This window comes from Apium graveolens, chromosome 7, assembly GCF_009905375.1.
Source record: "Apium graveolens cultivar Ventura chromosome 7, ASM990537v1, whole genome shotgun sequence".
NCBI lineage: Eukaryota > Viridiplantae > Streptophyta > Magnoliopsida > Apiales > Apiaceae > Apium > Apium graveolens.
Genome location: NC_133653.1, coordinates 123934474 through 124006562, shown reverse-complemented (window position 1 = coordinate 124006562; position 72089 = coordinate 123934474). Strand labels below are relative to the sequence as shown.

Sequence of the window (72089 nt, the reverse complement as noted above, 5' to 3'; positions counted from 1 at the left end):
CACAGGACATTCTACTCCAGCAAATCCATATATCGGCATGTCGGTTGGTGTTAACTGGGAGTCGTTATACCCCATCCTTAGAAAGGTGTCGTGGAGCAAGATATCCACAGAAGCACCATTATCCACAAGGACCCTCTTAACTGGGCTATTTCCTATTATTGGTGTTATGACCAGCGGGTCGTCATGGGGAAACTTCACACCCTCTAGGTCGGAATCATCAAAAGCCAATGTTACTTCTGTCCTGGCCCTCTTCGGGGCTTCTCCAACAATATGCATAACCTCTCTAGTATATGCCTTTCTGGAATTTTTGGACAATCCAGCAGCAGTTGGACCTCCAAAGATCGTGTTTATCACAGGCCCTCGAGGTCTCGGCCCTCCATAAATGGTGTTTATAACTGGTCCTCTAGGCTGGGGGTTTCGCCCCTGATCATCTTGGTCCCTCCTACGATCTTCAAAGTTCTTCCTTCCATTATTATTTCTGTCTTTCTCAATCTCCATCAAAATCTGACTTCTGGGAGCATTCAGCTTAGCGTATTCAGTGAACTTTTGCCCAGGTCCTCCCTTCTTGGGGGTTGAATCAGGGTTTTGTTCGGTTCTAGGATATTTGTCCTTAGCGATATACTCCAAATCAGTTTTTCGTTTCTTGCCTCCAGTGGGCTCATTACTTACTACGGTCTTCCTCATACTTTCTTCAACCTTGATATACTTCCCTGCCCTCTCTTGGAGCTGCAACATGCTCTCAGGGGGTCATTTGGCCAAAGACATCTTGAAAAACTCATCCCTAGTTCCTTGTTGCAATGCTATCATGGCTACCTTATCATCAAGATCTGGGACTTTTAAAGCCTCCTTTGTAAAACGATTCAGGTAATCTCTTAAGGATTCCTTAGCTCCCTGCACAAGACTCATAAGAGATGCTGAACTTTTCTCATGGACTCTTCCACTGATGAATTGCTTAATAAAAGCCTGACTTAGTTCTCTGAATGATCCAATAGAATTTGGGGGTAGGCGACTGTACCATCTTTGAGCCATACCCGACAGGGTTTGAGGGAAGGCCCGACATTTTATAGCATCATTCACGGGTTGCAGCAGCAGTGCATTAGAGAATGTCCTAACATGATTAGCGGGGTCTCCCGTGCCATCATAGGCTTTGATAGTGGGCATCTTGAATTTCCTTGAGATATGGGCATTCATTATCTCTTCTGTGAAGGGTGGAGTTGGATCATCAGGATCTCCAAGGGGAAGGAGATTGCTTGGATCAGTTCTTGGGACAGCTGCCCTTCTTCTTACCGGACCATCCAGGTCTATGATAGGAGGAGGATTTCTCCCCCTAGGAGGCATGTGGGATCTGGTGGCTTGGTGAGCTTCCAAATCACGCCTCAGCCTTTGGATTTCAGCCTCATGAGCCCTGATCTTTTCCTGCACTTCTTGGGGATTCGCCCCTGGGGTGCTTTGGGGGCGTTGCCTTCCATCGGCCATTGGCTCTTTTCCAGGACGCCTCCTTCTCGGGGCCACTTCATCATCCGAAGATTCGGAGTCTCTCTCAGTGTATGGACCAGAAAATTCCCGATCCTCAGGGATAGGATCCAAACCTCGTATATAGGGGGCGACCGCCCTCGTGCTTCGCTTCGCCCAGCATATCCGCTTCCTCCAACCTCAGGGTGAAGGGGCATCCCATAAGGGGGGTTAGTAGTAACAATAGTTGAATATTCATACCCGACGGGTCGAGAATTCACAGGTATATATATTTGTTGAACTTGAGGATTCGTACCTTGAATCGGGGGAGTTGTCCCTTGTAGCTGGGGTTGAGTTGCCCCTGTCTGGGCTTCCTCCTGAGTAGATGCATAAGTTGAATGGGGAGGAACCTCCACGGTTGATGAAATCACCTGGGTTGTCCCTGATGGTGTTCCCTCCTCCAGAGTGCTGGTTGTTCTCCGTGTTCTCGCCATGGTTGTTGTTCCGTTGTTCCCACAGACGGCGCCAAATGTTATGGATAAAATACCAAGGTTATTACTTGCTGTATTTAATACTAAGATTCGGGAGCTCAAGGCCTTTAATGGCTGCTCTCGTGTATCGTAGCTTAATTCTGCCTTTACGAGATGCCTACATATCTCTGTGAATTAGAGAATCAAGCCAAAAAACGTAGTTCTGATTTGTGGGGTGAGGCCCCTTATATAGATGTGGGAGTCCTTGAATTGGACTTGGTATAGGAGACTTGGTGGACAAGCCTCTGAATTAGGATAGACTTAGGAGTCCTAGGAAGTAGGAAGCTGATTCCTTATCCTTTTAGGTCCCCTTGAGGCTAATCTATAAGGATTTATATCCTTATCGGGACTCTTCTCAATAGCTGATTTTTCCCTTATTAATTAATTACGAAATTAATTAATAATTAGGGCTTTTGGGCCTTTTTTATTCCATCAGGCCTGATCTGGTCCATCAGGCTTAACCTTTCTGGTCTGAGTTTCATATATCTTTTTATTGGGCCTAGCAGCCCACAGCTTGTACAATTAATGCAGTATTTAATTATACAATCATAATTTATTTATCCCTATCATAGTGTATACTGAAAATATTTATTTGAAGTATGTACATTTATTTCTGGCCAGTTTATTTGAGAATCATTTGAATGTTTACATGTTGTCTAATATTATATATTATGAACAATCTAGTATCAAATGGGATACAGAATATTATATTGTTAAATACGGTTATATAATATAATAAGGTTCACAGCACAGGTGGTGTTGGACAATCCACTGGTATGGCTGTAGTATTATTTAGATTAGTTTATATTGACTAATAAATAATACTAGTATACTTTGTGTATATTGAACAATATCAAATTTAGAATTGTTCCCTTAATACTGATTAAGAAGGAGAACTAAGATTCTATGTTATTATTAATACTTAGGTTCTTCATCCGGAAATAGTAATTGACACGTGTATATTATTTACATGCTTTGATTTATATATGAAATAATTCTTTTGAATTATATCATTATATTTTAGGTGATGGAATTATATACATGGTGGATATTATTTATTGAAGGAATCCATGTCCTGATAATATTCGGGTTAATGATGTCCCCTTGAAAGCTCAAAAAGATTTAATTATGTGAAACCCTGCAGGTGGAATTTATTCTGGCATAATTAAATAAAGGTTGAGTGGATGATCAAGGATAAAAGATATTAATTAAATAAATTATCAGTAATTTATTTAATTAATGGACATATGATATTTTAAACATGGGGAATTTAATAAGCAAATAATATTGGAACCGAATTAATTAAATTACGGTATTAGGAAAGGTAGTGCAAATATTAATTCTTTAGTGGATTGAATTAATATTTAATTACATTGGGCTAGGCTCAAGATGTAATTAGAAGGCCCAACCTAATTATCCATGGTCCCTATTGTAGCCTATATATATTCTTATTCTCTTCTTGCTTGGAATTGTGTGAAAACATATTGTAGCCACCAAGGATCAAGAAGAGAGGATAACTTGAGAAGACGGAGGCCACACTTCGCTCAAGGGAATTTGGGAATACAATAGAAGAGCGTGGAATCAACCATTAACAAGGTAATCCTCTTTTCGTAATCTTTATCGTTAAACGTAGTAACACCCTCAGTCCGTGGTTCCCAACAATTGGTATCAAGAGCCTGGTAATGGGTTCTACGTTTTATGATATAATGTCCATGTCGTAATTATATATGCGTGTATATAGTGTTTTGCTTGTATTGTTTTTGATGCAGGTTGTTAATCCACTATTATGGCCATGTATATTTTAATTATGTGTTTGGATCCCACATGGTTTTATCGTGGTTAATTTTTGTTTTGGTTTCCACGTGGTTTAATCGAGGTTGTAATTTACACGAGGGTTGATCGTGTTAGAATAGATTTTACAAAATTAGTTTTGTATTAGATCTATTTTTTTTGTAATTGTTCTGGGTATTTTGTAACAAGTTATGTGCGATCGGAAATCAATTCCAGTAGTTTTTTGTTTCGTTATGCGATTACAAGGGGCTGCTGTTGATGTTTGGATCGAACAAAATCAAAACAAAACTCACAGAAAAGCAACAGGCGCGCGCGCTGCGGCCGCTGCAGTAGCTGGGGCTGCTGGGGCCGCTGCGGCAGCTGGGACTGCGGGGGCTGCTGGGGGCGTCGGGGCGCGCTTGGGGCAGATTTTTTTTGAGAGCTGGATTTTTTTTCAAGGGCCATAATAGTGGAAAATTTATTTTAATTTTTTCCATTAAATTTTAATTATTGCTTTAATTTATTGATTATGTGTGTCGTTAATTATGTGTGTAATTCTTTTAAAATTGCATGTTTAACTTAATTAGGACGACATGGACATAAAATTTATTTATTGCTTTAATTAAATGTTATATGTTGCTAAAATTATGTGTGTATTTTGAATGCATGATTAGACATAATTATAACAACATAGGGCCCCATTTAATTTTAAAATTCCTCAATTTTAATATAAAAAAAATCTAAGTGGGAGAGGGAATTAATATGAAATTAAATCCCATGGTCTCCATTATTGGTTGTAGGTAATTTAACATAAAGACGAATATAAATTATATATACGTCACCCATCGTGGCATGTAATTTATGGTGTAAAGAATGTTATAGAAATTACTAGAACAAACTTCTTAAATTAATAAATTTTGAAAGGAATAAATACGGATTTTCTTTATTTCTGATTTGGGGCAATTTTGTCAAAAACGGGTTCATCGAACTTGTAAGGCTGTGGGTTTTAAGCGAGACCAATGTGACTCCTCCACTACCTGGAAATCAAACCATTGATGAATATTGAATTGAAGTATTCTATTCAAGGCAAAATTACGAATATTGGAAGGTATACACGCCACCCATCGTGGCGTACCAAGTTCCATAGATTTCGAATAATTTAAGATTTGATGATGGTATACACTTAGCTATGAAAAATAATATAGTCCACCCCAACGTGGCATATTGTTTAGTAATAGGACCGAAGTAACATTTAAACAAAATTAGGTGGTATACATGTCACACATCGTGGCGTACCAGAAGCTTATGGTGTTTAGATGTTAGTGCATTAAATTTTAATAATTTAGATCTTAATAATTAATGCACCCTTATTTATGTGATGTTTTTATGCATGATTCTCAGGATAAAATGGGCTTTAATCCACTATTCACCATACTTAAGGATAACAAACTTACCGGACCTAACTATATTGAATGGAAACGAAATTTGGACATTGTGTTGACTGCTGAGGAGTACAAGTTTTGCACTTATGAACCCAAGCCTGAACATCCTGCTGCTGATGCTCCTGAAGATGAGAAAGAGTATTATAAACGGTGGATTAAGGCTGATGAGATGTCGCGATGTTACATTCTGGCAGCAATGTCGGGTGTTTTGCAGCATCAGCATCAGTCTATGGCCACTGCTTCGGATATGCTCTTTAATCTCAAGGAACTCTTTGGAGATCAGAATAGGGCTGCTAGGCAAGTAGCCATGAAGGCTTTAATGAACACTCAGATGGCTGAAGGCACACCTGTAAGGGATCATGTTCTCAAGATGATGTCGCATCTGAATGAGATAGAGATCCTTGGTGCTGAACTTGATGGGGAAACCCAGATTGAAATTATCCTTATGAGCTTGTCCAAGAGTTTTGAGCAGTTCCGCTTGAATTACAACATGAACAAGAGGCAGTATAGTCTCGCGGAACTGCTGACAGAACTTCAGGCAGCTGAAGGATTATTTCGGCAGAGTGTTCAAGTGTATGTGGCTGAGAAAGGTTCTTCCTCTAAGCCGAAAGGTATTAAGAAGAAGAAAAAGGCTCAGACACAGAAAGTTGTGAAGGTAGTGGGAGTTCAGGGTGGTGTGAAAAAACCTAAGGGAAAGTGCTTCAGATGCAAACAGTCAGGTCACTGGAAACAGGATTGTCCTCTTCCAAAGAAGACAAACAATACTGGTATGTCTCTTTCTCTAGTTACAGAAACATTTATAGCGGCTATATCTACGAGCACTTGGTGTGTAGATACAGGAGCCACTGATCATGTTTGTAATTCTATGCAGGGGTTTCAACTATCCAGAATGCTTAGAGATGGTGAGATATACGTGTTCATGGGAGATGCTACGAAAGTAGCAGTAGTTGCATTAGGAGTTATTCATTTATCTTTTGGTTCTGATAGGATTTTGGTTTTGAACAATTGTCTTTATGTACCTTCTTTTAGAAGGAATTTAATTTCGGTTTCTAAACTTGCTTTGGATGGTTATAATGTTTGTTTGGATCGTAATGTTTCTATTATGATGAATAAACAAATTATATGTTCTGGTACATTGCAAGACAATTTGTATATAATTAATCCTAGTCAACCTGCACTGCAACTGCAATTTAGGGAATTGAACAACACATCTTCTAACTCTACTAAAAGAAAGGAACCTTCTAGTTTGAACCAAACATATCTTTGGCACTTGAGATTAGGTCATATTAACTTGAGGAGGATTCAAAGACTGGTAGTAGACGGGCCTTTAAGCTCATTGGAAGTGGAGCCATTTCCAGTTTGTGAATCCTGCTTGGAAGGTAAAATGACTAATAGGCCTTTCAAGGAAAAGGGGAATAGAGCCAAATAAGTATTAGAATTGGTTCACTCTGATTTATGTGGACCCATGAATATCCAAGCAAGAGGTGGTTATGAATATTTTGTCACTTTCATTGATGATTATTCTAGATATGGGTACGTTTATTTGTTGCGCCGTAAGTCTGAGTGCTTTGATAAGTTCAAAGAGTACAAAGCTAAAACGGAGAAGCGACTTAATAAAAGTATCAAGTCACTACGATCAGATTGTGGTGGCGAATACTTGCTTGGAGAATTTAGGGAATATATATCAGAAAATGGGATATAATCCCAGTTAACTGCACTAGGCACACCCCAGTAGAACGGTGTAGCAGAGAGAAGAAACCAGACTCTTTTAGAGAGTGTTAGATCGATGATGAGTTATTCGGATTTACCCAAATCATTTTGGGGACATGCCTTAGAGACAGCAGCTTATCTTCTGAACTTAGTACCTTCTAAGTCGGTTCCTAAAACCCCCTTAGAATTGTGGACTGGGGATAAACTGAGTCTAAGACATATTCGAATATGGGGTTGTCCAGCACATGTGCTGAACAAGAACGCGACTAAGTTAGAATCTCGTACAGAAGTAAAGTTGTTTGTAGGCTACCCCATGGGAACGAAAGGATATTTATTTTATAGTCCGAAGAATCGGGATGTCATTGTTAGCACCAATGCAAGATTCTTGGAGGAGGACTATATAATGAATCACAAACCCATGAGTAGTATCGTTTTAGAGGAACTAGTGGGAGGGACAAATAATACCCATGAAGCTGTAGTACAAGTAGAACAACCACAACATAATGTACAACCTGTCACTAATACTGCACCAGTGCCTCGTCGTAGTGGGATGGTCGTTCAACAGCCTGATAGATTCATGTTTTTGGGAGAGTCTTCAGACTTGGTCCCTGGTGAACATGATGATGATCCCCGTACATACGAAGAGGCATTACAAGACAAAGATGCAGATCTTTGGCAAAAGGCGATGGAATCTAAGATAGAATCAATGTATTCTAATCAGGTCTGGGAGCTCGTGGAACCACCCAAAGGTATAAAACCTATTGGATGTAAGTGGATCTACAAGAAAAAGAGGGGATTAGATAAAAAGGTGAAAGCTTGGAAAGCAAGACTTGTTGCGAAAGGGTATACTCAGAGAGAAGGTATCGATTATGAGGAAACCTTTTCACCGGTAGTCATGCTTAAATTAATCCGTATTCTTTTATCTATAGCAGCTCATCTCGATTATGAGATTTGGCAAATGGATGTCAAGACAGCTTTTCTTAATGGAAGTCTTAAAGAAACCATTTATATGCAGCAACCAAAAGGATTCATTAAGGAAGGCCAAGAGCATCTGGTATGTAAGCTTAAGAGGTCTATTTATGGACTTAAACAAGCTTCTAGAGACTGGAATATTCATTGTGATCAGGCAGTCCAGTCATATGGATTTGATCAAAGTCCAAGCGAATCGTGCGTGTATGAGAGAAGTGAAGGTAATGCAGTGGTTTTTCTAGTACTATATGTAGATGATACTTTACTCATTGGAAACAATGTTGAGATGTTGTCATCAGTAAATGCATGGTTGTTCAAACAATTTGGCATGAAGGACTTAGGTGAAGCGGCATACATCCTTGGGATCAAAGTTATAAGGGATCGCAAGAAAAGGATGTTGGCTTTATCTCAAGAGCCCTACATTGATGAAGTATTAGCTCGTTTTAACATGCAGAACTCCAAGAAAGGTTTTTTACCTTTTAAGCATGGAATTGCTCTATCTAAGAAGCAGTGTCCTTCGACACCTAAGAATATAGAGAGCATGAAAGCAGTTCCTTATGCTTCAGCATGTGGAAGCTTAATGTATGCTATGTTATGTACGAGGCCTGACATCTGCTTTGCTGTAGGCATGGTTAGTAGATATCAGTCGAACCCAGGTCAGGAACATTGGAGTGCAGTAAAAACTATACTCAAGTACCTGAGAAGGACTAAGGAGTATATGTTAATTTACAAGGCCTCAGATCTATTTCCTTTGGGATATACTGATTCAGATTTCCAATCAGATAGGGATAAGAGGAAATCAACCTCGGGATATGTTTTTAATTTGGGAGGTGGAGCCGTTATATGGAGGAGTGTAAAGCAGAAATGCATTGCAGACTCCACCATGGAGGCCGAGTACGTGGCGGCCTCTGAGGCTGCCAAGGAGGCTGTATGGTTCAGGAACTTCCTTTTGGACTTAGATGTGGTACCTAATTTTCCTAGGAGCTTGACGGTGTATTGTGATAACACTGGTGCTATGGAAAATTCAAAGGAACCGCGAGACCACAAAGCAGCTAAACATATTGAATGTAAGTATCATCTCATACGAGGAATCGTAAAGCGAGGGGATATAGTTGTGGCTCACATATCATCAGAAGACAACCGAGCAGATCCTTTCACAAAGAGCTTGCCAACCAAGGTTTTTGACAAGCATGTGGAAGCGATAGGAGTCAGATGGATGGACACATAGATTTTTATGTAATAGTGGATTAAATAAACACTGATGTACACATAGAATATTTTGAGTATAAGTGGGAGATTGTTAGTGTATACTGAAAATATTTATTTGAAGTATGTACATTTATTTCTGGCCAGTTTATTTGAGAATCATTTGAATGTTTACATGTTGTCTAATATTATATATTATGAACAATATAGTATCAAATGGGATACATAATATTAGATTGTTAAATACAGTTATATAATATAATAAGGTTCACAACACAGGTGGTGTTGGACAATCCACTGGTATGGCTGTAGTATTATTTAGATTAGTTTATATTGACTAATAAATAATACTAGTATACTTTGTGTATATTGAACAGGATCAAATTTAGAATTGTTCCCTTAATACTGATTAAGAAGGAGAACTAAGATTCTATGTTATTATTAATGCTTAGGTTCTTAATCCGGAAATAGTAATTGACACGTGTATATTATTTACATGCTTTGATTTATATATGAAATAATTCTTTTGAATTATATCATTATATTTTGGGTGATGGAATTATATACATGGTGGATATTATTTATTGAAGGAATCCATGTCCTGATAATATTCGGGTTAATGATGTCCCCTTGAAAGCTCAAAAAGATTTAATTATGTGAAACCCTGCAGGTGGAATTTATTCTGCCATAATTAAATAAAGGTTGAGTGGATGATCAAGGATAAAAGATATTAATTAAATAAATTATCAGTAATTTATTTAATTAATGGACATATGATATTTTAAACATGGGGAATTTAATAAGCAAATAATATTGGAACCGAATTAATTAAATTACGGTATTAGGAAAGGTAGTGCAAATATTAATTCTTTAGTGGATTGAATTAATATTTAATTACATTGGGCTAGGCTCAAGATATAATTAGAAGGCCCAACCTAATTATTCATGGTCCCTATTGTAGCCTATATATATTCTTATTTTCTTCTTGCTTGGAATTGTGTGAAAACATATTGTAGCCACCAAGGATCAAGAAGAGAGGATAACTTGAGAAGACGGAGGCCACACTTCGCTCAAGGGAATTTGGGAATACAATAGAAGAGCGTGGAATCAACCATTAACAAGGTAATCCTCTTTTCGTAATCTTTATCGTAAAACGTAGTAATACCCTAAGTCCGTGGTTCCCAACAGGTGAAGTCTTGGGAGTGCTTGGTAGGGTTTTTGGAACCTAAATTAACCATTAAAATCAAGAAACCAAAGAAAAAATACTATTCATACTATTCACTATCATCTTTCTTGAATTTATTTTCAGCCATCAAATCTTGATAAAATGAGATTAAAAATTTATCCTACCTTAGTTTAGGATGTATGAAGCTTAGGAATTAATGAGAGATTTTTTCCATGACTAGAAGAGAGATTTTTGAAATTGATTTCTTCCCCTTTTTACTTGGGGCCGAATAGAAGAAGGCAATGGAGAGAGGGAGATATTTTGAGTGCTTCTTTTTTGCTTCTTGAATGATACTTGTGTTTGATATGTATATTCTCTAGTATATGTCCTAGAACTAGAGTTATGTTGGCATATCTTTGAAAAATCTTGCTAGCTTTCCTAGGTTACAAGCTAAACTACTTGGTTTAGCCTTTAGCTTACTATTTCCTAGCTTTAGGTGATCATTCCTATATAGCTTAGCTTACTATTTGATAAAGTAACCATGGTTAATTTTCTACCATGGTTGGTTAGCATGATACGTTTATTTATTCGTTTACGCGTTTGTTCGGTCGCTTAATCGTTTTTGTAATAATTTCTCATAAATGGTTCGCATCGTAAATCCTTTCGTATTTATTCTTTATGTTTTGAAGTATCGTTCTTGGATATAAATCCGTAGGGTTTTAAATCCGTAATTATGTTGTGATTCCCGTAATCCTCGATGATTCGTAAATACGGTCATTTTTCAAAGTTAGTTTTCTTCGAAAACTAATAGCATTTACATACACTCATTTGGTACGTATAATTATGTTATCAACTCTGAAACTTAATTTCTCATGCACAACATACTGTGGGCTAAAACGTTTTCCCCGTCTGTCAGGGTTACTATTCATTAAGCATTTTTATAAAGTTTCAAAAATTCGAGTTATTACAGTCTTACCCTCTAACAAGGATTCCGTCCCGGAATCAATTAGAAAATAGGTAGGGATATCTATTCGTCATTGCGTCTTCTAGTTCCCAAGTTGACTCTTCAATATTTTGATTTCTCCACAAGATTCTAACCAACTTCATAGTCTTGTTCTTCAACACTTGTTCTTTTTGGTCCATTACTCTTACCTGTTGCTCAACGTAGGTCAGGTCTGGTTGTAAATCTACCAGCTCATATTCTATCACATGTCGCGCATCGGCATGGTATTTCCTTAGCATTAACACGTGGAACACGTTGTGCACTTGTTGCAGATTAGGAGGCAAGGCGAGCTCGTAAGCTAGAGGTCCTATTCTCCTCAAAATTTCAATGGGTCCTATAAATCTGGGACTCAGCTTCCCTTTCTTTCCAAACCTCATCACTCCCTTTCATGGAGATACCTTCAACAATACTGAATCCCCTACTTCATATTCTCTATCTTTTCTGGTCTGGTCGGCGTACTTCTTTTTTCTGTCTTGAGCTGCTGCTAATCTCTTCCTAATGAGTCCCACCATTTCCCTGGTTTGCTAGACTAACTCGGGTCCTATTATCTTGTGTTCTCCAACCTCATCCCAACATAGGGGAGAGCGGCATCTCCTTCCGTAAAGAGCTTCATACGGAGGCATTCCTATGCTAGCGTGATAGCTATTGTTGTAGGCAAATTCGATCAGGGGTAAGTGGTCATTCCAATTCCCTTTAAAGTCGATGGCACATACTCGCAGTATATCTTCTAGGGTCTGAATAGTCTTTTCGCTTTGCCCATCAGTTTGGGGGTGTTAAGCGGTACTCATATTCAGTCTGGTGTCTACATACTCTTGGAAGTTTCTCCAAAATCGGGAATTAAACCTTGGGTCTCGATCTGACATTATGGCAACAGGAACGTCGAGTCTCACTACAATTTCTTTTAAGTAAATACCAACTTGTCTATGGTGTACCTTTCATTGATTGGCAGGAAGTGCGCGGACTTGGTCAGTCTATCTATGATAACCCATATGGCATCGTGATTGGTTTTTGTTCTTGGTAGGCCTGTCACAAAATTCATGGCTATATGCTCCCATTTCCATTCCGGAATTTCCAGGGGCCGTTATAGTCCTCACTGATGTTCAGCCTTCACTCTCTGGCATGTCAAGCTCTTGCTGACCCACTCTGCTACTTCTCTTTTCATGTTAGGCCACCAATAATATTCCTTAAGGTCACGGTACATTTTTGTACTTCCTGGGTAGATCGAATATCTGGAGTTGTGCCCTTCGTGCAACAACTCATTCTTTAACTCTTGCACATTTGGAATCCAAATTCGGGATGCATACCTCATGATCGCTTTCTCGTCCTTCTCGCATATGTCTTCCTCACCGGTCAATGTTCCTCTTTCTTCATTCATCTTCTTTTCCTGACAAACTCGTATCTTTTCAGTCAGTTCCGACACGAGCTTAATCTCAAATAATCCTTCTGTTCCTCTACCGGTCATCCTCACGTCAATTTCCATCTTTTCAAATTCCTTAACTAACTCCTCAGATGTCATTATCATTTTGAGTCTCTACTTTTTACTAAGGGCGTTAGCCACCACATTGGCTTTACGCGGATGATACAAAATTTCACAGTGGTAGTCCTTAATCAATTCTAACAACCTCCTCTGTCTCATGTTTAGTTCTCTCTGAGTAAAAATATATTTGAGGCTCTTATGGTCTGTGTAAATCTCGCATTTCTCACCATACAGATAGTGCCTCCAAATTTTTAGGGCAAACATTATGGCTGCTAATTCTAGATCGTGTGTTGGGTATCTGATCTCATACTCCTTTAACTGCCGAAAGGCATATGCGGTAACCTTTCTGTGATGCATAAGCACACATCCTAGTCTTTTACGTGATGCGTTGCTGTATATCACAAACTCTCCCTTTCCATCGGGAAGAGCGAGCACTGGTGCTGACACCAGTCTCCTTTTCATTTCCTGAAAGCTTTCCTCATATTTCTCTGTCCATATGAGCTTTTCCATTTTCCAGGTAAGTCTAGTCAGTGGGTCGGCTATCTCGGCAAAGTCTTGCACGAATCTCCACTAATACCCTGCTAAACCCACAAAACTCCTAACCTCGGTTGGGGTAGTCGGTCTTTCCCAATTGGATACCGCCTCTATCTTGGAGGGGTCAACTAAAACTCCTTTGCTACTCACCACATGCCCTAAGAACTGAACTTTCCTTAAAGAAAACTCGCATTTCGAGAACTTGGCATATAATTTCTCATTCCTCAAGAATTCTAAGACTATCCTCAAATGTTCTGCATGTTCTTGATCTGTCTTTGAGTAGATTAGAATATTGTCTATAAAAACTATCACACATATATCTAGGTACTTTTTGAACACTCTGTGCATCAAATCCATAAAGGCTGCGGGTGCATTGGTTAGTCCAAACGACATGACTAAGAACTCATAGTGCCCATACCTAGTGCGAAAAGTAGTCTTTGGTATATCCTCAGGTTTGATTTTCAACTGGTGATATCCTGTCCTCCAATCTATTTTGGAAAAATGTACAACACCCTTAAGTTGGTCGAATAGGTCATCAATCCTAGGGAGAGGGTACCTATTCTTGATAGTCAGCTTATTCAACTCCCTATAGTCTATGTATAATCTCATACTGCCATCTTTTTTCTTTACGAACAGTACTGGCGCTCCCCATGGCGACACACTGGGTCTTATTAATTTGTTATCTAATAACTCTTACAGTTGAGAAGCTAGTTACTTCATCTCAACTAGGGCTAGCCTATAAGGGGCCTTGGACACTGGTGTCGTCCCTGGTGCAAATTTTATAGAAAATTATATCTCTCTGTCGGGTGGTAATCCTGGTAAGTTCTCTGAAAACACATCCTCGAATTCATTCACTATGGGTATATCCTCTATGTTGGGAACTTCCTTCTTAGTATCCATCACATAAGCCAAATAGACTTTGTTACCTTTCTTTAACAATCTCTTTGCATGTAGCATAGTCAGAAATTTATGGGTCTGTCGTTGACCTTTGAACACTACTTCCTTTCTATTTTGCACTCTTATCTTCACTCTCTTTCGCTCACAATCTATTTGTGCTCCATTACTGGATAACCAATCCATTCCTAAGATTATATCAAATTCTCCTAACACAAATGGGATTAAGTCAACCTCGAAGACTTTCCCTTCTAATTTCAACTTGCATTTAGGGTGTACTTTATTTACAAGAATTATTTCTTTGTTTGCTATCTCCACTTGTAGTACCTCATGTAAGGGTATGCTTAAGTTTCAACTTTTTAGCAAAATCTTGAGATATAAATGACTTGGTCGCTCTAAAATTAAATAGGACATTTGCATGTTTGGAATTTAACAAAAGGGTACCTGCTATCATGTCAGTGTTTCAGACAGCGTCCTGAACGGTCTTGTTGAAGGTCCTAGCAGTTGGGGGCCGGTTGGATGCAGCTCTGCTCATCCCTGAGGATGGGGGCTTCAATGTCGGGCAATCCTTCTTCATGTGCCCTACCTTCCCACATTGGAAACACATCACGGTGGGTTGGTTGCAGTTGTCGGCAAAGTGTCCAGGTTGGTCGCACATGTAGCATTTCAGAGGGGCTCTTGCCTGGCTGCACACTCCAAGGTGTCTTCTTCTATATGTTTGACACTCCGGTATTGGGGCGCGTGGTTGGCTATGAAATGTTGCCCTAGATTATCCGCCTCCCTGGCCAACACTCTCACTAAGGGCCTTTCTAAATCCGGGGCCTCTCGTAGGTTGGGACACCACTCCCCTGTTTGGAAGGATCTTGTTCCCAATTCCTCCTCCTCCTCCGCCGCCTTGGCTTCCTATCTCCCTCTTCCTATTTTCCGTTTCCTTTAAACTTTGCTCACTGCTAGCTTCAATAATTGAGGCCTTCTGCACTAAGGTGGCGTAATATGTCAACTCTAGTACTGCCACTCGGTTCTGGATCTACTGCTTCAGACCAAGCTGAAACCTTCACACTTTATTCTCTTCGGTATTCACAAACTCAGGCACAAATCGTGACAACTTAGTAAACTTGGCCTCATACTATGCCACAATCATCTTATCTTGTTTCAACTCTAGAAACTTAATCTCCATTTGAGTTTCCATAAACCTAGGCAAATACTTGTCTAATAACAATCGGGTAAATCTATTTCACGGAATCACAGCATCAGTTTTGAGGTTTCGTTTGGACTCCCACTAGTAGTTAGCTTCCCCTTTCAGCATGTAAGAAGCGAAAATGGTCTTGTGTCGTTCTTCCACACTTAGTATTTTGAAGGACTTTTCTATTTCCTTGAGCCAGGCCCGTGCCTCAACGGGGTCGGCAAATCCTAGAAACTCTGGGGGTTTAAGGGATTTGAATGCCCTAAAAGCAGTGGCCGCAGTCTGTTGGGCAATATGCGATTGTTGTGGAATGGGCTGTCGATTTAGATTTGCCCTTAAAAGTTCCATAAACTCATTTATGGGGTTCCCTCCCTGATGGGTATCCTCAGCCTCTTCTTCTACATACTCTTCCTCATCATACTCATTATAGTCTAGGTCTTCTTCACTTTCCTCATTCACTATGTGGTCAGGCCCATTCCGTTGTTGGTTAATAGATTATGGGGGTTGTGCCCTGGTTCCTCTTCTACGGGGTGGCATCGTTCTGATAATGAAAATATGTCAATATTATTGCAAAAAAATTATATTTGGATTAATTTATTCATAGGTAAGCATGTCATTTATTATCTAGCATATTTTTAACAAGTACAATAATATGGAAATCAATTTCTTAATAACTGCTAGATATATACCATAGGGTCTCCCAATTATATCTTGGGGACAAAACAACTATCCGAGTTCATACATGACTTGATTATAATACATCACCACTTGTCCTGAATACTGAAATACAAATACATATGCCGGGTACCCTGAAGGGCTAGAAATGCAATCTACTATTAGCTATCCTAACAAAATTGGTGACAAGTCACCCAGCCCTTTATAAGGTTCATAAATAGCCACTCGTCTCTCAGTCACTGTCGCTGCGCGTGAGGTCTCGCACCCTCCTCATCGCTCCCGCCAACATCAGCTATGCATCAACTACCGGGATGTATCCCCCCATCGCCGTCATCCTCATCTGAACCCGGGTACGGAGCTCGATCCCGTCGATCTCCCTGCGGGCTATGGCTGGGGAAGCAGCTCTGAAGTCCACTGCATATCCTAGCCTGATGGCTCTCTCAGCTGTCAGCGCCTGTAGTAGCTCCACAATATGGGCAGATGCCGCAGTGAGCTCAGCATTAAGCTGAGCCACTATCCAGTCATGCATAACTACATGTATGGTCACTGGGGGTGGTAGATGTAACACCCCCAAATCCGGGGTCGGGGATCCGGGTTGTCACGAGTTCCATTTCCCTTAATAACACCCAATCTTAATAATTACTCAACTACTCTGTACTGTGACCCCACAATAAACACACACACCACACGTTATAGTCTCAGAGATGAACATCCAAAAATAACCACAAGTCATTTTATTCCACAAATATATGCCAATACACCTTAAACAGGTTTCTGAATAAATTTACATTTCTTTGCCATTATTACAATTCATAAATATACATAATCTGATACATCAAAAGTTGAAAGCCTAGCCTATTGGTAGTTCCTACCTCAGCTATGGCGGCATCAGTGCTTCTAGAAAACTGCGGAACGTCTCCTAACCTCTTGCGAATCGGGAGCTTGGTCCGGTTCATCTTGTCTATCTGATGTTGTGTGATGAAAGAAGAAAGCAAGGGTGAGCAGCAAGCCCACCAAAATAATATGTATAATGATTAATAGTATATGAGCCTTCTCTTAGTACTCATGAAAGTCTTGGTCAAAAGAAATGAACCAAGTTGATATCTTAATGCGATGAAGTCGCAAAATATTCAATATATATATATATACATATATACTTTTCAAAATATTGGAAGTCCTCTTCCATGCATAATATACACAAAGTCCCAGTGTATAACTGTATAAAAAATATCGTTGCAAGGTGATCTCATATATCTAACCTTGTCTCAATGTTTTTCTGAAAGTCTTTGTCATTCGTAAGATAATCATTTACTAGATATAAGTTTAAAAGATAAAGTTACAAGATACTCCAATATACTTATATCTTTTCTAAATACTACTTGAACTACCACCGTTCAAGTTATAATTAGTTCAAAAGTTCATCACATAGATGAGACTACAAGACCAGATTTGAATAGATTAAATCTTTAAAATATCATCAAAATAAAATGAAGTTACGAGATACTTCATTTGATGCAAACATCATTTTGAAAACTTGACCCTTCCAACACTCAACAATCGCCCAACCGTAGCCTTTCTATCGAAGTGCTCTGGGTAGTGTTGCAGAAATATCCAATTGGATGATGAACTCATTACGGGAGTTTACCGCGCCAGGAAGACCACTTACGATGATCAGTCGTAGTAGTGCAACCCCACCATTTTCTACATGTAGAGGAGAACCTGTCGGATTTACTTGTCAACCGAACACTGAACTCCTAAGGAATGGACCGCCTTAGCGGAACTTCCAGGCCATTTGGGCCAATATAATAAGGCTGGGCCGGCGCTACTCGACCACTTACGCCACTCCTAGTTCAGATGAAATCCATGACTCTGAAACGTAAAGCTCGTCCCCCCTTTCCCCAAGTAGAAACTTGTTGATACGGCTCCACCAAGAAGTCGTATCTAGTTGGAAAGGAAAACTCACCGATATTTCCCAGGCGATGCCTGTTAATGGATTAACTTGTTCCAAGAATTTTACTTCCCGAGTATTGGGTAAGTAATCAAAAACTCTTTTATCAAGACAGCAACCTTGTTGCGAATATAAAACACACCACAGAGCCGGATCCCTCAGGTTTTGAGCGAGTATTTAAATCCCCTTCGAAAGGAGGATCTTAAATATAAAAATGAGTTTTGGGATCCGCTCTAACTTTTAAAAATCATTTTGAAGACTCGCAAAACATTTTTAAGAATGTTTGGAGTGATGCTGATTTAACAAAATAAATCAGTCCCAATATATTAGAAAATATCTGAATATTATTATTTAAATAATATTCCCATAAAGAATAATCTTTATAAAAATAATTGAAGTAGAAGTATTAAAACTTATACTTGAAACGAGTAGCAAATAATCAAAGATATACTTATACGAAAGTAATATCTTTATTTGAATAATCAAAAATAAGTTTGATTATCGACACCTTATTCTTTAATACAATAAAGAATATTATTAAGTAATAAGCGGAGTCATAATACCTCGAATGAATACTATAAATAATATTCATAAAATAAAGGAGTCATACATCCTCAAATGAATATCCAAGTAATATTCAATAATAATATAAACTGAGTCATAAGCCCTCGAATGAATATTCAAATAATATTCAAATAATAAAATAAACTGAGTCATAAGCCCTCGAATGAATATTCAAAATAATATTCAATTAAGTAAAATAAAGGTATCGAATAAACCTTATTCGATCAATAGTTTTAAAAACTATATCCATATATATATATATATATATATATATATATAATATACTCGGGAACATCGACTCCCGGTTTAGAAATATGTTCACCTTTTATCCCCTATACTAAGGGTATACGCAACTACTTGCTTATTTCTAGCATAGGTATTATGCAACTATAAGCATTGAAATCAACAGATAGATAACCAGATTACGAAACAGACATGCATATATACCATATCAGCATGCTCCAATATATCGCAAAATTTGCTAATAACAATCATGCACTATCACAAGATAATGCATATACATATATTTACATCACAACAACAGTATATCGGGTAGAAAACTTGCCTGAGCGACTGGGGGTTACGAATGGCTCGGGACGAGTCTGGTAACCTATAAGCAACAAGTAAGTTGGAATTAAACCAAAGTCACTTGTAAATCTATACTCTAACCGACTCAGACTCTAACGCTCGTTTTGCGCTTAACGATTTACTTAAGTCGCTCGAGTACCCTCGGCTCCACCATTTTTAATAATTTACCCATTATGAGTTTTAAGGAGATTCTTTCGCGAGTGTCTTATCAACTGCCTAACACACTCTACATAAATGTTTCATGCTCCAATTAGTCATTTAAGGGCCTTAACCAAGGTTTCAAAGTAAGGCGAGGGGTAAAGGTTCGTTCGCGAAACACCGTTACGTAAAACGGTCGTTTCTCCTAAACCGTACATCGGATTCAAGCAAACCACATATCAAAACGAAGCTTGAAACATAACCTATCTAAGCATGGAAGTGGTTAGTTTATAGAAGTGGGTGTTCGGGTCCAACAGTTAATCACAAAACAGTTTATAGAAAATCGGGCATTACGACGGCTATAACCTAACAATTTCCAAAGTTTAAACTACACCAAATCATCACCAATTCAACAACAATCCAACATCCATCAACATCAAACTAAACCCATTCATCTAAGCACTATTATCATCCAAACAAACCAAACTTAAAACTAAGGGTTCAAGAGTTTATACCTTCCTTGGAGAGTGGGTAGTCACTAACAAGCCTCTAGGAACCTTGATCTATGCTTAATCAACCTTAAGCTTTCATGAAAATCAAGAAAATCAAAGTAAGTTACTATTCACTACTATTCATCATCATCTTTGATGAGTGGATTAGCTATGCAAACCATGGAATCTTGATCTTAAACTCATGGTATAACTAAGTTATGAAATATAGGATCCAAGGAAACAAACCTTGTAATTTTCCATGGCCTAGAACTTGAGTTTTGAAAATCTATTTCTTTATTTCTTGAAAAGGCCGAATGGAAGAAGAAAGAAATGGGGGAGAGATTTTGCTTGCTTGTCTTGCCTTGATATTTGTGCAAAGAATGCATGGTTGTGGTTAATTATTGGCTAAATATCTTGTTTTCACTTGCTTATGTCATTGCTTGCATCACTACTTTGCCACATGTCTCATTCTTGTGGTGTGATGATGTCACATTGCTTCTAACCACATGTTTTAGCTTATATTAGAAGCTTCCTTCTCATGTTACTTGCATGTGCTTGCCCCTTGGACGTTTATTTGTTTTACGGTTCGCTTAACTCTCTTTCTCGTTGATCGTTTGAGGAATCGTACCCGGGATCTTATTACTTGGGTTCCCTTAACCTTTCTCAATACATTATATTCCTTTTTATAATCCTCTCTTATAATCCTTGAATTTAAATCCCTTTAATCATGTTACCTTATACTCAATTTTTTTCGGTATCTGGTGGATTTTCGAGAAAAATCAAAGTGTTCGGAATTGGATTCCGACGATCTTTACATACACTTATTTACTTTATGGAATACTAATACGATCTTAGAATATCCATAACAGAACCCCTACATAGTGTGGCATGAAAAGTTTTCTCATTCAGCAAAAACACTATTCATAAGGGTTTCAAAAATTTCCAAAAATTGGGGTTATTACAGTCTCCCCTCCTTAAAAGGATTCCGTCCCGGAATCAAATAGAAAATGAATAGGGATACTCTCTTAGCATTGCACTTTCTAACTCTCGAGTAAATTTTCCCACATTGTGGTTCTACCACCAAACTCTGACTAGTTTGATAACCCTTCTCCTAAGCACTTGTCCCTTTTCGATCTATAACCCTTCCTGGTTGCTCCATATAGGTTACGTCTGGTTGCATGTCTATGCACTCATATGCCTCTATTTATCTGGCATCTGAATTACACTTCCTTAACATTGATACGTGAAACACGTTACGACCTGCTACATGTTCGGGGTTAGGGCTAGCTCATATGCTAACTTCCCAAACGTCTTAATATATCCAAGGGTCCAACAAATTGTAGTCTTAGCTTTCCTTTCTTTCCGAACCTCATCAATCCTTTCCAAGGGATACCTATAACATTACTAGGTCCCCTATTTCATACTCTTTATCCTTTCGTGTCAAATCAACATACTTATCATATCCATCTTGGGCTACTACCAGCCGTTCCTAATATTATACTGGTTATACTTTTGCTCGCTAGCGTTCTATAACCATTTAATAACCACGTCAACCTTAGTATCACGAATGTGTTTCCATTCCGAATACTACCACAACTTTACTACTCCTTTTTCAGCTGCTTCTATCTTTGGAAGCTTGATCAATCATATAGAAGTAAAGGAATTTGTTGAGAGATCACTATGATCATGAACACTTGTTATATCGCATAGTTAGTACAGAAGGTGGCCAGCCTTTAGTACTTGACAAGCAATTAAACAATAGATGGTATCCTACTAGGCTTCTATCACACAGATAGATAGTCATTCGGCAATACCTCCCCTTTCTGGAAGGGTTGTTCTTCTCAGCTTACATGTAATGAAAAGAAGAGAAAAGAACGAACTGAAGAGAATTATATATTCATAAAAAATTTTATTGCCATAAAATATCTGGCTTGGAATCTACCTCTGAACTATAGAGGTTTGTCATAGGAGAACAAAACATATACGTATTTATATCAACATTAAGCATTATAGCCTCGTATTTCCCATGCCTAAATATTTTCTCTATCCCGTCCATCATTCTATGGACCCACACTCTTCCTTGAGCTTATACATAATCACCTTTGAAACTCCCTCGACATCGAAAATCGAATCTGGGATCTCATTCTATACATCATCGTTACTAGAATTCTATGCTTGCACCGCAACCTTCCTCGTATAATAATACGACTCTCTATTGATAAGAAAGAATAATTATTCACTAGGTAGATACTCTACTTAATTAGTCTATCAATGATAACTTATACACTACCACGACCCGATTAGTGGTACTCAATCTCAACACCCATTCCAATACAACTCTCACGGTTGTAATCAGCTCATTACTCACGGAATCATTACTGCCTTACTATGGTCCACCACTGACCTACTGTAGTCATTCATTTTCCATGAAGTCTTAATAGCTAACCATACGGAGTCTATCCATGTCGTATCAAATCCTTCTAAGGAGGTAACATAATCACCATTCATGATTCATGGAGTACACTCCTGATCCTGACATACATACATGACATGAAGCATATAAAATTGCAGAAGAGTTTCAATCAAAGCACCGATAGCAGGTTAATACCATTCTTAATCATATGCCTTCAATAGAAGACTTAACTCAAAGGTTTGTTTGGTCCTTTTTGAAACATGGTCCTGGCTTATCTCAAGATAGGACCTTCTAAGATAGATAGCCCGTTCATGGCGATTACACAAATTAAACCTTTACCAACTACTATTACGGTTGGGTATTGCACAGTCATCAGAAGGAATGTCAATCTTTCAAATCATAATACAATCTTCACGGCTTTAACCATTATCATTGTATTCTCCTGGCACGAGCGCCGATAATTATCTTTTTACCTTTAAAGTGTCGGCCACCTCTTTGGCCTTTCCTGATAGTAAAATTTCCTTACAGTCAATGTCATTTTAACCACCTCCAAATAATTTTCTATCTCATTTCAATCGCAGCTTATGTGAAGATGTTTTCTTTAAAGTCTGATGAGTAAAAATAAAAAAATTATCACCATTTTTCCATAAGTTATTGCCTCAGTCTTTAGAGGTTAATCACTGTCACGACTGACTTTTAATCATACTTAGAACATCTTTTATCTTAAGTCCTAATTTCCCTGAATAATTTCGACCATTACTGGTTCGATCCATACCTTCTCGTGGTTTAACACGTGCCTCACTTGGCATCATTATAATTACGTCATATTTCCTTTATCAACATTTCTATTCTTGAGAATTTTGAATATTACCTTTCTCCTTGTAAAACCTCTAAGGTTATCCTTGAATCGTTCCTCCTGTATTCCCTAGATACAGGGCATATCAAGATACCATTTATTAATACCAGAATCATTGTCTATATACTTCTGAAAAAATTTCTCCATTGATTCTTAAAGGTTATTATTACCTTAATCCTTTCCAATTCATACTGTCAAAACTCATACTATCCCTATTAAGGGTGACATGCCAACCTTTATGCAGTCCCCTAGGATTCATTTTAAGTTACCAATGTTCTATCCTTAATTCCACCTTTAAAAGGTACCTGCATCCTTCCATGGATAAATCAAGTCATATATCCTTGATAGATTATCTTATTCATCATTCCCACCTCGATAGTCTATACCTAACTTCATAATAGCATCCTTATTCAAATTGAGGTCAATCCATATGGCCTCCAAAAGATAACAATGGTCATCCGCTTTTCTTTCCTGATTTGGTAATGATCACATGGATGATCTGGAAGATATTGGTCGTGTTCAACGTGAACTTCTTCTTAATAAATCCTTATTTACTTTTGTTGTTTATCTCAACAGTCATCTCAATGTTGGGATATCTTTCATACCTGGCGTCTCCCTTCCTGGGTATCAAGCCACCGGTCTTACACTTCACATTCTTGAAGGTCACTTCCTTCATCCAATTTTCTTAATTTCTTACTTTCTTGTCTCCTCAGTCTATCCGCGTCTCATTGTTTATCCTTCGAACTATCTCAATGTTTCCTCGAATCCTCCCAACTTAAAGGGGATAAAATATATGCACCTCTTATGCCTTCAACCGTCGTCAACTTTAACTCATGGTGAATCACCCTCATCCTGACGATCATATACTTTTCTATTTCTATTAATATGAGTCTTTAGGGTTTCCTCATACCCAACTCCCTTATCATTCCTCAAACTCTGTTGCCTTTATATTCCTTTCCACCTCAATTCCTTTTTATTTTCCTTTCTCTTATCATTATTTCATGAACCAACACAACATAAGCATTGATTTCAAATATCCCGTCATTCTGGATTCGTGTCCTCAGAACGAATCTTGATAACTTTTACAACTTAGATTCATAATTCATCATACTCGTCCGCCTTTGTTCTGGCTCTAAAGCTTTTACACTATCTCCATAACCTTGGGAATTACTTTCCCGAAAACAATTGACTAAACTTTAATCAGTTTATTATAATCTCTGGCTCCATGCCTTTCTTGGTCTTTCACCAGCGGGTGGTCTCTCTCTTAGGAGGGTAAGTGACAAAAATAGTCTTTTGTGATTCGTCAATCATTTAGAATCTCAAATAATTCCTATATTTCCTTTAGCCAGGCTCTTGCCTCGGCTGGGTCAGCTTGTTCCATGGAACTCTGAGAGCTTAGCGACTTAAAGGTCCTGAAAGAATTTCCCACCGCACTGTCTCCTCAGGGTGGTGGTTGGGGATAATAGTCTAAGTTCTTTTTAGACAGGTCCATGAATTTCCGTATAGGAGTACCGTCTCGGGTCTCCTTTCCTTACTCGACTTTCTGTTTCCTTAGTATGAAATGTTTCATCCTACTCCCCATAATTGGGTTCATCTTTTAATTTAAAATCCTTATTTTCCACTCCATTATGTCATGGGTTCCTTCTATCTTGATGGTGACCTCCCTGACTATCACGTTCAGGGTTTATTCTAAATCTTATTCCTCAAACTATGGCTCTCATCTAAGTTCTCATCCTTACGCTCTTGAACTTTCGGAACCCAAATTCTATAGGAATACCTCATTATTCCCTTATCATCTTTCTCGATATTAATCTTTTATCTAATTGTTGGCTCCCTGCCTTCATTCATAACTTTTTCTGGCACAATATGATCTTTTCCAATAATTCGGGCTGTATTGCAATCTCAAACAGCTTTTCGGTACCGGCTCCGGTTACCTTCACTTCTATTTCCATTTTCTCAAAATCTCTTATAAACTCTCCAAAAGACATTATCACCTTGAGTCTCTCCTTTTTACTAAGGGCATCAGCCACCATATTGGCTTTCCCCGAATGATAAAGAATCTCCCAATCATTATTCTTGATTAGCTCTAACTGCCTCCTCTGGCATATGTTGAGCTCTTTCTACGTGAAAATGTACTAGAGCACTTATGCCTTAGGTAATTCTTGCACTTCTCTCCATACAAGTAGTGCCTCCAATCTTTAGGGTAAAACTATTGCCATGAGCCTAAGCTCATGGGCGGGGATATCGAATTTCATATTACCTTAATTGTCTTGACATGTACGCGATTACCTTACCGTGCTGCATAAGCACGCACCCTAAGCCCTTGTGCGAAGCATTACTACACTTCACAAAATCTCCTTTTCCATCCGGCAACGCCAGCATAGGGGCCATCACCAACCTCTGCTTCAGTTCTTGAAAGCTGTTCTCACATTTCTCTGTCTATTCAAACTTCTCATTCTTATGAGTAAGCCGCGTCAAAGGGGCTACTATCTTTACAACTTGAACGAACCTCCGGTAGTGACCGGCCAATCCTACCTCTGGTAGTCGACCAAACCATGGTCATCAATTCATCAGTGGTCCTTTATCCAATCCTGTCAGGATCCTCCATGGGATCCTCCTCAACAACTATCCCTTCTAGGACAACATCCTCAACCGCTAAATCCTCAATATCAACATCATCCGGTCCTGCATTAGGACACTCTATCGGATCCACAATCCGATCTCCAATTAGTAATAAAATATCATCGCGATGTTGCTCCTCAACCTCAGGGTTCGGAGTCCCGCTACCATACACGATAACGAACTACGCTCCTATCACGATATTTATAAGGGTTCCCATAAGGGTTTTAACTGTCAGTGCTACGTTAGGTAGCCCGACTATGAACTTGGCAAAAGTTCTTATTATCTTAGTTAACTTATTATCTTAACGTCCCATCATCTCTGAGGTTTATAACGCTTAGCTCTGATACCATTTCTGTAACACCCCCAAATCCGGGGTCGGGGATCCGGGTTGTCACGAGTTCCATTTCCCTTAATAACACCCAATCTTAATAATTACTCAACTACTCTGTACTGTGACCCCACAATAAACACACACACCACACGTTATAGTCTCAGAGATGAACATCCAAAAATAACCACAAGTCATTTTATTCCACAATTTATGCCAATACACCTTAAACAGGTTTCTGAATAAATTTACATTTCTTTGCCATTATTACAATTCATAAATATACATAATCTGATACATCAAAAGTTGAAAGCCTAGCCTATTGGTAGTTCCTACCTCAGCTATGGCGGCATCAGTGCTTCTAGAAAACTGCGGAACGTCTCCTAACCTCTTGCGAATCGGGAGCTTGGTCCGGTTCATCTTGTCTATCTGATGTTGTGTGATGAAAGAAGAAAGCAAGGGTGAGCAGCAAGCCCACCAAAATAATATGTATAATGATTAATAGTATATGAGCCTTCTCTTAGTACTCATGAAAGTCTTGGTCAAAAGAAATGAACCAAGTTGATATCTTAATGCGATGAAGTCGCAAAATATTCAATATATATATATATACATATATACTTTTCAAAATATTGGAAGTCCTCTTCCATGCATAATATACACAAAGTCCCAGTGTATAACTGTATAAAAAATATCGTTGCAAGGTGATCTCATATATCTAACCTTGTCTCAATGTTTTTCTGAAAGTCTTTGTCATTCGTAAGATAATCATTTACTAGATATAAGTTTAAAAGATAAAGTTACAAGATACTCCAATATACTTATATCTTTTCTAAATACTACTTGAACTACCACCGTTCAAGTTATAATAAGTTCAAAAGTTCATCACATAGATGAGACTACAAGACCAGATTTGAATAGATTAAATCTTTAAAATATCATCAAAATAAAATGAAGTTACGAGATACTTCATTTGATGCAAACATCATTTTGAAAACTTGACCCTTCCAACACTCAACAATCGCCCAACCGTAGCCTTTCTATCGAAGTGCTCTGGGTAGTGTTGCAGAAATATCCAATTGGATGATGAACTCATTACGGGAGTTTACCGCGCCAGGAAGACCACTTACGATGATCAGTCGTAGTAGTGCAACCCCACCATTTTCTACATGTAGAGGAGAACCTGTCGGATTTACTTGTCAACCGAACACTGAACTCCTAAGGAATGGACCGCCTTAGCGGAACTTCCAGGCCATTTGGGCCAATATAATAAGGCTGGGCCGGCGCTACTCGACCACTTACGCCACTCCTAGTTCAGATGAAATCCATGACTCTGAAACGTAAAGCTCGTCCCCCCTTTCCCCAAGTAGAAACTTGTTGATACGGCTCCACCAAGAAGTCGTATCTAGTTGGAAAGGAAAACTCACCGATATTTCCCAGGCGATGCCTGTTAATGGATTAACTTGTTCCAAGAATTTTACTTCCCGAGTATTGGGTAAGTAATCAAAAACTCTTTTATCAAGACAGCAACCTTGTTGCGAATATAAAACACACCACAGAGCCGGATCCCTCAGGTTTTGAGCGAGTATTTAAATCCCCTTCGAAAGGAGGATCTTAAATATAAAAATGAGTTTTGGGATCCGCTCTAACTTTTAAAAATCATTTTGAAGACTCGCAAAACATTTTTAAGAATGTTTGGAGTGATGCTGATTTAACAAAATAAATCAGTCCCAATATATTAGAAAATATCTGAATATTATTATTTAAATAATATTCCCATAAAGAATAATCTTTATAAAAATAATTGAAGTAGAAGTATTAAAACTTATACTTGAAACGAGTAGCAAATAATCAAAGATATACTTATACGAAAGTAATATCTTTATTTGAATAATCAAAAATAAGTTTGATTATCGACACCTTATTCTTTAATACAATAAAGAATATTATTAAGTAATAAGCGGAGTCATAATACCTCGAATGAATACTATAAATAATATTCATAAAATAAAGGAGTCATACATCCTCAAATGAATATCCAAGTAATATTCAATAATAATATAAACTGAGTCATAAGCCCTCGAATGAATATTCAAATAATATTCAAATAATAAAATAAACTGAGTCATAAGCCCTCGAATGAATATTCAAAATAATATTCAATTAAGTAAAATAAAGGTATCGAATAAACCTTATTCGATCAATAGTTTTAAAAACTATATCCATATATATATATATATATATATAATATACTCGGGAACATCGACTCCCGGTTTAGAAATATGTTCACCTTTTATCCCCTATACTAAGGGTATACGCAACTACTTGCTTATTTCTAGCATAGGTATTATGCAACTATAAGCATTGAAATCAACAGATAGATAACCAGATTACGAAACAGACATGCATATATACCATATCAGCATGCTCCAATATATCGCAAAATTTGCTAATAACAATCATGCACTATCACAAGATAATGCATATACATATATTTACATCACAACAACAGTATATCGGGTAGAAAACTTGCCTGAGCGACTGGGGGTTACGAATGGCTCGGGACGAGTCTGGTAACCTATAAGCAACAAGTAAGTTGGAATTAAACCAAAGTCACTTGTAAATCTATACTCTAACCGACTCAGACTCTAACGCTCGTTTTGCGCTTAACGATTTACTTAAGTCGCTCGAGTACCCTCGGCTCCACCATTTTTAATAATTTACCCATTATGAGTTTTAAGGAGATTCTTTCGCGAGTGTCTTATCAACTGCCTAACACACTCTACATAAATGTTTCATGCTCCAATTAGTCATTTAAGGGCCTTAACCAAGGTTTCAAAGTAAGGCGAGGGGTAAAGGTTCGTTCGCGAAACACCGTTACGTAAAACGGTCGTTTCTCCTAAACCGTACATCGGATTCAAGCAAACCACATATCAAAACGAAGCTTGAAACATAACCTATCTAAGCATGGAAGTGGTTAGTTTATAGAAGTGGGTGTTCGGGTCCAACAGTTAATCACAAAACAGTTTATAGAAAATCGGGCATTACGACGGCTATAACCTAACGATTTCCAAAGTTTAAACTACACCAAATCATCACCAATTCAACAACAATCCAACATCCATCAACATCAAACTAAACCCATTCATCTAAGCACTATTATCATCCAAACAAACCAAACTTAAAACTAAGGGTTCAAGAGTTTATACCTTCCTTGGAGAGTGGGTAGTCACTAACAAGCCTCTAGGAACCTTGATCTATGCTTAATCAACCTTAAGCTTTCATGAAAATCAAGAAAATCAAAGTAAGTTACTATTCACTACTATTAATCATCATCTTTGATGAGTGGATTAGCTATGCAAACCATGGAATCTTGATCTTAAACTCATGGTATAACTAAGTTATGAAATATAGGATCCAAGGAAACAAACCTTGTAATTTTCCATGGCCTAGAACTTGAGTTTTGAAAATCTATTTCTTTATTTCTTGAAAAGGCCGAATGGAAGAAGAAAGAAATGGGGGAGAGATTTTGCTTGCTTGTCTTGCCTTGATATTTGTGCAAAGAATGCATGGTTGTGGTTAATTATTGGCTAAATATCTTGTTTTCACTTGCTTATGTCATTGCTTGCATCACTACTTTGCCACATGTCTCATTCTTGTGGTGTGATGATGTCACATTGCTTCTAACCACATGTTTTAGCTTATATTAGAAGCTTCCTTCTCATGTTACTTGCATGTGCTTGCCCCTTGGACGTTTATTTGTTTTACGGTTCGCTTAACTCTCTTTCTCGTTGATCGTTTGAGGAATCGTACCCGGGATCTTATTACTTGGGTTCCCTTAACCTTTCTCAATACATTATATTCCTTTTTATAATCCTCTCTTATAATCCTTGAATTTAAATCCCTTTAATCATGTTACCTTATACTCAATTTTTTTCGGTATCTGGTGGATTTTCGAGAAAAATCAAAGTGTTCGGAATTGGATTCCGACGATCTTTACATACACTTATTTACTTTATGGAATACTAATACGATCTTAGAATATCCATAACAGAACCCCTACATAGTGTGGCATGAAAAGTTTTCTCATTCAGCAAAAACACTATTCATAAGGGTTTCAAAAATTTCCAAAAATTGGGGTTATTACAGTAGAGGTAAGTCTGGGTCGCTAGAGGATATGTCATGAGCCTCATAGGTCTGTGCGTCCATCCCATCATCCTCGTCCTCATCAGTGTAGGGCAAAAGGCTCTGCATCCCTGGGTGAGGTATAGGAGAGCGAACATTCGGGAGAGGGTACATCTCTATATCCCTCCAGTCTATGCCATCTCCCTGGGGTATCTCAACGTCATCAGCTATGGGGACAGGAAGGTCAGTCTCCTCCTCCGGGGGATCCTCAGTAGGGTCATCATCTGAGTCATCAATGGGTGGGTCCTCCGGCTCGGGAAAAGGGTCACACTCAGGGGTCATAATATCATCAACAGGGTCAACCTCCCCCATAGGCTCCACTGGTACCTGACACAATAGGCAAGGCGTTACTAACTTAGAGTCGGAATTCCCTTGAGGGTAAAACTGTCAAAACTACCCATGTAGCCTGATGACGAACTCGACTTGAGCTCTAATTTATTATTTATTATTCTTATGTCTACATATTTTATATCTTATCATTTCCAAGATTTGATAACCCAAGGCTCTGATTTCATTTCTCTGGCGCCCCAAAATCAGGGGTCAAGGATCTAGGAGGCCACGCCATCTTAAATACTATATAACATTTATCTCGTATTATAATATATAAATACTCACACTTTTACAACCCCACACTTATCACACACACACACACACACTTATAGGTTATTGTCTTCGAAACGAACCATTCATTACTAGAGTAAATTAATCCGCAAAGTGATAATTATTACAACCCAAAAGTAATTAAGTCTTACCGGGGAAATAACCTTTAAGTAAGGTTAGTCCGTCGACCAAATATTCATTTCTGATACATTATCTTACATAAGTCATACTTGTAATAAGTCGGACTAAAAACAACTGAAAACCAATCCAGCTTATTCGGTCTACCTGTGGTACAACACCAAACATCTTATGGAATAGCTGGCCATTTCCTACCCGTTTCCTGGTTGTGAGTTTCATGATAGGCATCTTGATTCATTGTTGTATTGTGTCAATTTAAGAAAATAAGCGTGAGCTATAATGCCCAGCATAATAATGTATAGTGTGAATGACTGTATGATAAACTCAAATATAAAGTTATATACGATAAATGTGTTTTATTAAAAATAATTTTCCTTGGTGTTACACACCTTCTTTTGAAAAAAATTCTTTAGTGGATTTATTATCTTGTGAATACCTTAATGGTAAAACCAGCACCTAGGCTTGGGTTACGGTATTGCATCAAAATTCTAATTAGAAGAATTTAGGACATTCACTGGAGACCCGGAGATATGATGATCAGTCGTATAACGGTAAAAGTAACCTTTTCTACATGTAGAGGGACGACTTCCTAACATCCTGGTTGTCACCCAAGCCGCATTCGGGCTTTATATGCTTCCCCATTTCACCCGAGTATATTTTACATACTTCTTATGTCCTTCAGTACACATGATACCTTCTCATACGGAAAATAAATATGGCAGTCTCCTTAGTCCACGAAGTACTGGATCGCTACCCCTCCTTGTCCTTTTAAGAATCCTATCATATACTCGGAATTATCGAACTATATTGAAGTTCCCCAAGTGTTTTGCTTGATGATAGGCACAACTTTACCTCTTATATATATATATGTGCTTCCGAAAGTTTTCGGAGGAAGTACTAAGGATGTGAGTTGACCGTTGTCAACAGATAAGTAAATAAGGGGGATTTTTTTTTGAAACTATATTCAAAATATTTAAAATAAGTCCCGACGATCTGAAATTATTGGAATGATTTTCCAAAAATCGGAAAGTATTTTAAATCAGGTTTTATGATCTTTAAATCATAATAAATCATTTAATAAATAATTAATAATTAAATATTAATCGTTAAATAATTAAACCTCGAATAATTATACTTTAAAAGAATATTTGAAATAATATTCCTCAATTAATTTATGTTTAAGTAATTTAAAGTAATCTTTAATAATAAATCGGGTTTGAAATAAATAATTGTTGGAGAATACTTCTCCTATAATAAATGAATAGTTAAATAATATTCATTATTCGAACAATAAAATATAGTTGAGGGAATACGATCTTTGGAAATCGTTTTAATAAAAGTTCGAGGTATTTAATATTTCGTAAGTGGACGTTGAGTCCCTTGGAACACAACTACTACGGACTTTAATCGTCCTAAAATATCACCGGAATGATTCCCGAGTTTTTATTTTAAAATCCCTACCGACTCTTGGTCTTATAATTATACGTCACGCTCGAGGCGGCGTTAAATATTTTACGACATATACGTATCGTACATCGCTACATTATGCGAAAAATCAATTACTTAGTATCATGGCAAGCATGGCATTTATGCAAGTGAAAATAAAACAATCCTTTCACAACACAACAGTATATAGAGTTGGGTTCGTAAACTTTCCTAGGTATCTCGAGATGGGAGGGTCCGCTCGAAAATCTATAACCATAAACACAAACCGTCATTAGGTCCCGTACCGTCATTAGGTCCCGTTCTAATTCACGATGACTCGTACTCATATGCTATTTACTATTCATTTTCTCACTTATTTTACCCTTATTATTCCTTTAAGTACTTATTAATGTCACGGTCGCTTCCTTTTTAAAGTACCTTATGTCCGTTTACATATTCATCGTCGGCTCCGCTTCTGAGTTCTAACGGCTTTCTAATTGCGTGGTCTTGGCTCCGATATTTTTATAAAATTGAAAAATCATTATTTTCACTTGAAATTTTATAGAAGTTAAGAAACTCTATTTAATACTCTCTATAAAACTTTCATGATTTATGAACATTATTAAGTCGATCATTTTTATTTCCAAAGTTCGTAATTCGTAGTAGTTTTTGTCGCGTAAATCACTTTTAGTAAAACAACCATAACTTTTGATCCGTAAATCGGAATCAAGTGATTCAAGCATCTAAAAGATCCTTATAACATTTTAAATTATAATCAAGTTTAATTTCAAGAAAATATAGTTTATATCTTCGGGGTTTAATGCAGAAACTTAATGTTATATTTTGTTCGTTTTAGCAAGATTACGATTACGATCCGAGTTTCGTTTACGCCTTAAATCTCTTAAATCTCTATACTACGACCAAAAATCATCACATAATCACCACCACCTTAACTCCTCTCAAGAACATCATCTTATTGAGGCAAAAATCATCAACCTTAAATTTACTTAGCTAAATATCAAGATTACAACAAATCATTCACCAAAACTATGTATACAACTAAGTTCCAAAAGAGTCTTGAACTTAATACCTTAAATAAAGATGGGTCAAAGATTTATACCTTTCTCGAAATCTTGAGATGTATACTTGATGATGGTGAAGTCTTGGGAGTGCTTGGTAGAGTTTTTGGAACCTAAATCAACCATTAAAATCAAGAAACCAAAGACATTTTACTATTCATACTATTCACAATCATCTTTCTTGAATTTATTTCAGCCATCAAATCTTGATAAAATGAGCTTAAAAATTAATCTTACCTTAGTTTAGGATGTATGAAGCTTAGAAATTAATGAAGGATTTTTTCCATGACTAGAAGAGAGATTTTTGAAACTGATTTCTTCCCCTTTTTGCTTGGGGCCGAATGGAAGAAGGCAAGGGAGAGAGAGAGAGAGAGATTTTGAGTGCTTCTTGCTTGCTTCTTGAATAAGACTTGTGTTTGATTTGTATATTCTCTAGTATATGTCCTAGAACTAGAGTTATGTTGTCATATCTTTGAACAATTCTTGTTAGCTTTCCTAGGTTACAAGCTAAACCACTTGGTTTAGGCTTTAGCTTACTATTTCCTAGTTTTAGGTGATCATTCCTATATAGCTTAGCTTACTATTTGATAAAGTAACCATGGTTAATTTTCTACCATGGTTGGTTAGCGTGATACGTTTATTTATTCATTTCCGCGTTTGTTCGGTCGCTTAATCGTTTTCGTAATAATTTTTCGTAAACGGTGTGCGGCGTAAATCCTTTCGTATTTATTCTTTTTGTTTTGAAGTATTGCTCTTGGATATAAATCCATAGGGTTTTAAATTCGTAATTATGTTGTGATTCCTGTAATCCTCGATGATTCATAAATATGGTCATTTTTCAAAGTTCGTTTTCTTCGAAAACTAATAGCGTTTGCATACACTCATTTGGTACGTATAATCATGTTATCAACTCTGAAACTCAATTTGTCATGCACAACATAGTGTGTGCTAAAAAGTTTTCCCCGTCTGTCAGGGATACTATTCATTACATTTTTTACAAAGTCTAAAAATTCGAGTTATTACATGAGCTCAAGGCAAGGGGGTTGAGTAGAATATCAAAGGATGGACATTTTTTGAACATACAAGTTGGCAGATTCTCAAGATTCAGAGTTGGTTACCTAAATGATTACTCATTGGATGATTGACTCAAGTTTGTAGAGGCTCGAAGGAGGACTGAAATAATATAAGAACTCCAAGTACTAGTAAATCTAAAGGACCTCATTAGAAAATAATCAGGCTATGAGAAATTCACTTGATGGTTGTAACTATTGAATTTGTGTAATCATCAAATGTATAAAAGTTGTATTTGTCAATCTGTCAATTTTTATGTAATTATTTTTAACTTAGGGTTAGTCTTATTATCATGCATGAATTTGTGATAAGCAATCTTCTCACAAATTGGGGGAGATTGTTGTGCAAGACATGCCTGTATAATAATAAGACTAAGTCATATAGACAACCCTGAGACTTAGTTGTATGTTAGTCTAAATCTGTATTATAGCCCGCAAGGGTTGGCTCAGTTGGTTAAAGAGGGGATAACTATCCTCTTGGTCACAGGTTCAAATCTCATGGGAGGAGAATTTATGATTATGCCTCCAGAGCCAGAGTCTGTCATTTAAATGCGGTTTATCTTGGTTCACGTGATTTGCAGGCTATTGCGTGAGCCCATTGGGTTTATCCAGTGCGCACTCAAAGGGTAGCGGCTTCAGGTTCCCTACGATAAATTTTTTTGTATTATGTATTATATTTCTTGAGTATGTAAAAGGTTAAAAAATTAGACTGGAGTATTTTTCTGTAAATAGTTTCAAGTCTAAGAAATAAACTCTGGAAGAAGATCAAGTAAAGATCATGCCTCAGAGTAAGGATGTAGAAGATTGGAATTGAATAGATATGTTTTATGAAAAATATTCTAAGTCAAGATATCGACAAGTCATATATCAAGTTATATCGAGAAGTCATTCGAGAACTCTAAAATGACTTATTGAGAAGTACAAAATGGTTTATAGAGAAGTCTCAGAGATATCGACAATTCAAATCGACAATTCAAATGAAGATGTGAAGATTGTAGATATATGTTAGTCCCAAACAATCTAATAATAGAATTACAGAAGGGGGGTTGAATGTAATTCTAGGTTTGTTTTCGAAATTTAAGAAGAAACTACTTTTTCAAAATATATCAGTGTTTGAATATGCAAGTGTGCGGAATGAAATATGAATGTATTGAAAATACAAAGTTACTAAACACAAAGATTTAAAACTTTCTGGTGGATTGAACTTTCTGCCAGAGATATATGTTGATTGAGTACTCTGTGATGCAAGAATGCACACAGCTGCTTACAAATAAATTTACAAAGAGAAAACTAAGAAATGCTTAACAGATTATGCCTTATCTATTTCTCAGTTCTTTTGATCAATATTTTTCTACTTGCTACTCTTGGTTTATATATCACCAAATTACATGTGAAAAAGATAAATAAATAAAACAAAACTATCTAAGTCTAATCACATGTTTCTTCATTTCTCCATCCAACATCTTTGTATTTCTTCAAGTTAGCATGTAAATGGAAATGCTTCTTTGTTCTCAAAATCCTGCTAATAGGCTGCCACATTCCTTTTGTATACAATTAACCCATGTAACCCATGTGACTGTCAAGTCACTATCAACTCCTGTTTGAATTTGTTATCCGTCGAGACTCTGTTGGATCATCCGTTGAATGAGACTTGGGTCACCGTCGAAGCCTTGTAGGAACATCCGTTGAAAGTATTTGCATACTCAATTTCACTTATGAAAAAATACAAAACATCTAATATATACAATTAACCAACCTATTTTGCATATCATTCTTATAGTCAACATGACTTAAAATATCCTACAACTTCTAATTCTCTAAGACATTACAGTACACAGGAATGTGCTACAAAAACTTATTTAACCATAAACTACTCTTTCAACGGATGACAAGTGAAAGCTACAAATACACTTAATTAAATCTACTAAGGTGTTTTGGTAAAATATCATCAAGCCTACAACATATTCCTAACAATATCGACAAGTAATTTCTGCATGTAGAGAACTCAGAGATATCGACAAGTCAAATGAAGATGTGAAGATTGGAGATATCGACAAGACAATTTCTCATTAGAGATCTTAGAGATATTGACAAGTTAAAATGTATATAGAGATCTCAGAGATATCGACAAGTCATTTCTAGATGTAGAGATCTAGAGACCTCGACAAGACAATTACACTTATAGAGAACTAAGAGACTTCGATAAATCAATTACACTTATAGAGAACTCAGAGATCTCGATAAGTCATTATACTTATCGAGATGTCACTTCTCTATAAATAAACTAGAGATCTCGATATGAACCTCAAATACAGTAATACAAACAAGTTAAAAATTCAAGATTATCAATCAACAAACGATCTATTCACTTAGATTGGAAAGTCTAAAAAAGCAGTTTGAAGAGTACAAGATCAAGGTCCAAAATTAACTGACAAAGGATGGTCACAGACCTAAAAGATTTGCAAAGATTTACTAAGCCAAAAATAGAAAGAATCAGAGATAGCTTAGAAAAGGGTTTAGTACATCTTATTGCATGTTGTGTAAACCCGTGTTTACTAATTTATAAAGTAAACACTAGTCCTTTATTTTTAAAAGTAACAGAAACAAATCTAAATTTGCTTGTACTCTCTCAAGGAAAAAGCCGAGTTTTATATTCTTAAGAACACAGAATTTGTAACAAGACAAACTTAATTAATACAAATGAAGTGAGTTTTGAAATATTGTGCTTGTTGTTTTAATTCTGCTAACACAATATCTCGAATAAATGATATAATTTATTTTGTTTTAACATAATGACATTATATCGATCAACGATTTACCTTATAAATTTTAATTTTGTTTAAGCCAGTTCAATAGTATATTTTTTTAGTCATATCGATAATATTTACTATTTTGTTTTAGAATGAGGGGCATCAAATCTTTGTTTTTACTTCATGCCTGTTATATCAACCAAATCCGGTTAATTATACTTATTTTATTTATTTATTTTTATTTTAGCCCGGTGTGAATATTATTTTGTTTTAGACCGAATGGATACTCTCTCTATATATATTTATTATGACATTATATCGACCAAACGAATTTTCTTTCAAATATTTATTTTATTTGAACCAGACCAATAATATAATATTTTTAGTGAGTTAAATAATCTTTATTATTTTGTTTTAGCCCGATCCTATAAATCCAACTAACTATATGTAGTTTATTTTTACTTTTTATTTAAGATTAGATCAATAACATTATTTTCTACTATCAAATCTATCTAATTACATTTAGGTTGTTTTTAAATTTTATTTTAGCTCTAGGTGAATATTATTTTGTTTTAAATCAAATAAATGATATAATTTATTTTGTTTTAACAAAATGACATTATATCGTTCAACGATTTACCTTTTAAATTGTAATTTTGTTTTAGCCGGTTCAACAATATATTTTTTTAGTCATATCGGTAATATTTATTATTTTGTTTTAGCACGAGGGGCATCAAATCTTTGTTTTTACTTATGTTATATCAACCAAATCCGGCTAAGTATACTTTATTTATTTATTTTTATTTTAGCCCGGTGTAAATATTATTTTGTTTTAGACTGATTAGATAGTATATATTATTTTATTTTTTTCTGATGAAATTATATTGACCAAACGAATTTTCTATCAAATATTTATTTTATTTGAACTTGACCAATAATATAAATTTTTTAGTGAGTTAAATAATCTTTATTATTTTATTTTAGCCCGCTGAGGTGAATTTTATATATTATTTTATTTAAACCAAAATCTTTAGGCATATCATAATTCTATTGTGAATAGTAATCTATTTATGAAAGTATTTTATTTTAAATATTATAATAATTACGGTGACCAAAACGACTACCGACCAAATTTTCATTGTTTCGTATTTTTTTTGACTAATTTGGCTTATATGCCTTACAATTGAGTATCTGTCCTAACAAATCTCAGGGGTGAGCGAGAATCGAACTCAGAACCTGGGACGACAAGAGATAAGCCCTTAACCACTTGAGCTATCTCATCGCGCTCTTATTTCGTATTTAATATAATAATATAGATAGATAGATAATAGATTGGTAAATATTTAGATAAATAAATAAATAATCTATGATAATAAACTGCATTTAAAAAATTCCATATCGAAATAATGATGATTGAGGATAGGGGTGAGCAGAAAAAACCGAAACCGAAAAAATAACCGAAACAACCAATAAACCACATCGAAAAAAACCAAACCGCTAAAAAAACCGAAACGACAAAAACCGAATTAGCAGTGCGGTTTCGGTTCCGGTTTTCAATCAAAACCAAACCGAAATAAACCGCACCGCTATATTATATATATAATATTATTATATATATATGTATATATATATTTATAGATTCTCATAATTCGGTTCTAATATTTTGTTAAATAAATATTTACTTAACATTAGAATGATAAATTGTATAATATAACATCATAATTTTAATTAAAATCAATATGTAAATACTTTTAAATTATATATTTTTTAACATGTATATAATCAAATTTATCATATGTTTTGATATATACTCTTTTTTTCATTATTATGAATATATATTTTTATCATATTTCGTATCTATTATTTAAGATAATATGAATTATACATTCAAAAAATTACTTTATAAAATATATCAATTTTGATTAACAAATTCTAAAGTGACAAATATTTGGTGATTAGTGTAATATTATGATTTAACTTGATGTTATTTTTTTATCAAACACATTACCAACAAAAAAATCGTACAAATAAAAAATATATAAAAAATTGAATAAAAATCGAAACCGATAAATAGTTAATCGAAACTGAAAAACCGTTTTAAACGGTTTGACGACCATTAATAGCAATTAACAAAGTTTGGTTACAATTAATACTGAAAACCTCACAATGCACGGCTGACGACCTAACCGAGGAGAGGGGTAGAGTCCGTATACAGCAAGGAGTTTGACTAATTCGAAGAAAAGTTGACTCTTTTTTCAAGTACAGGACGACATCGTAAACCTCCATACACTCGTTTGGATCCGGATCCGGATCCTGATCGTTGTAGGCGACGAACATCAAAGTAGTGAAGTAGATACATACAGAATATTGTATGTATATAACATAGAGAGAGAGAGAGCACCGTAGAGCGTGCAACAACACTGGGATTATATTGTCCAATCCAACTCAATCTCTGTGTATAAATATACTTGCTACCCATGTATATATGTATATCCAGAGAAAATGGATGAGTAAAGCTAGAAAGGAAAGGGTAAAGTGGATTTGAAGCCCTTTCTTTGTCCTCTTTCCTTTTTAATATAATAATGGCTGACGATCTCTCTTTCTTCTCCAAGGTAACTCTTTCTTTCTTTTTTTAATATTTCTTTTGTTTTAGACTGTAATTTTATTATCTCATTGTGTTTAATCTTTCTTTAGTTTGATCTTGCACATTGTGTTTATTTCATCTGGGTATTTCATTAATTTGTGTTTTGTACAATCTTTACTTCATTTTAGGTTATTTTTCTTCAACAATGCAAGTACAAGTTCTAGATATTTGTCCTTACATGTGCTTTATTCAATAGAGCTTGTTTTGTAGTGAAGTAATACTGCCATTGTGAATATATTTAGTAGTTATTCAATTGTAACCATGTAACTGTTTTTTTTATTAAACCATGTCGGAGTTATGACTAATGTACGAGGAATTGCTTAAGTTTGTTTATGTAAATTTTTGTGCTTCTCTAAGAATTGGCGGTTACATCGTTTTTACACAGGATAACTTAATTTTTAAGCCGCAAAAGAAATCTTCACTTTTGTTGAGAATTATTGTGTTGGTATGCGCAATGCTTCTGGGGGTTTATATATGTTCAATGCATCTAAAACGGATGAGTACTGGAATGAAGAATGAAGTTCTAAACGTTCAAGTAGTAAAGACACAATGTCTTGCACCTCTTGTTGCACCGTGGGAAAACAAATTTGTCCATTATCCACATCCTAAAACTTTTAGGAGGTATGGTAGAAGGTAACAGGGATAATTGATTTAAGTTTTTGCTTGATATATGGTTGCTGACATCTTGTTTATTGATGCTTAATTAGAGATGAATGTGCATGCACTCCAGTGCGATCCTTTGCTATTTTGTCTACACAGAGATCTGGAAGTGGATGGTTTGAAACATTATTGAATAGTCATATCAACATAACTTCCAATGGAGAGATTTTCTCAGTCAAAGTCCGGAGAAGTAACATTTCAACAATTACTGAAACATTGGATAAACTTTACAATTTAGACTGGTTCACAAGTGCTTCAAAGAGTGAGTGCACAGCCGCGATTGGCTTAAAATGGATGCTTAATCAGGTGGGTGTTGTGGCCATGTTAAATATAATCAGGACAACGGAAAAGTCTATTATACAGATTTTCAATACTAATTCCTGATGCAATTTACTGACTGAGATGGTGGTGATATAACATGTTTTCAATTTTAATATGTGCGATCGTGCATGATCTGGTTGAGAGAATATTGCAATAGAGGTATAAAGTAGGACTATCCAGTACACAGTTTGTTCCAGTCTCTTAAGCACCGGTTATAGCAGTGAATTGAGCTGTCTAATTATCATTTATAACTAAATCTAGTTTACATATGTTTGTGGTGGTTTATTCAAGTTCCTTATATATCTTGAGCCTCATGTCATGTAGACAATCAAGAGTATTGTGTGAAGACTTGGCTTGTGCGCTCAAAAGACCCAAGGTGATAAAGATGAGGAAATGTCAATTGTTTAATAAGAAAAGGAAGATGTTTATACCGTCTACTTCCCCTTAAATACAACAGTACTTGTTTAATCCATTTATGTCAATTTTACTAATTAGTCCCGAAAAGCATGTTGGCAAACTTCTTTTGTACATCTTATCTTAAGCATCATCGTCTTTGTGTTTCTTGGGTTTGCTTTTGACCATAGCAATTACTCTGTATATTTCACCTAGTATACTTTCTGGAATCATCCAAACTGACTCAAAGAATACTTTTAAATCATCTGCTCATGCTGTTAGCCTGACCCATCTCCCACCCTAATCTGCATTACAAAGAAATAAGGGAAAAATCCTACTTCTGAAACAATGTGTCCGCATCGCACTCATTTGACATTACATCCTGTGTACACACATTCATATCTCCACTACGTTATCCAGACTCTTCAGTTTTTCCCTCATGCCCGTGCTGAGCGGATGTGATGACATTGGTGTGGGTGTGGGTTTTGGATCTGAGTCGGATCCTTCATATGGAAGTCAGACACTTTGACTTTAAGAAATCTAGTTCAAAATGATTTACAAGGTCTCACAACAACTTAATTCTGGATAGGAATGTCAATAGATTACTATGTTTCATGTTAATCTTTTGATTTCTGTTATAAATATAACATAAACAATTATGTATGTATTTTCTTTATTTGTTAGAGGACACTAATTTAGAAATTTGAAGTTTAAGTAGGTATAATTACACACCCATGTAAAGGTTATATGCGGAATCCCCGCACCCGTGTCCAGTTTCGGATCTTTATCCACAAATTCTAATTTTTATAAAAACTAAGAGTCTGACACCCGTGTCCGACACCCGTGTCCATTCTAATGCAAGTTCCATTTTTTTACTCTATATATATAGCTTATCTTTATATTTTAATCAAGTGTGTCGACAGTTTTGTTTTCCAACCTGGAAGTGTTCCATTACATAGGAGCTTTAACCGCGCATGCAATTACAGTCATTATATTGTCTTAGCATTCCAGATGGTTGAGTAAATGACCCTTTAGTACGTATGCAAGTCTTCTACAATATGGCCTGGTTTTAGGGCAAAAGTTGTTTGCAACTGGAAGGCTGTAGGACAATGATTGTGAAATTTTCAAAAATTATTAGTACAGTAAATCTATGACGCTGGTCAGGAAGAGAGCTAAATTACATAAGTGTTGCCATCTTGATTTTTCCTTGTAACAAAGAAACGTGTTAATATTGGTTGTAATTTGGTACTGAATGTTAATGGTATCTCTTATTAGAAAGCATGCTATTGTATTTATGTTACTTTTACACATTGATTATATTGCTTTTGCTATTAGATGCTCCAGTGTGTTAGAACCACATACGAGTTCAATTTTTTATGTATATTTGCCAATACATCTATTGTTGATTACAATTCTAAATTTATATCTGAAGTAATTATCGATACTGCGGTGTTGTTATACTAATACATTACATATACAAACTCCAGAAGGCTTGATTCTTGCAATGGACAAGTTTATAATTATAACAGATTGATATTAATTTTTAATTTGTGGGTTACAGGCTCTGATGCAGCATCATGAAGCAATTTTGGATTACTTCAAAAGTAGAGGAGTTTTAGTCATATTTCTTTTCAGGCGAAATCTTCTTCGAAGGATGATTTCAATCCTTGCAAATTCTTATGATCAAAATGCTAAGCCGCTAAATGGAACACACAAATCCCACGTGCATTTATCTCACGAGGTTTGTCATTCTCTCTGTGTGTCTCTCCCTCTCTATTCTCCTCTGTCTCTAAATTGATAGACTCCCGTTTCAGGCTGAGATACTTGCGAAATTTCAACCTACCATAAATACCACGTTGCTTATACCCAACCTGAGGCAAGTCGATGAGATGACTACTAAAGCTTTAGAATATTTCAGGAGCACCAGGCACATTATAGTTTACTACGAAGATATTATAAAGAATCGGACTGTAAGATATATATGCTTTCCATGAACCAATTTTTATTGCATGTAACTGTTAGCATGTGTACGTACCTTTTTATGGTGGTTAGAATTAGTAATTAAAATATATTTTTGCTTCCAGAAACTGGACGAGGTTCAAGACTTTCTAAGGGTGCCTCGTATGAACCTGACTAGCCGTCAGGTGAAGATACACAAAGGGTCCTTGAATGAACAAGTTACAAATTGGGATGATATAGAAAAGACACTGAAGGGAACATTCTACGAGAGCTTCCTTGATGCAGATTATATATTGTAGATTGTTGCACGGTACAGCACTGTACATAGGTGAATCAATAGTTCTAATGTTAATTTTATTTTTTTTTTAATTTCTTTTTGCTAACTAGTTCTCATGTTAATTTTTTACTCATTTGTTTTCTTAAAAGAAGAGAATTTCTGCTAGTCAGACAGATGCCTCCTGTTAAAATTTTGGTCATTGTGTCCCTGTTAGTTTACTAAATTCAATTGTAGTTGCTTTAGTTATTTTGATCCTTATTTCCAAGTGTATGCAGTCCAAGTTCAAAAAAACAAGTGTATGCAGTATAATTTTCCTAGTAAATTGAAGATGATTTTATAGTAGTACTGTAGTAGGTACAGTTTTCAGGTTTAATTCATAAGCAAATTGAGATTAAGCTTTTTGTATAAGCCTGCCATCTTGCTCGATGACAATATGTGTAAATTGGATCCTGTTATAGGTCATGAAGAAGCGGTAATCAGAAATACTCCCTCGTCATATCAAGTTCATTACAAATTTGGCTGCAAGTTTTTTTATATTTTATAATTAAACAAAATAAAAAAAAATTATCATTGAAAAGTATATTTTTTTTATAACCGTAAATACTTGTATTTCCACTCCAACCAATAAAGTACACGCCGATCATATATCCAGACTTCTTTGTTTCGCTAGTCAACTAGTTTACTCTATGCTACCATCAATCTTGCGCAGTGTTTTCGCAACTATTTATGTACCCAACATCTATTTTTACATCTTGAATTATAAGCTCATGTAATCTATCACATAGAGGTTTCTGCGAGAAAATAACAGAGTTACGCTCTCTCCATATAGAATATACAGTCTCCGTGAAGGCGCACACCAGTATTCGTTTTCTCCAGCCCTTCCCTTGCATTTGCCTGATCAGCCATGTAATCTCATCATCCCATCCTTTTGGCCATCGATCAATTCCAATCCATTTCATCACCTGCCTCCATATGCGCCGAGTATAGCAACATTCAAACAGAATATGCCTCTGCGTTTCATCCATTGTGCAGAATGCGCAGGCTGTGTTGATCATAGGATTTCATTTTCTGCGCTGTCCTCGGTGGCAACTCTTCGGTGTAGCACCATCCAAACACATAACTTAGCTCGAGGTCTAGCTACGTTTCCACACCAGAAGGCTTTCCATTCCACATCCGCTTTAGGTCCGCGTAGTTCATGATACAGGACCCTGGGGCAGAATCCCTTTGGAACCTGCCGCATTTTACTCCAGCTCTGAGTTGTGTTAAGAACTTGGCGCATCTTCATTACGGCTTTTAGAGTCCATGAAATATCAACCGGAAAACTTACTTCCATGACGTGTTGGTCCATTATGTTGACCCATAAACTATCCACCTTTTTACAGGAGATTCCACAAAAGTTTCGCCATCATGGTCATATTCCATTCCATCAGTGAAGTCAGGTTAAGTCCCCCCGCATTTTAGGATCGCACACCTTTTCCCACGCAATTGGGGCCTTCCTAGTAATATCAGACGAGCCACTCCACAAGAACGATCTATTAGTGTCTGATCTATTAGTGTGTGCGCTATAAAGACAAAATTATTATATTTATGTTATGAAATATTTGGATTATTAATTATGATTTTATATGGATTATTTTTTAAAAATTTAATATATTTTTATTTTTTGCGATAAAAGATTAGATGACTAAATGTCCTTGGAATATGATATGTAATTCTATATTTCTAATTACGCGACTTAAAACTGAGATTATGAGAATAATATTGATACTCCTAAAGGTCCTTAATCAAGTATTATTATTAAGGGACGATAATAATACATTGAGACTAGTGTGTTTGTTGACTGATAATTACATCTCATTGATCATACCGTGATACTAAAGTCAAAACACAAGCACATGTATTAGATAATAAAAATATACACTTCGATTCTATTAAAAGTTATCATTGACCGGTTAATAATATAAGTAAACATTGAGTATATTATGAATCGTACGAGAAATATGAATGATCTAGATGAGATTTAACCCTCCTATTTTAGGAGTGATATTATTGGCCTCTTGTTTGAGTGAGATGATGAAATGCATGACCGTGCTCAAATATTGATTTGTTTTATATAATCTACTCATCGATCAAGAAAATAAAGATTAAATTATGAAGAGGATGACACAAACTGTTGACGTAGGAATTCGGGAGTAACAAAGTTTGAGGTTCGTAGCTGGAAACAAGATCTGTGACGGCGGTTCTTCGTCGAAAAACGTAAACAATAATGGTCCGATTTTATGAACAGTGTTTGTCGGGAAGTATGAATAGTGTTTGGTGGTGGTGATTATTGGTGGCTGAGATTGCTTAGGGTTAGTGGTGGCTCCTTTTCGCTCTCGCTTCTTACCCTTTACAATTTGCCTACGTATCCCCATTTATAGGGAATCAAGCCAACGTAGTTCTTGGGGAACAAGAAACCTAATGGGCTTAGATCTCTTGTCCCGAGCCCCAGTAAAAACCTACTGGAAACCGTCTTCTACTAGTTTTAGGAATGTCCGCCGATGAGACCCAACCACAAAGGCCCAAGGCTCGTCCGCGGCTTCGAGATTTCACGGATAAGGCATCTCACTGACCAAGGATAAACCTCCGCTACCAGCTGTTTCTCTAATCCATGGACGCAGGTATAGCCGTGGTTCACCCTAAATGTTGGACGCATCCTTGTCCCCCGTATAAGGAGCCCTTACTAGATTGTAGGACAAGTGATCCCAAACTTTTGGGTGCAAAGTGCAGTGTAACACCCCCAAATCCGGGGTTAGGATTGGGTGTCACTACACAACTTTAAATAATAATAAAAAACCTGTATATTAAATAATATAGAGATAACCCCTCATATGATCTATCACTCCTATCTTACCCTCACCTATTCTTATTTCAGTGACCAATAACCTGTAGCTCTGATACCAACTGTGACATCTCTCAAATTCGAGGTTAGGATTGGATGTCACTACACAAATCTAAATAATTTAAACCTGTATATTAAAATAAATATACAGATAACCCCTCATATTCAGGATCGCTTACAGGTTATAGTATGAAACAAGAATCTAACCTTCTAAAATTACATTGTCTAGATACAATTTCATTACCTCATTACTAATTTCCTTGTATTGATCACTCTAGCATCTCCAAATTTCTTCAGCTGGAATCTCACCACTTTTGCTGTCTATTAAAAGCTATTCACTTTGCCTTCATATGATACTGGAAGAAATAAGAGTTCACAAAGCAAGAGTGAGCCAAAAATGCCCAGCAAGTATCATAAATGGTTTCCAGGTATCAGATCAGAAAATTCCTGGAAATGATTGTTGAATGATTTTAAAAACGTCTTTACATATTTAAATAGTTGAGCGAACAAAACATCATCCCTCATTGGCCTTTAATCATAAATCACATTAGTCTGTAAAAGAACAGTGATTGTTTCAATATTTCATCCTTTTGAATCAAATCTCTGTTTGAGTTTGTAATTATGAACTATTCGGGAAGGAACGCCGTTAATGGCGATCAACAATAAATTAGACTGGACACTAGAAACCAAAATATGCACTATAACCTGCTGATCAGTCAGGATACAGTGCGGATCTATACCCAACTGCATAGACCCACCAACATATAGGTACCCAGGCACTATGGCCCAAATGTCCGGTCCATCCCCGACCCATAGGATCCAGCTCATCACTGGTCCTCATAATAACCGTCCAGCCCGTAGAGTATTTTGATATCAAATCATTTTGATTTCAAAACATCCCAAATCAGGGTTCACGAATGGGTATTTGTTCAAGAGAGCAATTGAATTATAGGAACAATAATGAAAAGATCTGGCATAATAAGAGTAATTGCAGCGAAATATAAAACATTTAAATATTCTGAACTTAGAATAGGAGCGAATAAATATATGCAGTATTTTAGGAGAAAGGTTAGGAATACTTGCCTCAATTGATAATCTACTGATCTTTAACTAGCTGGCATATCACTCAGTCTTGTTGTATCTGTATTCCTCCTGACAGGCTACTTGACCTTTCTTATCATTTACTTCCTTAGGTATATCTTTATTCTGAATCCACTCGTTTCATTACTACACGCTATCAGGCTTTACTTCTACAATTTCTGTCTGGCTTTGCATGCCTCGAACTATGTGCATTTATCATAAATAATATTATTCAATGAACTGACAATATACATATAATTGTCTAGTCTATACGTTTATTCTTATTATCTACCCGCCCGATAATAACAGATAAAGATCACATCTCAATCAGATAATGTTTAAAAGACACGCTAACTCATTATCCACATAACACGTACACATATTGCATGTAATCATATAACACATAAATCACGTAATTCATGTAGCACATAAGTTGGATCGACAAAAGATAGGTCTTAATACATTTAGAATTGAAATCGGGTCAAAAAAAATATTTTATCAATCAATTATTGACTCGGGATGATCTACAAGGCAAACGTCCTTTAGATAAAAATGAGTTTAGGTCTCGAAAATATTTTTAATAGAAGAAAAATATTTTTCTGATTTTAGAGGCGTTTATTTCGTATTAAACGGACGAATGGTTGATTTATTATGAATTTTTGAACATTTTTCGGAATTAAAACGGTCTCTGAATCATTTAATAATTAAATAATAGGGTTCAAATATCTAAATATGACTTTAAAATAACTTTATAATAATTATCGAGCCTTAAAAATAATTTTAGAATAATATTTTAAAGTCCAAAACTATTTTTCAGAATTTTTAAATCAAGAATAAATAATTAAATCTATTTATTAAATCAATTAAAATCAATTAATAATTAATTAAGTTAATTAATCAATTAATATTAAATTAATTGATTACTTAAAATAATTAAAGACTAACTAAAATTAATTAACAAAATAAATCAGATATGTTTTTGAATTTAAAATGAATTTTGGAATAAAAATAATGATTTTAGGGATTAAAAATGAATTTTAGAAATTAAATAATAGATTTCTGAATTATTTTAAAACAGGATTTTTCAGAAATATGTTTTGAAAAACAGAATTGAGAAAAATGGATCAAACTCGGGTCTGATTTCGGGTCGGCAAACAGGTTGCCAAGAACCGCCGGGTTGCCGGCCGGATTCTGGAAACAATCCGGCAGCCCCTTGCACTTCCGGCCAACCTCGATTGACTGCCAAAACCACAGGAATCGTTCCGGTTTTCAGATCGTTTTCATTCCAATCACTCTCATCAACATGAACAGTGCCTCTGCTAATCCCAACAGTCCCGGAAATCCATTCTCCGGTCAAAACTTATGCAAAGTTGGCGAACTCGAACCGAGTTCCGACAAAATCATGAACCACTCCATTTCTTAACCAAATCAATCAAGTTATACATGGAATTAAAGCTTGTAAAGCATACAATCAAACACCAGGATCAAAATTGACAAACATGTTATAAATAATCTGTAAAATTAAAATTAAAAACGATTAAAACAAAATTAAATAAAATTTCGATTTAACTAATTTATTAATCGTTTGGTGAAACTAAACACATGAATCGATTCTACAATTCAATATAAAGCTGTTCATATCATTAAATTCAGCTGATAACCCCAGAATCGAAAACCCCCGAATTTCTAAATCAAGAACATTCAATAACCCTAATTTTTAAATTTTCAGAAAAATCAAACCTCAATTTCTATATGTTATTGAACTCGGTTTTTGACATATAATATATCAAATTGACCAGAAAAATATTATCTACACGATAGAATCATCAAATCGTATCAACAACATCAAGAACAAATTTTCATAATTTAATCATCAAATAATTCGAATATAAATAAATAAATAAGAAAATTACCTTAATTGTTGCACTAAAATGGTTGATTGATTCAGAAAGTACTTTTCGAGAGCTTCGTTTTGATATATTACACGCTTAAATCGAAGTTCGGTAACACCTTAGTTCGTGCGTTTGATTCTCAGGAATATATCGGTTTCTAGGGTTTTTCTCTCTATTTACTGTATTTTTACTGGTTGTAAATGAATAAACGAATAAAATAAAATAAGAAATATGCTATTTATATTTACGGAATATTGGTTTGTTCTGGATCATTTTGGATCGTTAAATTAGTTGCTAAGCCGCTAAGTAACTGCAATAACGATCCGATTTGATATCAGTTTTGGATAATTATCCCAACCGGGCTTTTTATAAAACACTTTATACGAGAATAATGTAATATTATCCCGTCTTTTAAGAATACGGGTTTTGTTGATTTATCGAAATGGTTATCGTATCGAAAATCTTGCGCCGGGCCGCGCACGGGTCAAACCGTAATCCGGATCGAAAAAGTCAAAGCACAGAAAATGTCCGGAATTACCAGATTAGGTTAGGAAGGAGTTTTCGGAAGAGTTTCGGGTTGTAAAAACGTAAAAATGGTTGAATTCAGACGATTCCCGGCTTTATAAAATAATTTTATAATTACTCAGAAAATAATTAATAAATTCATAAATTATTATAAAATCATATAACACTCCATAAATTACCAGAAAAATACCTTAATTATCTATATCTTATTCTAGACATATTAAAATTAACATACTCACATTTTATTATATACAAACATACAAATATTATTATCAATCATCAGATAATTCACCAAAAATTCATATAATATTCACATAATAATCATATATTGATACTAATAATTACACGATATTTCCCGGATGTTACATGCAGGATACTCCAAATTCTCCCAACGAGGACACCCATTGACTACAGAGACAAAGCTCCCAAAGCACACATCAGAATTTACCCCACATCCCCAATAAGGACACTCATTGACTACAGGAGGAGGCCTTCCGTCCAGGCATACCCCTGGAGGTCTCTGACCACGGACACCGCCTTCCTGTGGTTGCATTACAGGAATGAGTTCTTCAATAGAGTACCTGCAGCAAATACGTTAGTAATGATAACCTCCATCTTCCTTGAATTATCCAAAGAATTTGTCCAAGTAACCAAATCAGCATTTCTTCAAATCATTTTCAAGCATACTTAGGGCGCGCCCTTAAGTGTTTCCCTATATCAGGGATCAACTCAGGGCTCCTAATTAAATGACTCTTTTCTTAAGAGGGACGCGCCCTCTTCATTTAAGGGACGGACGCGCCTTCCCAATTCCAGGCCTGTGAAGTAGTCAATCTTAATAATTCACCTTCCTTTCTTCATTCCTTCATCTTTTATATGTACAGGACGCGCCCTTACAAATTTAAAAGGGGGCGCCTCCCATTTCTGTGGTTTGAGGTGTTTCCTTCACTATTTCCTCAATCTTAGGCATGGATATATCAAATTTTTAACCATTCTATCTGATTTTGATCCAAATATGGTTTATACCGAATTTCAGGCATAATAACTACCCCCAAATTCCATATGCTATTGAAAATGGAATTGGAATTTTTACTCTTTCAGCAGAAATTTTGTATAAACTTACACCATCAATATTATTATACAGGGCGCGCCTTAACAGGGCTCCCCTTTAAAACACCTTATTTCACTTTTATTCAAAAATTCGAATTGCTATACTAATCAGATATGGCGTGCCTTCAAGAGGGCGCGTCTGTGGAATTCTAAATGGTCTTGAGATGGTTCCTTTTTCTTCGGGAATCGTGACTGACGTGATTGATGGGACCGACAACTGTCCTCTTTACCTATAAATACAAGCAATCATTTTTACATTTTTACTTTACTCTTTCTTTTCTTCTTTTCAGAAAAAATAACTCAGGCGACAATTGAGAGCTTCATTCCTCCCAGAATCAGCCATTTTTTCAATCATCCTTAAGTTTCTTTTCGGTCAGTTTCTCCATCAACTAAAAAGGTACTTGAAACTTCTTTCTTTTTCCAGTTTTATTAGGTATATCACCGTGCATGCTATAGAAACTATTATACTTCTTTCTTGTATTCCTTTATGTTCTTCACAGTTATTGTGTATATATGTGTATGTATTGCTTATATATCAATTTAGATCCATAATTTTAGATTTTCAAATTCGAATTTTGTATTTATGGAATTATAACAATCATCTTAGAATAGCTTTCTCCTGATAAGACATAGGGTGCGCACCTTAGGACACAAACAGTCATAGATAATCTTAGGGCGCGCCATGTTTTTACTTTCGATATCTTCGTTAAATTGATGATGATTATTTATATCTGTTTAGGCGTGCCACCTATTTTCGTCATTAGCAACAATCCTATCACACCACATAATTATTTAAGGCACGCCAACATCCTAGGACACGCCATATCTTTTTAAATACTGCCCGTAATTGTCACCCTTTTACATTTTGAAATTAGACATATCTTCTCTTTTTTAAGGCGCGCCTTATCTCTTTTCGATTTTTATCATATCTTATTTCTTCAATGAACGCGCCCTTAGATAAATTCTTTTATTAGTTTTATACACCTGGCAGACGAGGGCGCGTCCTCTCCTTTTCATCCCTTTAAAGATTTTTGTACAAGGCTTGGGATCTATTCTCCCCCAGCTATCTCTTTCAGCCCAAACTTTCCAGACGCTCACATAACTCCTGAATTTTTTAAGACAAGAAGCGCGCCTTATTCAAGAATCCAAAGAAAGCAATTTCATGGTAGAATCACCAAGCGACTCTCTAGATAATCTTCCTTTGGCTCAACGAAAAGGAAAACAAAGTTAATCCGAAAAGAAAGGTCACCAGCTCCTGTGGACACGGATCTAGATGATTGGCTCGAGGAACTGAATGCAGATAGGTATATAAGCACTGAGATTAGAGTTAATGTTGGTGCAGGCCCATCAAGGTTTCTTACAAGTCAATCTCACCAAGCCTATCTCCCCCACAATCTCAGGGCGAGCCCGCTTCCCCCAACTCGGTGGGCGCACCTGACACAGATTCTCCTGAACTTAAAGAAGAAACAAATTTCTTTACCTACCAATTCTCAACTTCTCCTGAACCTTCACCTGTCCCCTTCGAACACTGCAAGATTTCTGATAGTGAATTAGACTATAATTGGAGCAAGTGTGAACCTTGCACCGAGGCGGTGAAAAAGCGTTTTAAAAAAGAACAGGGCAAACTGTTCTGTGTTGGGCTACCCTCATCCTTTTCAGATGAGCAATATGAGTGGCTGATGGAATTCTATGATATGGAAGGTATATGAGCGCGCCCTCTAAGTATGATGCGCCCACACATCTTTAACTATGGTAGAAACTTCAGGATCCCTAGGATGGTTACAAGCCCGAAACTCGTATCCTTGGAAGTGGGCGCGCCTCTCCATCCCTTCTTGAGGGACGTGATTGAGATGTATGACTTGGCGTCGCTCCAATTATCCCCCAACAGCTACAAGTTTATTCTTGCTCTATACATCTTGTACATGGACATGGGCTTCCTAGCTCCCACTATGGATGACGTAATTCATTTTTTTAGCCTTAGGAAATCTGACCATGGGTATTTCTATTTGGTCATGGACAAACTACACAACAAGAAAGGCTTCTCCTCAGGAAAAGTCAGCCATGAGAAGGGGTGAAAATAGAACTTTTTCTATTTGTATGATGTGCCCAGAATCAGGATTCAGTTTAACAGGGAACCAAGTAAGGGCCTCCTTCACCTCTATTATCTTCTGTCTTTCGATCTATTCTCTTATACTCTTCCTGTCTATTATAACAGATAAACCTTTTGTGCGCGAACTTGAGGGCGCACCCAAAGAGCGTGCCGATGTAATACTCAAAATCGCTGCGGACAGATGAAATCTAAAGATATTGGTTACTAGATCCAACTTAATGAGAGTTGGGATCTTGTCTGATCGTGTTGGCACCAAATGTAAGTATATGGAGTTTAGGAAGGGCGTCCCCATAAATCGTGTCGTAAAGATTGATAGTGACGAGGAAGGAGGCGAAGAGGAGTGCGAAGATAGTACTGCACCAAATGAACCCCCTTAGGTTTGGATAACCTAAGTATTTATGAGGACGCGCCCTAAAGTACACAGGGTGCGCCTTCATTATCTTTTCTTAGCTTAAACACTTTTTATTTTTATATTGTACACCATACTTTAATCTACCCTGTTTTTCATGCTGTTTTGCACATGTTACTTGCCTGTCACTCCTTGTTATTATGTCCTGATTAGACTTTTCTTAAACCATTTGCACTTGTTTGTTACTGCATTTTTGTATACCTACCAAACATTTATTTAATGCACATTCATCCTGTTATATTTGCATACATAGGGCGCGCCCTTATTATCAGGCTTGCCTCGATTTTGTTACTTTTTAATATCTTTCCAAATGTTTATTGTGCAGAAATGGCTCCTTCTAAGATCTCCAAGTCATTCAGATCACGTACTGGCGATAAACCTAAGGCCAAGACAAAGAAAGATGTTGCCAAGGCCCAAACATCCATCCCTACTCCAGTTCGTGTTCCTCAACCTATTCCCATCCCAAAAAGGCTAATCATAAAAACTGGGCGCGCCCAAGCGACCAAGGACAAATGGCGTGCCTTCTGGATCTTCTACTGCTTTGAACCTCCTTGGTCCTTTGGGTTCTCTCCATGTCACAAATGAGGAGGTGGAGCAATGGCGAGCCATGAGCTTGGAGGATGCCACCAGGGCTTCTATTAAGGCTTCCTGGAAGATATTCATCCATTCTAACCTGGAGGTGGATAAACTTTTAGAAGAGAAGGCGCGCCTAGAGAGGTTGCAGGGTGACAATGACATCTTGTAAAACACTCTGAAAGACAAAGACTTTCTCCATTCCAAGGACATTAATGCCAAGGTCTCTGAAATCTCTTTTCTTAAGGATGAGGTGGCCAACTTAACTTCTCAACTCGAGATTGCCAACAAGAAAGCTACCTCTCTTCATACTAAGCTGGGAGAAATGAATCTTAGGATCGAATACGTCGAGGGACAACAAAGGGATAGATGGACAAACGAAAAGAGGGAGGTTAATGATGAAGCCTTCGCTCATGGCTTTCACTTCTACAGAGTGCGGTTCGTAGCAAATGACTCGGAGTACTCTTTCGAGAAGTTTGGCGAAGAGATTATCGTAGAGATGATGGAGTTCAAAAGATAATATGATGCAGAGATCAAAGAAATGAGAGTGTAGCTTGGTCTTGAAGAAGAAGCCGAAGGCGCGCCTACTGACGAAGCTTCTAAGGACGCGCCCGAAGTTGATCCAACAATTCCTCTCCAATCCATTCCTCCAACTGAGAACGCTGAGGGCGCGCCCTGAGCTTCATTATTAATCTTCTTCTGTTAACCTGACTTTCTAAATACGTTGAGGTGCCAGCCCTCTTTTGATATCGTGCAAAGTTGTATGACTTAATCATTTGCTACTTTTTACTTTGCATTATGACTATCATACGGTTTTACCCAATTTCATTTCTTTTAAAAAGTATATAAGGGTAAACTTTCTACAAAAGGTTTCTAAGTACCAAATGAATGGTACGCCTTAATGGTTAGGGTGCGCCTTATAAATTTTAGAAGTCACGTACTAACATCATAGATGATAAATATATGGCCAAAAAGTAAGCATTTTTTATCATCTATGCATAGAAATTTCTCAAGGATAAAATTTGTCAAGGCGCCTCTACCTTTAGGGCGAGCCCTGTTGTGTACAGATTTTTATCTTAGTTTTCTTCACAAATGCTTTACCACATCAATCGCATATTTTTCATTTTTGTTCTAATAAGATTTGCTAAGTATAGAAACTTGAGGTACATCCTACTATAAAGGCGTGCCTTGATATCTTAATCTTAGGTTAACTTAGAACATAATATTCTTTTAAAGCTAATTAAGAAAGGTAAGCCTCCTTATATTCCCAAATCAAACTGATGTCACTGTTTTATCTTATAGTTCTAACTCTAGACTTTGGCCAAAATGTTAGATCATGGTGCGCCTTCCTTTAGGGCACGCCTCTGACCTTAGTAGATATTTAACTTAAGATTCTTTCCATCCTCTGATGTAGAGGGCGCATTCAATAATCTGCAGGTTTTACACATCCCTTAGTATATATGGAATTTAACTATTATAAGTAGAATATTATATTATGGCAATCTTTGTTTGTGTAGTATAGATAACCTTTCCCTTATTATTATTATTATTATTATTAAGGTACTTCCAAGATAGGGCGCACCCTATCTTTTTCTTAGAGCATAAATGCCTGACAAGCAAACAACTGAAGCAACTTTTCTCTTTTATTGATAATGCGCTCTAGTGTGAATATTACACTAGTCCCATGGCTACTATGCTCTATGGGGAGATTATTTGAAAATTTTATTCTTCAGCTAGTTCCAGGGTTCGTAGTCATACTAGGCGGAGCAATTTATTTTCTACTAGTCTATTACATAAAAATCAATCATAGAAATGAGGGGCCAAGGCCGCATCCTACTGAAAATACTTTTGCAAGTGCTCTGCATTCCCTGCTCGAGGGATAAGCTTGCCATCTAAGTCTTCCAAGCGATAAGTTCCCTTCCAAAGTATAGCTTTGATCCTGTACGGTCCTTCCCAATTAGCTCCAAGCACCCCGTGCTGAGTTATCTTAGTATTTGGCATGACTTTTCGCCACACAAGATCTCCCACCTTATGGGGCACATACTTCACTTTCTTATTGAAATACCTTGCGATTCTTTGCTGATATGCAGCAGGTTTCAACTGAGAATTCATTCTAGCTTCGTCCAGCAAATCCAAATAGAGCCTTTGATTAACCTCTGCATCTTCCTCGATGAACAAATCCCTTCAAAATGATCCAACTCCCACTTCCACAGGAATAATAGCTTCATACCCATAGGTTAACAGAAAAGGGGACTCGCCCGTAGTCGACCTCGAAGTTGTGTTATACGACCAAAGGACCATTGGCATTTGCTCCGGCCACACTCCCTTCTTTTCTTCTAGCATGGCCTTCAGAGTATGTTTAATGATCTTGTTGATGGCCTCCTTCTGGCCATTACTTTACAGGTGATAGACTGCGGTGAAATCCTTCTTGATGTTCAAGTCTTTGCAAAGCTTTCTCAATTCTTTGCTGTTAAAATGCTTCCCTTTGTCAGATATGAGCTTGTATGGAATACCAAATCTGCAACCTATAGAATTAAAGATGAAATATTTAATTTTCTTAGCTGTGATCATGGCCAATGGCATAGCTTCTGCCCACTTCGTAAAGTAATCAACAACTACGACGACATATTTCACACCCCTTGGCCTTGGGGAGTTCTCCAATGAGGTCAATCCCCCACATAACAAAAGGCCAGGGACTCACCGAAAAAGTTACGGACGTTGTTGGAGTGTCTAAATAGTTAGCAAATCGTTGGAAACGATCACATGCCCTGATAAATTTGAAGGCATCTTCTTTCATGGTTGGCCAATAATATCCCTGTCTCAGGATTTTCAATGCCAACGAGCCACCCCCCGAGTGATTGCCACAAATACCTTCATGTACTTCTCTAAAAATATAATTTCCTTCCTCCATATCTACACATCGTAACAGCGGTTGATTAAACCCTCTCTTGTATAGCACCCCATCATATTCAACGTATTTCGCAGCCTGATAACAAAGGCGTCGAGCCTGTAGCTTGTCCTCCGACAAAGTTCCTGCCCGGATATAGTTATAAATATGTGTCATCCAAGTATCCGGCGAGAGCTCTTCCATCTGAAGCACACTTATTTCTGGGATACTAGGAATTTCCTAAATTCCCAAGGGAATTTGTCCCAGCGACACACTGTCCATCTCTGAGCCCATTTTTTCCAAGAAATCTGCATTGCCATTTTTTTCTCTCGGAACGCCTTCCAGCTTGGTGCTTCCAAACATTCGAAGCAAGCGCTGCACACATATTATATATAATTCAGTTCGAGGGCCTCGTGCCTGGAACCCTCCATTAACCTGATTTACCACCAACTCTGAGTCGCTCCGAGCTATTAAATTTACAACTCCCACTTCCAAAACTATCTTCAAGCCATTGATTAGTGCTTCATACTCAGCATCATTATTTGTGACATGAAACTTGAAGTGGATGGCACTCATTAGACGATGTCCCTCTGGGATAACCAAAATACTCTCAGCTCCTGCTCCATTATTATTCACGGCCCCATCAACGTGTAAGACCCACCAAGAGTGTGGGAACTCTTCTCTCATTTTGACAGGAGCATTTCCTTGTGAGGAAGGTTCTACCAACACTATAGCTTTATCATCTACCTCAGAATTGAACTCAAGGATAACGTCAACCAATGCTTGTCCTTTGACGGCTGTCCGAGGAAAATATCCAGATCGAATTTCCCCAACTCTACTGCTTTTAACATCCTTCCTAATGACTTAGGCTTATGTAAAATATTCCTGAGAGGATAAGCGGTGCGGACCTCTATCCGATGAGCTTGAAAAATGGCCTTAGTTCCGTACCGCAAGGATAAGGGCTTATACTAACTTTTCCATGTTGGTGTTTCTAGTTTCTGCATCCAACAGTCTCTTACTTACGTAGTAAATCAGTGATTGGAGACCTTCTTCCTCTTTTACCAATGCCGCTGATAAGTGGATTTTATATCTACTTGAAACGCTTCATTACAAGCTTAAGTTGGTGTTTTGGACTGAAGTTGTTGGTATTTTTGATATGTTTTTGTGATATTGCATTACAGGTACTAGTTGGAGGAAGAATGGAGCTTTTATTGAATAAATGCTGAGAAGAGCCAAGAATCTAAAGTCAAGGCCATTCTCAAATTGTAAAGGATCTCGAGAGCTTCGTGTGGACTATTGGATCGCCAAATTCTGACAGACGGAACTCAAGTTATAGAAGAAATAAGAAAAGGAACAAAAATCCAGAAGGTCAGGGCGGCCGCGGTACTCTTGGGAGCGGCCGCACCGGTAGTCAGCGCGCCCGCGCTGTTTTGCGGGGTGGCTGTGCCAGTGCTTTTTTGCAGAAACCTGTTTTGACTATAATTCTGATATTTTGAAGCCCAAATCTGTTAGAATCCTATAAATACTCAATAAAAAAGATGTTTTTAACAACAAGGAGCGAGGGGAGAGCAATAAGAAGACCTAGAGAGCACGAGACGACTATGGAGAAGAAGACTTTTGTATTCTTCATTATAGTTGATATTTGGATGCTTGTTTTCGATTTGTCTTTGAACCCTAGTAATCTTACATTTTTTATTATCATGTTTTCATTGAAACCCATGGTGACGATGAGTTCGATTATGAACTAATCGTTATTGTGGGGTTCTAATAGATTTACTCATGGATTTCTATAGTTAATTATTTCGATACCTAAGTGTGTGGTGATTATATGATATCCTAGTATTGGTTGTGCTTATTCTTCTTATGTGCGTAGCTAAAATATAAGAAAGCGTGTTAATCTCTATTGAAGCAAAAGTGAATATAGAGATTTAGAACTTACCATGCTAGCATAGGTTCATGTATTTATTATGCATAATTTGTAGGTAATTTTAACCATCTTACTTGCCCTATGTAATCACGATAGATAACTTATTCATTAAACCTTTATATTTTCAAATTCTATAGACATATAGGGTCTCAACATAATTGGTATATATTCAGCTTCTATCTATTTTGTGGATATCTGGTAGTGGGGTATTCGTACAACAAAATTTGGTGTTTACTAGTTTCGTGTTATTTGATTAGTTGTCATCACGATTGCATGCTAAGGTTAAGAACAATGACTTTAAATGAAGTATTTAATGAAGTTAGAATCCCATGTTTGTCTCATATAGTTAATTCAATCACTTTTATTTTTATTTAATTGCAAGTTAGTTTAATCTTATTTATAATCATCTCAACTTATTATTGCCTTAGCATTGAGTGATAGCCATACCATTGTTGCATAGGTGCATAATCTTAAATTAATTAAAAAGAGTCTCTATGGGAATAAATCTGATTTATATCTTATACTACTTGCAAATGCGTATACTTGCGTGTAATTTAAGCACATATTTTCGCCCTAACAAGTTTTTGGCGCCGCTACCGGCGACTCGGTGTTAGTTTTTAGTTTATGTGCTTGACTTAAGTGGTTGTTAAAGTTCATTGACTCAGAGCCTTTTACTTTCACGATTTACTTGTTTGTGTTTCAGGTACTCATTACAATGGGATATCCAGCAGCATGAACGAAAGCATTGATGGATTTTTCTCAACCCAAGATCAACAACATTCAATCTAGCATTGTTAGGCTAGCGATCGCAGCTAATACCTTTGAGATCAAACCTAGCATAAGTCAGATGGTATATAATTCAGTCCAGTTTTGGGGTTCACCAATAGAAGATCTATATATGCACATTAGAGATTTCATCGAGATCTGTGATACCTTCAAGTTCAACAATGTTTACGAAGATGCTATAAAGCTGAGGCTTTTCCCATTCTCTCTGAGGAATAAAGCTAGGTGCTGGTTACATTCTCTACCAGCAGGTTCTATCACTACTTGGGAGGATCTTGCTCAGAAGTTTCTTACTAATTTTTTCCCTATGGCGAAGACAACTACACTCAGGAATGCTCTTACTCAATTTGTCCTGCAATCGGGAGAAACTCTATGTGAAGCTTGGGAGCGCTACAAGGAGATGCTTAGGAAGTATCCTCATCATGGCGTGCCTGATTGGATGATCATCAATTGTTTTTATAATGGGTTGGGAGCACAGTCTAGACCAATACTTGATGCAGCATCAGATGGAGCATTATGGGCAAAGAGCTTATGGTCTAATTGAACTGATGGTTGCTAATGAATATCAGTATCCAACCCAGAGATTGCCACAGGGTAAGGTAGCAGAAGTTCTTGAAGTGGATACAACTACGGCTATCACTGCTGAACTAAAGGCGTTGTCTATGAAGATCGATTCTTTGGCTAACTATGGTATTAATTAGATAACCAGTGTTTGTGAACTGTGTGCATGTTCGCATACGACGGAGCAATGCGCTATATCTAGTGAATCAGCTCAGTTTGTGAGCAACTTTCAGAGATCATAACAACCAGTTCCAGACACTTATCATCCTGACAACTGGAATCATCCCAACTTCAGCTTGAGCTACAATTAGAATGCGATGCAACAGTCGTTCTAGCAGTTTGGAAATAATCAATTCAATCCTCCTGGTTTTCAGCAACAATTTACACCAAGACAACAACTCCAACTTCAACAACAAACTCATGGAGGTGCAAGTCAATATTCAAATGAAAAATCTGAATTGGAGGAGTTGAGGTTTATATGCAAAAACCAAGATCTTATATGCAAAAGCCAGACTGTTTCTATCAAGACTCTAGAGGACCAAATAGGGAAAATTGTTAACTCCTTATTGAATCAACAACCAGGAATGATTCCTAGTGATACAGAAGCCAATCCAGGAAAGAGGGAAGTTGAAGAACAGGTGAACGCCATCATCTTGTGGTCTGGAAAGGTTGCAAGCACCCAAATTCAGCATGACGAAGAGCCTGAAAAATCTCAAGTTTCAGAAAATAAAGTTGTGGCTGAACAAGAAGTGCTGAAGGATGCCGAGTTGGAACCAAGGAAGAAAACTGTGGAACACACTCCTCCTGAGGGTAATACAGGGGCGAAACAGGTCTATCCTCCACCTCCTTTTCCTAAAAGGTTGCAGAAACAGAAGTTGGATAAGAAATTTGCTAAGTTCTTGGAAGTTTTCAAGAAGCTTCACATCAACATACCTTTCGCTGAAGCTCTTGAACAGATGCCTAGCTATGCGAAGTTTATGAAGGGTATTCTATCTCGGAAAGTGAAGCTTGATGACTTAGACACCATTTTTCTAACGGAGGAGTGCAGTGCTGTTCTGCAACAAAAGTTACCTCCGAAGCTTAAAGATCCTGGAAGTTTCACTATTTCTTGCACTATTGGAAACTTATCATTCGACAAATGCTTGTGTGATTTGGCAGCTAGCATCAATCTGATGCCCTTGTCTATCTTCAAAAAGCTTGGTCTACCTGATCCGAAACCGACACACATTTCATTGCAACTAGTTGACCGTTCCATCACTTATCCACGAAGAGTAGTGGAGGATATCTTGGTTAAGGTGGATAAGCTCATCTTCCCTGCTGATTTTATCATTCTAGACTTTGAGGAGGATAAGAAGATTCCCATTATCTTGGGAAGACCATTCTTGGCGACAGGATGTACTATGATCGATGTGTAAAAAGGAGAGCTTACGATGAAGGTTCAAGATCAGAATGTCACTTTTAATGTGTTCAAGGCAATAAAGTTACCCACAACTAAAGATGAATGCTTTAAACTAGAGTGGGTCGACTCTGTCGTGAATTCGGAGCTTGAGTAATTGCCAAAGTAAGATACCTTGAAGAGATCCTTAATAGGGGAATCTGTTATTGAAGATGAAGATGGAGGAGAGCAAATGCAGGTTTTGAATGCACCTCCATGGAAAAGGAAGTTGGATATTTCATTCGATTCTCTTTGGTTAGCAGAGCTGAAAATTTCTCAGTAGCGTCTCGAACCATCGATTGAAGAAGCTCCCACACTTGAGCTCAACCCACTGCCAGATCACTTGAGTTATGCATTCTTGGGTGCACCTCCGAACAAGGGGTTGGAATATATCTTTGATAATCTAAAGACTGGTCAGTTCCGCCCGTGCTTATAAAGGGTCCCTCTCGTGCACCACAGATAGTTGATAGGTTTAGTCTTGGTGATGCGCAGTATAGAATGTTGATTCGGTGTATTGAGGCCATACATGACATCCATAGACGTTTTGCTGAAGATTTGACACACGCTCTTGGTACTGCTTTTTGAGACACTGGTGTCGAGGTTGATTGGCCACCTGATCCTCCACCGGAAGAGGGTAATCCTCCTGCTAACTAGGTATTCCTGAAATTCTTATTATTACCTTCAATGAGGACATTGAAAATTTTAAGTTTGGGGTTGATAATGTAAGGATTAGTTTGTGTGTGTCCATATAGATTCATATAGATTCATATTGCATGTTTAGTTATATTTCATTCATATTTTTGCATGATTGTTCATTTAGGTCATATTTGTTGACATATTTATTTATGTTTTTATGTGAGTTCATATAGTTGCATGTGCATGCATTTAACATGATCCCTTAGGTTGAGCTATTTCTGATTGATAAGTTAATCTTAGTTTGAGTGTAATGATAACGAATAGAGGGTTGTTTGAATCTAATGAATTGATTTTCATGCTAGAATTTTTTTTCACAAAGTCTTATAGGCTTGCTTTTGAGCTAGATCATCATCATAGTTGTTTATTTGTTGAGATTTAATCACTTGTTTATATTTAGAATTTTTGGTATTCTCTTAATGGCAAAAGAACGCTGAATTTTAAATAGAGAAAAAGCTTGGATTTCATTGCTAGTTGTGAATAAGGCTAGGCGTCAAATGGCTAGTAGCCGGCACATATCTTTATGAGTAGTCTAGGGTTGAATGAGATGGAGTGTAACGCACTCATTTAGAAGTTAAGTAAAAAAAAGAAAAAAAATAGAAAAGAGAAAAAAATATGTGTTTATGCATAATTGATCAAGGGCGAGCTCTTTAATACTCGAGTTATTAAGTTCTTAGGGGACTTTGTGCCTAGTGACCTAAAGCTTTGATAGTCTGGGATCCGCTAACCTAACGGTCGCTACATGGGTATTATTGTATAAGTCTTTTGGGACCTCATTTATTGCACGGTCAAATAAGCATCTTTGTTATGTGTTCAATAATAGCATGAATCCTTGTATAACTCGAGTAGAAATGTAGTGTTGTGAGTCATTATGTGTTTAACAGCTATTCTATTTATAAACTTGTGATTGTTTTGATGATAGATAAGTTATGGTTATTGATCTAGTATCAAGAGTATTTCTGTTAACCATTCCACACACGCACGTTCTGGTTTGTGAGTTGATTTGTGAGATTTATTCGAACTCTGTTTTGAGTTATTGCATTCTTAGAGGTGTTGGCTTATTCATTTGGTTATGGTTATTCTGAGGGGATCGATTGCATTATCATTTAGTTGTATTCACATAGTTGCATTCATGCATTAGGTTTGTTTTATAGATTTGAGTCTGTTTATGCTTGAGGACAAGCATCGATTCAAGTTTGGGGGTGTGATAAGTGGATTTTATATCTACTTGGAACGCTTTATTACAAGCTTAAGTTGGTGTTTTAGACTCAAGTTGTTGGTATTTTTGATATGTTTTTGTGATATTGCATTACAGGCACTAGTTGGAGGAAGAATGGAGCTTTTATTGAATATATGCTGAAAAGAGCCAAGAATCTGAAGTCAAGGCCATTCCCAAATTGTAAAGGATCTCGAGAGCTTCGCGTGGACTATTGGATCGCCAAATTCTGATAGACGGAACTCAAGTTACAGAAGAAACAAGAAAAGGAACAAAAATCCAGAAGGTCAGGGCGACCGCGCTACTCTTGGGGGCGGCCGCGCCGGTTTGTCAAGAAGTCAGCGCGCCCGCGCTGTTTTTCGGGGTGGTTGAGCCGATGCTTTTTTGCAGAATCCGGTTTTGACTACAATTCTGATATTTTGAAGCCCAGATATGTTAGAAACCTATAAATACTCAATAAAAAGACATTTTTAACAACAAGGAGCGAGGGGAGAGCAATAAGAAGACCTAGAGAGCACGAGACGGCTACGGAGAAGAAGACTTTTGTATTCTTCATTATAATTGATACTTGGATGCTTGTTTTCTATTTGTCTTTGAACCCTAGTAATCTTACATTGTTTATTATTATATTTTCATTGAAACCCATGGTGACGATGAGTTCAATTATGAACTAATAGTTATCATGGGGTTATAACGAATTTACTTATGGATTTCTATAGTTAATTGTTTCGATAGCTAAGTGTGTGGTGATTATATGACATCCTAGTATTGGTTGTGCTTATTCGTCTTATGTGCGTAGCTAAAATATAAGATAGCGTGTTAATCTCTATTGAAGCGAAAATGAATATAGAGATTTTGAACTTTCCATGCTAGCATAGGTTCATGTATTTATTATTCATGATTCGTAGGTAATTTTAACCATCTTACTTGCCCTATATAATCACGATAGATAACTTTCTCATTAAACCTTTATGTTGTCAAATTCTATAAACATATAGGGTCTCAACATAATTGGTATCTATTCATCTTCTATCTCTTTTGTGGATGTCTGGTAGTAGGGTATTCGTACAACGAAAGTTGGCGTTTACTAGTTTCGTGTTATCTGATTTGTTATCATCACCATTGCATGCTAAGGTTAAGAATAATGACTTTGAATGAAGTATTTAATGAAGTTTGTAATAACCCCAATTTTTGGAAATTTTTGAAACCCTTATGAATAGTGTTTTTGCTGAATGAGAAAACTTTTCATGCCACACTATGTAGGGATTCTGATATGGATATTCTGAGATTTTATTAGTACTTTATATGGGATATAAGTGTATGTAAAGATCGTCAGAATCCAAATCCGAACACTTTGATTTTTCCCGGAAATACACTAGATACGGAAAGATTTGAGAAAAAGGTAACAGGATAAAAAGGATTTAAATTAAAGGATTATAGGAGAGGATCATAAAAGGAATATAATATATTGAGAAAGGTTAAGGGAACCTAAGTAATAAGATCCCGGGTATGATCCCTCAAACGATAAACGAAAATGAAAGTTAAGCGAACCGTATAACAGATCAGCGGTCATTAGGCAAACGATTAGGAAGTTAATCAAGGGGATTAGTGGGGATGATGTCATCCAGCCAATAGAAAGAGGACAAGGAGTGGAGGATGACATCATGAGGATGACACAAGCATGACATGGGAAGGAAGGAGATGTGGTGGCTTTTTAACCACACAAAATCAAGGGTAACTAGGTAATTTACTAAAACAAACACAAAAATCAAACCAACCAAGCCAAGCAAATCATTTTTCATCAAAATCAAAAAGAAACCAAGGCATTGTTCTTCATGCTCTCGGCCAAAACAGAACCAGCATACTAAAACTGCTGTATCTCCTTCATTTCTCACTCAAATATTGTGTTCTATAGCTCATTGGAAAGGTATTGATATGACCTACAACTCTTGTTCACAAGTCTCGTCCAAATAATCATGGTAAGACCCTCATTTTTACAGTTCTTTAAATCGGACTTTTAGAAACTTCAAAGCCTAACTTTGTGTTCTTGATTTCTTTGGAAAGATCAAGCTTGTAGGAGGCTCCCTAAGGCTTCCTAGCAGCTTAACACCTCCCAAGGAAGGTATAAACTTCAAACCCTAGCCTTTACTTTATTTGTTAGTAAGTTTAATGGTTGGTTTTGTGAAATGAGAAGCATGGATTGTGATTATTAGTAGTTTGGTTTGATTTGGAAGTGTTTTAGTAATTGAAGCTTGATTATAGTTCATAGGTCTTGATTGTGGTTGTTTGAGTTGAAAACCTTGGAGATTATGGACTGATGTGGTATGGTTTCGGTGAAGTTTTGTTGTATTGATGGTTATGAGTTGGTTGGTGGTTAATTGGAGTAGTTTAAACATTGGTAATCGCGTAAACATAGCCGTCGTAACGTCCGATTTTCTTTGGACTGTTTTTGTGCATAACATTAGGACCCGAGAACCCCCTGCTAGATTATGACCACTGCCATGTTTAGATAGCTCATGTTACGAGCTTCGTTTTGATATGTAGTTCGTTCGATTCCGATGCACGGTTTAGGAGAAACGACCGTTTCAAGTAACGGCGTTTCGCGAACGAAACTTTTCCCCTCGCCTTACTTTGAAACATAGGTTAAAGACCAAAAAGGGTTAATTAATGTATGAAACATTTATGGTAAGTGTGTTAGGCAGTTGGTAAGACACTCGCGAAGGAATCGCCTTAAAACTCGTAAAGGTTAAATTATTAAAAATGGTGGAGCCGAGGGTACTCGAGTGACTTAAGAGAATCAGTAAGCGCAAAACAAGCGTTAGAGTCTAAGTTAGTTAAAGTATAGATTTACAAGTGACTTTGGTTTAATTCCAACTTACTTGTTGTTTATAGGTTACCAGACTCGTCCCGAGCCATTCGTAACCCCCAGTCGCTCAGGCAAGTTTTCTACCCGTTATACTGTTGTTGTGATGTATATGTGTATATGCATGATCTTGCGATAAATGCATATTGGTTATTAGCAAATTCTTGCGATATATTGGAGCATGTCTATTTCGTAATCTTGATATCTAATTGTTGATTCAATTGCTTATAAGTTGCATAATACCTATGCTAGAGGATAGCGGTAATTTGCATATACCCTTAGTATAGGGACCCAAAGGTGAAAATATTTTCTAAAACCGGGAGTCGAGGATCCCGAGTAGGTTTTGTATATATGGATATAAATATATATATATACTTATATATATATATGGTCATAGTTTTCAAAACTATTAATCGAATAAGGTTTATTCGATAACTTTAGCTTTATTTTATTATTGAATATTATTTCGAATATTATTCGAAGGCGTATGACTCCTTTATATTAAATGAATATTATTTTGAATATTCATTCGAGGACTTATGACTCCTTTTATTTTATTATCTGAATATTATTTGAATATTCATTTGAGGGCTTATGACTCAGTTTATATTATTTAATGAATATTATTTGAATATTCATTTGAGGATCTATGACTCCGATTATTTGCTGAGATATATTCTTTATTTTATTAAAGAATAAGGTGTCAATAATCAAACTTATTTTCGATTATTCAAATAAAGATAGTACTTTCATATAAGTATATCTTTGGTTATTTGATATCCATTTCAAGTATAAGTTTTAATACTTCTACTTCAATTATTTTTATAAAGATTATTCTTTATGGGAATATTATTTAAATAATAATATTCAGTCATTTTCTAAATATTCTGGGGACTGATTTACTTCATTAAATCAGCTTTACTCCAAACACTCTATAAAGTATTTTCGAGTCTTCAAAATGATTTTTAAAAGTTAGAGCGGATCCCAAAACTCATTTTTATATTTAAGATCTTCCTTTTTAAGGGGATTTAAATACTCGCTCAAAACCTGAGGGATCCGGCTCTGTGGTGTGTTTTATATTCGCAACAAGGTTGCTGTTTTGATAAATGAATTGATTACTTACCCAACACTCGGGAAGTAAAATTCTTGGAACAAGTTAATCCATTAACAGGCATCGCCTGGGAAATATCGGTGAGTTCTCCTTTCCAAATAGATACGACTTCTTGGTGGAGCCGTATCAACAAGTTTCTACTTGGGGAAAGTGGGGACGAGCTTTATATTTCAGAGTCATGGATTTCATCTAAACTAGGAGTGGCGTAAGTGGCCGAGTAGCGCCGGCCCAGCCTTATTATATTGGCCCAAATGGCCTGGAAGTTCCGCTAAGGCGGTCCATTCCTTAGGAGTTCAGTGTTCGGTTGACAAGTAAATCCGACAGGTTCTCCTCTACATGTAGAAAATGGTGGGGTTGTACTACTAAGACTGATCATCGTAAGTGGTCTTCCTGGCACGGCAAACTCCCGTAATGAGTTCATCATCCAATTGGATAATTTCTGCAACACTACCCAGAGCACTTCGATAGAAAGGCTACGGTTGGGCGATTGTTGAGTGTTGGCAGGATCAAGTTTTCAAAATGATGTTTGCATCAAATGAAGTATCTCATAACTTCATTTTATTTTGATGATATTTTAAAGGTTGAATCTATTCAAGTCTTATCTTGTAGTCTCATCAGTGTGATGAACTTTTGAAACTAATTATAACTTGAACGATGGTAGTTCAAGTAGTATTTGGAAAGATATAAGTATATTGGAGTATCTTGTAACTTCATCTTTTAAACTTATATCTAGTAAATGATTATCTTATGCATGACAAAGATTTTCAGAAAAACGTTGAGACAAGGTTAGATATATGAGATCACCTTGCAACGATATTTTTATACAGTTATACACTGGAACTCTGTGTGTATTATGCTTGGAAGAGAACTTCCCATATTTTGAAAAGTATATATGTATATATATATACTGAGTATTTTGCGACTTTATCGCATTAAGATATCAACTTGGTTCATTTCTTTTGACCAAGACTTTCATGAGTACTATGAGAAGGCTCATATATTGTTAATCATTATACATATTATTTTGGTGGGATTGCTGCTCACCCTTGCTTTCTTCTTTCATCACACAACATCAGATAGACAAGATGAACAGGACCAAGCTCCCAATTCGCGAGCGGATAAGAAACGTTCCGCAGTTTCCTATAGGCGTTGATGTCGCTGTAGCTGAGGTAGGAGCTACCAATAGGCTAGGCTTTCAACTTTTGATGTACCAGATTTATGTATATTTATGAATTGTATTAATGGCAAAGAAATGTAAATTTATTCAGAAAACCCTTTTAAGGTGTATTGACAGATAATTGTGGAATAAAGTGACTTGTGATTATTTTTGGGAATTCATCTCTGAGACTATAACTTGTTGTGTGTGTGTGTATATTGTGGGGTCACAGTATAAAGTAGTTGATTGTTTAATAAGATTAGGTGTTATTAAGGAAAATGGAACTCGTGACAACCCGGATCCCCGACCCCGGATTTGGGGGTGTTACAGAAGTGGTATCAGAGCTAAGCGTTATAAACCTCAGAGATGATGGGACGTTAAGATAATAAGTTCACAAAGATAATAAGAACTCTTGCCAAGTTCATAGTCGGGCTACCTAATGTAGTACTGACAGTTAAAACCCTTATGGGAACCCTTATAAATATCGTGATAGGAGCGTAGTTCGTTATCGTATATGGTAGCGGGACTCCGAACCCTGAGGTTGAGGAGCAACAGCGCGATGATGTTTTATTACTAATTGGAGATCGGATTGTGGATCCGATAGAGTGTCCTAATGCAGGACCGGATGATGTTGATATTGAGGATGTAGCGGTTGAGGATGTTGTCCTAGAAGGGATAGTTGCAGAGGAGGATCCCATGGAGGATCCTGATAAGACTAAATAAAGGACCACGGATGAATTGATGACCATGGTTAGGTCGACTACCAGAGGTAGGATGGGCCGGTCACTACCGGAGGTTCATTCAAGTTTGTAAAGATAGTAGCCCCTTTAACGCGGCTTACTCGTAAGACTGAGAAGTTTGAATGGACAGAGAAATGCGAGAACAGCTTTCAAGAAATGAAGCAAAGGTTGTGACGGCCCCTATGCTGGCGTTGCTGGATGGAAAAGGAGATTTTGTGAAGTATAGTGACGCTTCGCACAAGGGCTTAGGGTGCATGCTTATGCAGCACGGTAAGGTAATCGCGTACACGTCAAGACAATTAAGGAAGTATAAAATTCGATGTCCCCATCCATGAGCTTAGGCTCGTGGCAATAGTTTTGCCCTAAAGATTGGAGGCACTACTTGTATTGAGAGAAGTGCGAGATTTACACAAGCCATAAGTGCTCTAGTGTATTTTCGCGTAGAAAGAGCTCAACATGTGCCAGAGAAGGTGGTTAGAGCTAATCAAGGATTACGATTATGAGATTCTTTATCATTCGGGGGAAAGCCAATGTGGTGGCTGATGCCCTTAGTAAAAAGGAGAGACTCAAGATGATAATGTCTTTTGGGGAGTTTATAAAAGATTTTGAGAAAATGGAAATAGAAGTGAAGGTAACTGGAGCCGGTACCGAAAAGCTGTTTGAGATTGCAATACAGCCCGAATTATTGGAAAAGAACATATTGTGCCAGTAAAAGTGATGAATGAAGGCAGAGAGCCAACAAATAGATATGAGATTAATACCGAGAGAGATGATAAGGGAATAATGAGGTATTCCTATAGAATTTGGGTTCCAAACGTTTAAGAGCTTAAAGATGAGATCTTATATGAAAGTCATAGTTCAAGGAATAAGATTTAGGGCAAACCCTGAATGTGATAGCCAGGGAGGACGCCATCACGATAGAAGGAACCCATAACATAATGAAGTGGAAAACAAGGTTTTTAATGTATAAGATAACCCCGATTATGGGAGAAGGTTGAACCATTTCATACTAAGGAAACAGAAAGTCGAGTAAGGAAAGGAGACCCGAGACGGTACTCCTATACGGCAATTTATGGACCTGTCTAGACAGAACTTAGACTATTATCCCCAACTACCACCTTGAGGAAACAATGCGGTAGGAAATTCTTTCATGACCTTTAAATCGCTAAGCTCTCAGAGTTCCAAGGAACAGGTTGACCTAGTCGAGGCAAGAGTCTGGCTAAAGGAAATAGAGGAATCAATTGAGATTCTAAATGATTGACGAATCACAAAAGACTGTTTTTATCACTTACCCTCCTAAGAAAGAGACCACTCGCTGGTGAAAGACCAAGGAAGGCACGGAGCAAGAGATTATAATAAACTGATTTAAGTTCAGTCAATTGTTTTCGGGAAAGTAATTCCCAAAGATAAGGAGATAGTGTAAAAGCTTTAGAGCCAGAACAGAGGCAGACAAGTATGATAAATTATGAATCTAAGTTGTAAAAGTTGTCAAGATTCAATCTGAGGACACGAATCCAGAATGACGGGATGTTTGAAATCAATGCTTATGTTGTGTTGGTTCATGAAATAATGATAAGAGAAAGGAAAATAAAAAGAAACTGAAGTGGAAGGGAATATAACGGCAATAGAGTTTGAGGAATGATAAGGGAGTTGGGTATGAGGAAACCCTAAAGACTCGTAGAAATAGAAATAGAAGAGTATGTAATCGTCAGGATGAGGGTGATTCACCATGAGTTAAAATTGATGGTTGAGGGCATAAGAGATACATATACTTTATCCCCTTTAAGTTGGGAGGATTCAAGGAAACCTTTAGATAGTTCGAAGGATAAATAATAAGACGCGGATAGACTAAGGAGACAAGAAAGTAAGAAAGTAGGAAAATTGGATGAAGGAAGTGACCTTCAATAATGTGAAATGTAAGACCGGTGGCTCGATACTCAGAAAGGGAGACGCCAGGTATGAGAGGTATCCCAACATTGAGGTGACTGTTGAGATAAACAACAAAAGTAAATAAGGAATTATTAAGAAGAAGTTCACGTTGAACACGACCAATATCACCCAGAACATCCCTGTTGTCATTACCAAATTAGGCAAGCAAAGCGAAAAAAAAAACCGTTGTTATCTTTTGGAGGCCATATGGATTGACCTCAGTTTGAATAAGGATGTTATTGTGAAATTAAGTATAGACTATCGAAGTGAGAATGATTGAATAAGGTAATCTATCAAGTATATATGACTTGATTTATCCATGGAAGAGTGTAAGTATCTTTTAAAGGTGGAATTAAGGATAAAACCCCAATAACTTGAAATGAATCCTAGGGGAATGCATAAAGGTTGGCATTTCACCCTTAATAGGGACAACATGAGTTTTGACAGTATGAATTGGAAAGGATTAAGGTAACAAGAACCTTTAAGAATCAGTGGAGAAATTCTTCAGAAGTATATAGACAATGATTCTGGTATTAATAAATGGTATCTTGATATGCCCTGTATCCAGGGAATACAGGAGGAACGATTCAAGGATGACCCTAGAGGTTTTACAAGGAGAAAGGTAATATTCAAAATTTTCAAGAATAGAAATGTTGATAAAGGAAATATGACGTAATTATATTGATGCCAAGTGAGGCACGTGTTAAACCACGAGGAGGTATGGATCGAACCAATAATGGTCGAAATTGTTC

At 36.8% G+C, this 72089-nt stretch overlaps 2 protein-coding genes and 1 non-coding gene across 4 annotated transcripts; 1 reads left to right on the top strand and 2 right to left on the bottom strand.

Moving 5' to 3' along the window:
* Nucleotides 1-39354: 39354 nt before the first annotated feature.
* LOC141673085 (uncharacterized) lies at nt 39355-43658 on the top strand. Of its 2 annotated transcripts, none has more exons than XM_074479819.1 (6): nt 39355-39817; nt 40235-40482; nt 40557-40815; nt 42785-42964; nt 43038-43193; nt 43308-43658. In XM_074479819.1, the coding sequence occupies exons 1-6, from the start codon at nt 39788-39790 to the stop codon at nt 43479-43481; spliced, it is 1047 nt and encodes a 348-aa protein (XP_074335920.1). In that variant the 5' UTR covers nt 39355-39787; the 3' UTR covers nt 43482-43658. The 2 variants fall into 2 exon arrangements, with proteins under 2 accessions (XP_074335920.1, XP_074335921.1); XM_074479820.1 differs by having other exon boundaries at nt 39357-39817; nt 40235-40470.
* Nucleotides 43659-55869: 12211 nt separating this feature from the next.
* On the bottom strand, nt 55870-57127 carry LOC141674025 (uncharacterized). Its single transcript, XM_074480751.1, has 3 exons — nt 56673-57127; nt 56438-56554; nt 55870-56218 (listed from the first exon to the last, which is right to left on the bottom strand). The coding sequence occupies exons 1-3, from the start codon at nt 57125-57127 to the stop codon at nt 55870-55872; spliced, it is 921 nt and encodes a 306-aa protein (XP_074336852.1).
* A 2828-nt stretch (nt 57128-59955) lies between these two features.
* Nucleotides 59956-60062, bottom strand: LOC141675752 (small nucleolar RNA R71). The gene has a single exon (XR_012556387.1). It is a non-coding gene; the product is annotated as a small nucleolar RNA R71 (small nucleolar RNA).
* Between the last annotated feature and the right edge of the window lie 12027 nt (nt 60063-72089).

Bases quoted from the DNA above. Each gene is read 5' to 3' on its own strand.
- LOC141673085 (XM_074479819.1), top strand. From the start codon at position 39,788: ATGGCTGACGATCTCTCTTTCTTCTCCAAG. The intron at 39,818-40,234 runs GTAACTCTTTCT...GTTTTTACACAG, and splicing joins ATCTCTCTTTCTTCTCCAAG to GATAACTTAATTTTTAAGCC. The intron at 40,816-42,784 runs GTGGGTGTTGTG...TGTGGGTTACAG, and splicing joins TAAAATGGATGCTTAATCAG to GCTCTGATGCAGCATCATGA.
- LOC141674025 (XM_074480751.1), bottom strand. From the start codon at position 57,127: ATGGAAGAGCTCTCGCCGGATACTTGGATGACACATATTTATAACTAT. The intron at 56,555-56,672 runs GTGTGAAATATG...TATAGGTTGCAG, and splicing joins GAACTCCCCAAGGCCAAGGG to ATTTGGTATTCCATACAAGC. The intron at 56,219-56,437 runs GTAAAGTAATGG...ATCATTTTGAAG, and splicing joins TTCACCGCAGTCTATCACCT to GGATTTGTTCATCGAGGAAG.